Below are 68,599 nucleotides of genomic sequence, written 5' to 3'. Positions count from 1 at the left end.
ACAAGTGTTGGGTACACTTCTTGGCTTGCCTTTCTAATGGCACCAGGCAAGGTTGTCTCCCGTCGGCTAGGATACAGAAGATATTGTAGAAGGGAATGGGAAAGGCTCGTACCTTGTCCATGAACTCTAACCCAATGACTACGCCATAGTCGTCCATCTTGACTACGGTGAAGTCGATCGTTCCCTTCCATGTGCCAATGTCTACGTGCACATTACGCGCAACTCCAACAATGGGGGTGGCGGCGGAATTTACCGTTTTCACGCTACCAGGCTCCTTTGTGACTCGGAGGCCAAGCCTTGTGGCTTCCTCCGACGTCATGAAGTTGTGTGTTGCTCCCGTGTCCACCAACACACGCGTCATCTTGTCACCAGTCTTGACGTCGACGAACAATGATCCTCCCCCAACTTGAGCCTTAGGTTGTGGGAGGGTTGTCTGGATGGCATTCAGTAGACGGATGCATCCCATACTTGCATCGTTACTCTCCCCGGCCTTGTCCTCCTTAAAAGCCATGGCCTTAAGGGCCTTCTTTTGTGGGCAATCTCGCATCATGTGAGAGCCGTCACATAGGTAACAAGTGGGTTGCCAAGACTTACCCTTGCCTTTGTCATGCTTATCGGCTTTCTTCTCCTTCGGTTTGCTTGTCTCGGCCTTGTCCTTCGGCTTATGTTCTCCCCCACTTCTCTCATGGTTACCCCTCTTCCCCGTGGACTTGGAATCACCTTGGTGGCTTGATTTAAACTCAATCAAGGATTCGGCAGCGGCAATGGCATCAGACAATGTTTGCACGTGTCTCCTTTGTAGTTCGAGTTTTGCCCAATTTTGCAGTCCACTCATGAAGTACATGAGCTTGTCTTCCTCTAACATGTTGGGCACCTCGAATAACAAGTTCACGAAGGCGTTGACATAGTCTTTGACGCTCCCCGTTTGCTTGAGCCACCTTAGTTTCTCCTTGGCTTCGTACTTGGCATTTTGGGGATAGAAGTGCAACATAAGATCTTTCTTAAATTCATCCCAAGTGGTGAGAGAGAACGTACCTTGCTCAATCTCCATGCTCCGACGACGCCACCACATAAGGGCATTGTCAGCTAAGAACATGGTTGCCGTTGAGATTTTGGACTCGTCATCTTCAAGCTTCAGGTACTTGAAGTATCGCTCCACGTTCCACACGAATGTGTCGAGCTCCTTTGCTTCCCTCTTCCCATTATAGGATGTGGGTTTAAAGGAGTCGATTACCTTGGAGTCCAACGCCTTGATTTCCCTCGGCCCTTGCACGAATTGCTTCACGACTGCTTCTTTACAAAACGCCACATCTCCCTTAAGTTCCCTTGTGTCCTTTATCTCTTCTTGAAGCGCCACAAACCTTGCCTCTATGTTGTCAAGGTGAACCTGGACTTCCCTCCGCATCTTTTCTGCCATGGTGTTGAGAGCGCCAAGGAGCTCATCTCGTAGCCCTTCCACCAAGCCACGCAGTTCATCCTTACCATTGTCCACCATGGTTTGGATTTCCTCCTTGTCGACAACGTCCTCATCAAGTCGAGTATCGAACTCGAGTATGGTTCGTTCCACCTTCTCGAGTCGCTCTTCCATGGTCTCCATCGATGCTTGCAAGTCCTTTAACTTTGGCTTGCTCTTGGCAACGTCTTGGACCTCGGCAGTACGCTCCCTTAGATCGGAGACTCCGGACACCATCTCTCCACTTGCCATATCCTACTTTCCTTCAAGTGATTCACGAGCTTGGCTCTGATACCAGCTGTCACGGGATGACTCTTTAAGCCTTCCGCCCGTGCGGCACTTAGACTTGAATACCTCGATGAACAAGCTAAGTAAGCCTTCGAAGCCTCGCTTCCCCGGATCGAATCACAAAGAAAGCTAAGATTGCTTGGAGAATGCTAAGATCACTTAAAAGATGGGAGAAAGGAAGCTTTGTATTGAAAGTTAAGAGAACTTTACAATTGCTTACAATTCTTGGATGGTTTGGCCAAATGGCCTTACCTCCTATTTATAGGCCTAAGTCACCTCCTCAATGGAGGGTTCTAGAATCCCCTACTTACATCCAAAAATATCTAGCATAGTTCTAGATACAACTTGCCTAATCTAGATTATTCTAGGTGAGGCTTAAATATGTACACTTGTGTGGAATGTTCCGGAATGCCCTAGATTATCTTGAATGCTCCGCCACGTTCTTGATTTCTCCGGGACGTTCCAGAAGCTTCCATGAAGACATGGCTTCATGGGCTTAGATATATGATGTCTTGGGCATTTTCTTTGTTTTTAACACATGGCCCGTGACACAAGGATGCAGTGGCTGGTCGAGTCTTACTGCCAACACCTTTTCTTTTTTTTCTATATTTCGAGGTGGCAGTTGTATCAACACTTCACCATCACACATTTGATACTCCAAATTCAACATAATTAGGCTTAATTTACAGCCTAATCTACCCACATAGCAGAGTTAGAGCCACTGAAGTGGCCTGTTATCAGCAAAGCAAAGCACACGTCTAATGACTCTAAATGAATATTACATTTCATATCACACCATCACTAGGAAATTAAATTTAACAAGCTGAGCAATTTGCCTCATATCAACAATTAGGATGGACTGCGTAGGAGTTCAAGGGCTTCACCAGCTCTCATTTTTGTGGATAGTCTGAGCTTTCTATAATCTTCATAAGAAAAAGGGACATAGAGTCGAGGGTGCTCTGAATCCACAAATTCCGGAAGAGCTTCAACTGCTTCTTCCTTGGGTCCCAAGAGAAATGTAGCGATCGAAACTCGAGTAGTTGCCTCCCTGCATTGTACTCTATGCTTCACATTGCACAACCTCCCATTGCTCCATGCCTTGATATGAAAATATCAACAAGATTAGATTACCTTATAATAGTGCAAATTAGCGAAAAAAATTAAATACAAACATAAAACTGGGGGAAATTAACAAGACAATCTTTTTGTGCATATATACCTGAGCAACATCCCCAAAATTGATAAGGAGAGTGCCTGGGTAAGGATCAACTGCTACAAAAGCAGCAGACTTGTCCATCACTTCTAGACCACCAACGTTTTCATCGTCTTGAAGAATGGTTAGAAATCCTGAATCTGTGTGTAGTTGTACACCAGAAGAGCCCACTGATTCAGGGGTGTAGTTGTACTTGTTTATCCTAAACTGGCAGGGCCAGCCCTTGAGAAAATCGCTATCAACCAGTCCATAACTCTCTGCCAACTTGCGCCCTATATCAACACACTGCTCATACACTGCTTGAGCATACTTCTCTATCACCTCTCTGCTCATTCAATAAGAAAACTAACTTCAAGACTCTCAAAACTAACCTCAAGACTCTCATCAATAACGTATCCGGCTCTGAAAAGACCACGTATATGTGGGTGTATATATATGTTATTTATTAGAAAACAAGTTAAAAGAGATGCAATCGATCGATAATGTGTCGGTGTCATTGGTGTCAACATATTACCAATGCCCGTCCATTTTTTTAATAGAATAATGGACGTCATACACCCAAATAGGCTACAGCAGATTGCTTCCCATCCGCACCAAAGTTTGAATTCTCATTCCATAGTTTACATCAAATTAATTAGAATATTGCTCAATCAAAAAAATTAATAGACGTCCGACACATAAAATGATTATATATAGTACTACAGACGAATGTAGAATATTGATGTGAAGACATGGTGCTACTAGACCAAATAATCTTGACGATTATTAACGTTGTAACTTGATTTGGGCAGCTAGTATGTAATCAAACTATTTAATAATAAGAATCAAGGTATAGAATGTGTGGTGAAAGAAAAGAGGTGTGCGGAAATTATTTTCCTAAGCAAAAGAGAGCCAAAAAGCTAACCTCTGGTCGGAAGAAGCATCCAACTGAGAGCAAAAGCTATGCACCGCCTGAGATGATCCCAAGTCATACAGACCCAAAGCCTCATAGAGAGGGTTGGCTTTGCTGGGTGCCACGTAGCCACTGCCAGCAATGACATCTTTGTTCTGCATCTTCATCTCCATGGGCAGGTCAAGCAAACATCTGACCACAGCCTTCATCTCTGCCATCAGACTCAATGGGATCTTATGGTTGACAAGTCTGAAGCAACCCCATGTCTCAGATGCTTCCCTCAGTTTCTTGTACGCTTGTGCATCTGGAAACTGGTTCAGATCAATCAGTGGGACGGTCGTGCAGCCCTCACCATCTCCCATTTCTGATTTCTTGGGTTTGTTTTGTTTCTTCCTGGATCTCTACCCTTTTTCCACTTTTTCTTCTCGAAATGGATTTCACCGTTCGCTGGGATCCCTTTAATTATTCACCTGGAATTGAAGATTGTACGATACGCATTTCTTTTTTACTAATTAAGGATTAGAATAATTAATGGGCCGGCAACCCGATTTCTGTTCGCGTGTATCGTTTGACTTAGAAGAGTTTAAAGTAAGCTGGCATCTCATACCTACAATATTAAAAAAAAAAAAAAAAATTAAGGAGACGGCAAAGAAGAAGAATAGAAGTTAACGTCACCGATTACCCATGTGAGGTTTCACTTTATAGAAACTTTTGCAAAATCTCTCCACTTTCTGCCGGAAATGGAGGACAGAAAAAAAAAAAAAAAAAAAAAAAAAAAAAGAAGATAGTGTTGTGTAGTGCATGAGAGTGTTTTTATCTTTTTTGTTTCTTTTCAGACATTCCACCTATTCCATCATTTCCCTGTCACCTAGGGGACAATTACTTGATTGTTTTATCTTTTATGTTTTGTTGGGGGCTCCATCTCTACACGTATTATACAGTTAATCTAGGTACATAAATTCATGTGTGTTTTGAAAAAGATCATCCAATTCTACTAGTTAACCAATTGCAATATAATGATTCGTACATTTGTATTTTGAAAAAAAGATACAAGGATAAAGGATTCGAGGAAACAATAACGGCTTCCTTTTTATCGAATCATTAAAAGGATTAGTTACCACAAATTGTCATCAATGCAACGCACCAAAGTTTACAAGTATTGTACAGTTACTGTAATATAATGTTGAGGCAGTGAGGTGTCCACTATATTATAAAAGCCTTATATTAAACACGGAATGAGTACAGACATTTTTCTATACTAATACCTGTACTTTCTCTTAACTGCAAGAGAGATCGTAAGCTTCAAGTTAGCTCTTTCTCCTTGTTGGTTTCTTGTGCTTCAAACTTTTTGTATACGAAAGGTTTAGCAAGAAGTACATAAACGCACAAATTCAAAGTGCTCAAAGCTGCAATTACCCAATAAAAGTAATCGAAGTGGGCACGATTGATGTTGTTACCAAGCCATTTTTCACCATGCATTGAGCTAATTTCTTGCACCACAGATATTATAGCATTGCTCAAGAAGTTTCCAACACCTACCGCACTGAGGTATGCTGCTGCTCCCATGGTTCTCATTTCCTCCGGCATTTGGTCGTAGAAGAATTCTTGGAGTCCAACGAATGTAAATACATCGTTGAATTATAAGTCTATAGCTGATTAGTATTAGTGTAAGATGAGTTTATTTGTGTATTCACTTGAGTATATTATTGCCAAGTGTGAGGTCAAAAGATGTAAGGCATAAAATGCCATGTGTGATGATCCTAGTAATTAGCTAAACGTATGGCTGAGATCATTTTGTGACGTAGGGAATCCAGCCACTTCTCTCTAATGGTCATGTATATTGCTCGATGTATGTGTGATTGCATCAGAGTAAGAGAGATATATTCCTCTGCTACATTTCGTGGCAGAGAGGAAAACATTCATCAATTCTTTCTTCTTCTCCATTTTGCATAACCATTGAAAATCTTAGAAACCAGAACCACTAACATGGCCTCATAGTCAGGTTCGATTATTTGAATCTGGGCATAAAACTATGAATTCCAAGCTGAATCAAAGCTCATTTCGAAGCTTGGTGAAGATTGCCGGAGTTTCGTTATCATCTGAGAAGTATATTTAACCTGTTCAGACCAAAGATGTCTGGATCTGGAGGCTCAGAAGTGAAGACTCCAATTTTCTTCGATGATAACTACGAGTTCTAGAGAATCAAGATGGTAACAATCTTCAAATCTCATGGGTTATGGAATCTAGTAGAAAAGGGGATTACAACCCCTGATTCAAAGAAGAAGAAGAAAGCTGAAGAGTCATCGAAAGATGAAGCTGATGAAGAAATAACTATTGTATTCATGAAGAACGCAAAGGCTCCAGGAATCATACAAAATGCAGTCTCTGATCAGATTTTTCCTCAGATTGCCAACGTTGACTCAGCCAAGATGGCATATGATCTGTTGTATGGAGAATACCACGGTGGTGATCAGGTTAGATAGGTAAAACTTCAAAACCTTAGACGAGAATTTGAATATGCTAGGATGCGAGATGATGAGTCTCTATCTAGTTATCTTACAAGGCTAAATGAGTTGATTAATCAGATGAAAACATTTGGTGAAACTCCCTCTAATGAGAGATTCGTGCAAAAGGTTTCGATTAGTCTCGATTAGTCTGAGTAAACCTTATGACCCTATATGTTTGGCCATAGAAAATACAAAATGTTTGGAGACTGCAGAATTGCAGGAAGTAATTGCAATCTTGAAGAGCTAAGAACAACGGTTTGATTTGTATAATGTTGATACAATTGAGAAAGCTTTCTCCTCACTCTCTGTGAGTCAAAAGGGGAAAAATAGAGGTAGCTCCTACTCAGGGCCATTTAAATCTCAGAGAAATTGTAATCCAAAGGGAAAGAAATGGGAGTCAAAACCCAAGTTTCAACAGAGACCTTTTATAAACTCATTTCAGAATGTGAACCCATCTCAATCAATGAGCCAAGAAGTCATAAAACCTCAGTGCAAGGTGTGTTTGAAGTTTCATTTTGGTGAGTGTAGACACAATGGCAAACCAAAATGTTATAATTGTGACAATTTTGGGCACTGGGCTAGATAGTGTATGGCGGGAAAAACAGTGCAGAAAGCTAATAGTGCAAATCAAGCAAAAGTATCAGGGAATCTATTCTATGCTAACAATGCAATCACTGAGGCTAAAGTGAATGGAGAATGGTACATTGATAGTGGATGCAGCAATCATATGACAGGAAATGTGAATCTCATTGTTGATGTGAAAACCAACATTGCAGGTAAAGTTCAAATGCTTACTGGAGATCTTGTAAATGTTGTAAGAATGGGTTCTTTGGTTATTGACACTAATAAGGGTAGAAAGTATGTTAGAAAAGTCATGTATCTCCCTGGATTAAAAGAAAACTTGCTCAATGTTGGACAAATGGATGAATGTGGATATTTCTTGTTATTTGGTGGAGGAATATGTAATGTATTTGATGGTCCTTCACTGAATTGCTTAGTCATTAAAGTGAAGATGAAAGGAAACAGATGACATCATTTGTCACTTATACCTGAAAACCAAATTGCACTGAGAGCTAGTGTAAATCATTCTACTTGGGTTTGGCACAGAAGACTTGGGCACCTACATTTTGGTGGTCTTAAGCAATTGAGGGATAAGGATATGGTACATGGTTTACCACAGCTTGAAAGTCACAGTGATGTATATGAAGGCTGCCAATATGGAAAGAAACAGATAGATGAGTTCTCAAATAATCAAGCACTGAGAGCAAATGCTCCACTTGAAGTTGTCCATGTTGATCTATGTGGTCCTATGAAAGTTGAGTTAATTGCTGGAAATAAATATTTCATGCTCTTGATAGATGATTGTACCATAATGGTATGGGTATACTTTCTAAATTACAAGTCTGAAGCATTCAGTTGTTTTAGAAAATTCAAAGTCATGATAGAACTACAATATGGTTTTAAAGTAAAGTGTTTGAGAAATGATTGAGAGGGAAAGTTCATGTCAACTGAATTTGTACAATTATGTGAGAATGAAGGAATATGGAGGCAACTTACTCTAGCTTACACTCCACAACATAATGGAGTTGTAGAGAGGAAAAATAGGACAGTGGTTGAAATGGCAAAGTCTATGCTACATGAGAAGGGAATGTCATACTATCTCTGGGCTAAAGCAGTGCATACGGCTGTGTATCTATTAAATAAATGTCCCACAAAGGCATTGGCCAACATCACACCTTTTGAAGCCTATTCTCATATGGAAACCATGACATTCGCGAGATATGAGAATATTTGGTGCTTTATGCTATGTTCATGTTCCAAATGAGCTTATAAACAAGCTTGAACCCAAAATTGTCAAAGAAGTACTTGTTGGCTATACAACTTGTGAAAAGGGTTATAGAGTGTTTGATCCAATTACCAAGAAACTTGTCTTGTCCAGAGACATTGTTTTTTTATAAGGAAGCAGCTTGGGATTGGAAATTATGTTTTGATGTGATGCCTCCCATTGATTGAAGATTTGTATATGATATCTTCAATTCTGGAAATAATGAAAGTCACATGCTATCACAAATTTTCCCTGTATCACAATATTATGGAAGGAATACCAATGCTGAAAACTTAAACTCTCCAACTATCTTGCCCCTCTCAGGTGAATCCTTCAGCAGCATAAGTCAAGATGAGAGAAACACTCAAGCATTTGAACATACTCTACTGAAATAGAGAAAACTAGCTGAAGTATTGGCTCAATGCAATCTCTGCATCATGGATCCAGAGAAGTATGAAGAAGCAATGGAAGATGAATCATGGTTGAAAGCAATGGAATATGAATTAGCTATGATTGAGAAGAATGACACCTGAAAGCTTGAGAAAACTGTCTCGCACCTGAAGACGGAATTTGAGATGAATGATCTTGGAAAAGCTCACCTTGACTTGAAGTTCAAGCATTGTTCTGACGATACGTGGTCTACTAGTCAAACTATACCCCGAAGGTGTTACCTTTGAGTATACATATGATCTTCCATACGCTATATGCAAATGAAACCCTTAAAAAGGTTATGGAATCCAAAATTACATATCTAAGTTCAACTTTGCGCTTTGTTGTACTTAGCTCATTGCGTTAGATAGGACATCGCATTCGTTGTTGATCTGTTGGTAAAGATCGATGCAGCACCGCGCTTACACGCAACCACTAAATTGGTGTTAAAGACGCTTTTACGCTACCCTAAAAAGTACTATGAATTTGGGCTAATCCCAATGCATCCCGACCAGATCTGACCCCCTTTATCCTCAGAATAATGCTTGCCTTATTTGTTATGCCGACGCTGGTTCCTTATCAAACCCACACAAGGCAAATGGTTATGTCTTTACCGTTAGGGATATTGCAATCTTGGAGGTCCATGATATGACCTTTGTTACGACATCTTCAAATCATTCCAAGACTCACCTCACTTCACTATGCCACACGTGAGACATAGTTGAGATCTCTTGTTGAGCCTATTCGAAGTGCTTGCTGTTTTCATCCATTGTTGAGTCCCAACGATGATCCATGAAGACTATGCCATATGTATCCACCCGACCAAGACATGAGACATCAATGAAGTCAACGCCAAGATATATTGCATCTACATCATCAAAGCATCAGGAGATTGAAATCATGCAAGCTAATCCCAGACAACCTTGCCGATCTCTATACAACATCACTACCGAAGTTAACTTTCCAAAAGCTTGTTCGAGGAATTGGTATGCCTAACTATTCATACGCAATGCTTGTAGTTCTCATTTGGAAGTTCTGTCAAACTTAGGGGGAGTATCTAGAAGTATACTCACTTGATCTTAATGTACTATTTTTCCCTACGATTATGAGCATTTTTCCCACTAGGTTTTTGCTACCTAACTAGGTTTTGACGAGGCACCCATCTTGGTCTGGTCATACCCTTGTGAGCTCTTCTATTTGCGTCCAGAAGACGTATAGTTTTGATTTAATGCAACTTCTCACTTTTCTCCTTAGTCTATGGGTTTTTCTCCTACCTTAGGTTTTACCATAGCAAGGTTTTGTGACTTTTACCCTTTATGCATTATTTCGTTGATTTGAGACTCATATTCACTCATTGTGCTGACAACTTCATCAAATGTTCTTACTTCATCGCTAAAGACCTGATTTACTTGAGTATTTATACATTCAAGGGGGAGTGTTGTAGTCCTATTAGATTACGAACGTGATTGTGTAAATCCTAGTGTATCTAGGATATCTTCGAATATTCCCTAGGGTTAAATATTATTCTATTAGAGTTGTAATCCTATTAAGGTAAGGAATTCACTTTCCCTACTACTATAAATAACGGCACAATAGGGTGAGATAAACATACCTCACAATTACACATCTCTCTCTTTTTCTCTACTCTCCCCCTCTCTTTGTCCTTTATATGATTCAGTGAATTAGGCCTACAACAATATTATGTTTTGTTAAAAAAAAATGGTATTATGTAGGAATGGAAAAGGAATATCGGGTTTTACCGAATCGGATAATTATCGGATCATATTTTCTATAAGAGATACCATATTTGAATCATTAACGAACTATTGGTTCAAGTCTCATATCTATATCCGATTAATTACATTGGATTCGGATCAAAATCCAATTAAAGAAAAGGCGTAAAACCAAGAAGAAGATGAAGAAAGATAAATCATATAATGTAATACAAGTCATGACAGCTGCAAATAACTAATTCAAAGTCGTGCTTATTACTTTGTTTAATGTCTGAGTCTTCTTTGCATTCGAAATGGCACTGAGAGTTAAAAAAAAAAAGGATTAATTACATTAACATCCCCTGAGGTTTTTCATGTTTTAACAAAAACCTCTCACATTTGATAAATATCACTAATGAGGTTTTAATTCACTTTTACATAACCCCTCTAAAGAGGTATATACCCTTGTAGTTAATTACCTAAAATAAAAAATCTTTATAAATAAATAGAAAAAGAAATCAAATTAAAAAAAAAATCACATTAAACATTAAAAATGGCCAAATTGTAGAATTCTTCTCGGCTTTGAATTCTGGGATGCGTGTGTGTTAGGTTTTTGGTTTTGGTATTTGACTATTGGTGACTGACTTCAATATTTTCAAGTTTCATAATTATTCTCTTTATATTTTTTGGAATGATTCATACTCTCTTTGCGATAATGGAAGTAGGAGGAAGAAGTACATATACTATGACAAGAAAAATTCTCCTCTTATTGTTCATAATTTACCAGAAACAAAGATTTCATTTGATCATTTTTAATTCCCAAAACTAAAAAATCCACCAAAATACAGAACCAAAAACAAGCGGAATTGCAAAGACGGGTGTTTTCCACTCTGATATGACGGCAGTGGCCAAAGTGGCGGCGTTGAAAAAGCTGCGGCAGAGGCTGGTGAGGGAAATTTTCCACGATAAGGAACAACGGGTTGAAAGGTGTATTAATATAAAAATGGTATGTTCATTGGGTCTGCGGGTTTTATTCACTAAACGAGGGTGATTATGATCGAATCGTGGCTAAGGAACAATGGGATAATCTGGATGACCACCATGCAAACGCGTCAGGTTGCGACCAGTCTGTGCGGCATCGTTGTTGGGTTTTTGGAATGTTCTTGCGATCCATTTGTGGTGATGACTTAAGGACGGGGACCAGATCCTTTGAAAAGAATGCCGATCTTGAAGCATCTCATAAGTTGATGGTGTTGACTCGACCAAGAAAAGCATCAGCTGAGAATGGTGTTGACCGAAAGGCATCAGCTGAGAATGATTTTATATACAAAAGGCATAGTTGTCATGCTTTAACAGTACGTACAAAGCAATAAATGATCGATGAGCTGAGAATAGTGTTGACCAAGAAAGGCATCAGCGACAAAGCCCCCGATTATTGGGAGGAGAGATGAAACTCCAACCCAAGTGTTGACATTCTTTGCAGCCATGGGGATGGGCTCATGGAGTTCATTTGTGAGGTATGTGATGAGGTTTCTAGCCGTGCCCTAGTAAGAAAATCTCTCCGCCATCTCAACAACTACAACAACAAAATAAATTACCAAAAAGAAAAAAAAAGTAGTCTGAACTGAATAATTGTAAGAAGATAAAAGGGTTTGCTTACAGATGATGAAAATTGCTGCACTCCAGCCACCTCTTGAACTGGAAGGTTGTTCTTGTCTGATGAGATTCTTCTCTGTGTCTTCACGGCCTTAGTGAATACTTAGTTGGGATGGAGATTCAGAGCTTACCATAGAATATTTGTGTCTTTTTATCAAACATCGATCAAACAACTATTTTATAAGCGAGGTCACCATTTTGCTTGGAAAATATACTTAGCAAACCCTCACACATATACAGGATCTGTCTACCATCAGATTCACTGTATTTTTCCAACCTTAAATTTTAGGAATATTTATAAGCATTCCAAAAAGTTTATTGTGCATCCGAACATTTTATATTTTTAAAAAATACTAACGTAGAGTGCACAGTATATTTTTGGCTTGTTTTTAGTTAGCACTCTTCACAAAATCTCACTTTATTTTGTCTTACTTTAACTCTTATGGGGCGTTTGTTTGCCCTTCTTAGCCTTCACTAGATTGGATTGGATTAAGTATTAATGTAGTCTTGTGTTTGGTGGCTTGCGGGACTAACATTAATGGTACTAGGTGGGACTCGCTTTCACAAACGGCTTCACTAGCCGGTCTTAGCGAGAGACCCCGAAACCCACAGGACTAGCTAAGACCTTCCATCGTCCTCTCTTGCCTTCGTCCACTCTCGCTACATCCCTTATCAGCTTTGTCTACTTCACTGCCTTGGGTTCATCAACCTTGATTTTCGATGGCATGGGCTCAATGAAAGCTGGAACTTGGAAGATTGAAAATTTTCGACGGCTGGGTTCATCCATCTCTGTCTCCAATTTTCGACGGCATTGACCTCAACCTTGATTTTCGACGACTGGATTCATCCATCTCTGTCTCCAATTTTCAATTTCTTAAATCTAATTTGCAATTTATCCCAAATTTTCATTAGGAAAATAGAAACTTTGGATCTGCATTTCTTGTCAAGTTTTAGAATTTTCTGGTCTAGCATCAAGAGTTAACTCGAATTTGGGTATTAGATTAGGGAGAAAATTACAATTTTCTCACAAGAAGAAGCAGATTATGTAGGAAATTTGTTTGGGATTGTGGGAAGAAAATTGCAATTGGTTGTTGCTACTTATAATTTCCAACGAATAAGAAGAAGAAAGAGTCATTGTTTGGACCAAATTTGAGGCGTTTGTGCTAATTTGGTGTCAGATTTGTGAATTGCACGTTGAAATTTCTATCCTACTTCTTAGTCCGATACTGCACCAAACATTTCACTAAATTAATCTAGCTTAGTCTAGTCTAAGCTAGTTCAGCTTAGTCCATGAAATTAGTCTAGTCCAAGATAATCTGGTGTAACAAACGTACCCTTATATTTTTCTTTTATGTCCCACTTTACTCCATTTTGTCAAGTGGGTTGAAGAAAACGTTAGTTTCATTGACATGACAGTTGCTCTTTGGTCTTTTCAACTTGTTTTCACATTTGAGACATCTAGAAAAACCTAAAAAATCAACCTGAGCACGAAAAAGAACTCAAAACTCCTCCCCCACGTCGGTTTTCTTGCCCTTACCAAAATCTCTCTTTGATATTTTTTTTCTTAAATCTTTTATGTTTACACACATATAGTTATTTGCATATATACAGGGAGAGGCAAACATGGTGAATCATGCAAAATACTTAGTTTTGCCCATCCCTTAACTAGAATTTTAAAATATTAAAATTAATCTAGTTGGGGTTAAAACAGTAATTCCAAAACAAATCACCGAGGGGTTGTTACTTCATTTTCTATTTTTAATTAAAATAGAAAAAAAATCATTTACAATAATTTGAAAACAGAACACATAATTTGTCATAAAAAATGCCAATTGACACATGCATAGATGTGTGTCAAGGGGCTAGTAGATAACGAAAGATTTTATATTCGAATCTTATGAATAATGAATTTGAAGCCAATTTATTTCCCTACCTTTAAGACTAATATCGTTATGTAAAAGAATTATACTAGGTAAACTTTCAACACAATCAAATAGAAAGCCCCAAGGGTGCCATATTCTATAAAAATTAAATAAACACCTCAAATTATAAAAATTAAGAAAATGTTAGGGTCACCACTTTGTAAACTCTAATAGAGGTGACTCCTTGTATTGTGAACCCTAGTTCTATTACATAGATAATTAAAATGTGATCAACAAAATATGGTATCCCTAGTATCACTCAAAGCAAAACGAACATTAATATGGATGACTGGACGATCTTGGGAACACATGTCAACAACGATATGGAATAAGAATTTTCATGACTTCTTTAACATTAAAGGTTTGGCTTCATGTCCCTCTTGACATATTACATTTTTATTTATTTTTATTAATAAATATGATAGCAGTTGCCGATTAGCAATGTTGAAATTGCCTTTTCTGGTTTATGTAAAATAAAACAAAATAAAATAAAGGGTCCTTATGAACATAGATATGTTGGTGCAAGATTCAGTTTGTGGGTAGGTGTGTTTGCACCGTATGATTAGATACAAATTGTTTGTACCAAGCTGCTGACAGTCTTTGATTCCTCTTGAGAGTGGCGTAATCAACATGGTGAAGTCCAAACCGGACCGTATAGCCACTCGTCCACTCGAAGTTGTCCAGCAACGACCACACCAAGTACCCTCTTACATCTGCTCCTTTTCTAACCATATATTAACAACAACAAAATAAAAAATAAAAAAAAGCTTTATTAGATTTTTCACACACTTGATGATTTGATACTGTTTTGCATAGACTGTTTGTGTTTCAGATTTGAGATTCACCAAAACATCACAATGTTAATTACTTACAGAAAATCACTGTAAACAGCCAGTGTATACCTTATTAAGTCAAGCACACTTATGACATTTTGATCATTACAAGATGAACGTTGTATACATCACTACGTAATATGCATGCCAGAATCTCTCTAAATGTAAGTATAACTTAAAAACAAAATAAGCATGAGAGCAGCTCCACCCCGTTGGGGTAGGCCGGCTCAAAGCACACAAAATAGGCCAGCCTCCTATTTTTTTGCTCCAGCCCAGCCTAATAAGTTGGCACCTAACGAGTGAGTGTGCGCGCGTCTACAACAAAAAAAGGCGGTGTGGCCCGCCGTTGCAGTGCACTAATTTCTACCCATGAGTGACCACATGGCTTGTTATGGGCTGTTGGATTTCCAACGGTAAAAAAATTTTGAAATTTGAACCTAACGGCTAGTTGATGTGGTGCATTTTGGGCTATCCAATCCAAGATCAACGGTCCATGATTTTCGTCCCAAAAAAATGAAAAAAAAAAAAACCAAACGGTCAGAATTATGACCATTGGCCACATGTCCACATCTGGGCTGTTGGATTTGAATCTTTTGCAAATCCAACGGTCCAAATTAATTAAATTAATAAAAATTATTAAAAATTGTTTTAAAATATAGAAAAATTGTTGAAAATCTGATTGAAATCTTGGCTAAATTATTGTAAATAGATAGTGACACATGGCGTGTCGGGATTGGTTGAAAATTTTATCGGACATCTATCCACAAATAGTACTTTCGGATAATGACATGTGGTGTGATAAGATTGGTTAAAAATCCTATCCGAAATTAAAAAATTAATAATATTTTAAATGGATTTGGTGCCAGAGCTTTTTGTAGGGTGGAGATCGTTCGTTCCAGCGCATGTTTTAAACTTTGTGCCAGTGTATTTTTTAGGGGTGAAGATGCATTTGGCCAATTACTGTTCATTGGGTCTATCACTGTTCACTGAATGGATTAAATGGGATGGGTGCTAGTGCATTTTTTTAGGGGTGGACTTACTCTGATGACATCGATAGTTGAGATTACTTAAAATCCAAGAAATAAACGCAAGCAGTTCAGTGTACCTAATTCCTTCTGAAAGTGCATGTAAGTAGGATCTCAGGTACTCCACTCTCTTGACATCATTCAGTAATTCTTCATTGCTGGAATTCGGATTCTCCACCTCACCAAACCCTACAAGATCAATTCTAATAATTATAAAAGAATCTTTATCAGATCAAATAATTGGGGTTCCCGGGGGGGGGGAGGGGGGGGGTGGTGGGGGTGGGGTGGGTTCATGTTTTAATCAAAGATCTGAATTTGGACCTCACCGTTTTCTGTGATGAAGATAGGTGTATTATTGTATCTGTCTTTTACGTACGTGACCATCTTTTCCATTCCTTGAGGGTAGACATACAGCCGGTCAACCGAAGTCTACATCCGTAAATAAAAATAAAGTAGGTAAATTGCTACAAGAAATTAATCGTTGTGGTGATGATCATGAGATGTGTTTGCGTACTGGTTCTCCAATGAAGACTCCGTCTTTCTGTGCAGTTCGCAACGCGAAACCCTCCGTCCTTGAAGCCCCTGGTCCTGGTTCACATGCAGAGAACATACAGTCTTTTGAGTAAAAGCTCGTATAGTGATTGATGCCAATGAAGTCCAATCCATTCATCTTCAGCATCTCCACATCAGATTTCGAAAATGCTGGCAAATCAGATCCTAGAAGCTCACGCATTTCTGCAGGATATTTCCCTTGTAAAATTGGGTCTAAGAACCTGCATTTTAAACATCTTAGTTGTAGTGTGACCAGAGAAATATGAGAACAGCCTACTGCATATGGTCTTACTTACCAGTTCATATAGAAAGATATAGCCCTCTCAGCTGCTAATCTGTCTTCTAAGGAGCTGCTGATCGGTTCATACCATACGGCATTCATAACAATTCCAATGCTACCTCCTTGTTTTTTCTGAGCATCAAAAGACATGCATTAGAACCACATCGAATTAATTGCTCTCGCGAATGAATTTGACACATCTTTGTTACTAACATGATATTTGGTTCTGTATAGATGGACAGCAGCTGCATGGGATAGAATGATGTTATGAGCTGCAATGAAAGGCTCTCTCTCTGAATCCCCACTAGTACAATTCCCAAATGGACTAGAGCAGCGAGCGGGCGGGTACATTCCCGACCTATAGCCTCGAATAACTGCTACATTCGGCTCATTGAATGTCACCCAGTACTTCACTCGGTCTCCAAAGAATTTGAAACATGTATTTGCATAATATAGGAAATCCTTCCTGAAAATTAAAATTGCAATCCTTATAGTTATCACTTATTGATTAATTTTTCAGACAGATGGGAATGTTGCTACATACTGCACTTGGGAACTTAGCCAAGCTCCATATCTGTCTTCGAGTTCCTGTGGAATGTCGTAGTGAGTCAACGTCACGAACGGCTGGATTCCTAATATGGAGAATGTTGCCAAAGAAAATGTGTCATATTTTTTTAGCAACAATGAATTGGATGAGCACATAAACAACGGTAACAAAGAAACCTCTACGCAAAAGAGCGTCGATTAACTTGTTATAGTGATTGATGCCAGCTCGATTCACTTTCCCAAATCTTCCTTCTGGTTCAAAGTTATAATATATGTGAGTAGAGATTAGATGATTGGATTCTATAATATAAGTGAGTAGAAATTTCTGAAAAAGAATGAAAAAGACTTACTAGGTAAAACTCTTGCCCATGATATGGAAAACCGGTAAGTATTGACTCCAATGTAATTCATGAGATCCAAATCTTCCTGTTTTTCCATATCAATGTCAAAGCAAGATCATCAATGTTCTATCTAATTTTAATTTAGCCATAAAAATTAAAAACATTAGGTTTTTAACTAGATTTTTATAAGGGTTTCAACTTGCACACCAATTGTTCAGATGGGATCTATGAGTTTAGTAATTATTCCCATAAGAAAATACCTATGTATTATTGGAAGAAAATATTTGGCTCCTCATTACATGTAAAGAGTCATTTGCATACTGTGTCATAATGTCATGTGACATTTATATGTGTACAATTTTTTTCTGAACTTTGTAGTTACATTTGCATATTGTGTCAAACTGTAATTTACAGATAAAACGTAATGTTAAGCACACAATTCTAATTGGAATACAATCTACAAAGCACAGTACCAACTGGCCAGAATGGGGTTTACGATCTCATAACTTTGTTTTTTTTTTGGGCTAAGTGATCATAATCCATCATTCCATCATGATAATTTGAGGAGGTGATCTAGACTCACAATCAGCTCTCTATATCCAAAATTGGAAGGATTCAACAGAGTATGTCCCACACTTAAAACCATTCACGTATACAGAGAAGGAAATTTGGCATGTCTCCTTATATGGGAGCACCTAGTGCAAAATTAAAAGAATATGGGTGCAAGTCAAACTTAGATTAATTTTGCCTGAACTTGGTTGAAGCAGAATTTAGAAGTCGACCCCACAATTCTAAATTTAACAAAAAAAAAAAAACACAAAATATATTTTCGGAATATAGTATTGTGCTAAAGATTCAAAATTAATTTTTATCTGTTTAGACAAAACTTTAGAGAGAAAAAAAAGTAAATAACTCATAAAAATTTATTCAAAATTCTTTTTTATTTCTAGAATGTTCAATATATGTTTGGAGTCTAACTCGATAAGGTTAGTTCAAGAGCTTACCAGATAAAGATGATACTGGTCACCAGCGATATCTCCATTAGTTCCATCTGAAATATGACCTGTGGCAAGCAAAATATATAACTCCACCGTTGGATTTTGATGACAAGAAGAAAAAAATACATCAAAGGAGTGAAACCTAAGCATTAAACTAACCAGGCTTATGAGTGAAAACATCCCAGTTGCTTAGGCTTTTTCCATCATTCAGATAAGCTCCCTCAAACTAGGAAAATACAAAGGAGATGACATTAATAATAAAAGAAAACGAAGATAACTGATTCTGATGAGTTTGTGAGTGTGTGGTTTGTGTGGAACATTCTCCTTACAGTTAAAAGAGAGAAGAAATTTTCTAACTGCATGTCACAAACTGACATGTATATCGAAGGGATTTATAAAAAGAATAAAAAAATAAATGTTTATACGCATGTGTCAAATTGTGGTTTGTTTGTATAAGGAGGAAAAACTTCTTACATGTAACGAGTTGCCCAAGTATTTTTATATGTCTAGATGTGATACCTGATAAGAAGAGGATGCAGTTCCAAAGAGGAAGTTACTTGGGAAAGGGGATGAAGCTGAGTTTCCTTTAAAAAATATGTCATTGCAAGATACCATTGGAATTGCAAAGCATATATCAACAATAAGGAAAACATGAAGTACTGAAAAATGCTCCATTACAAGTTTCAAAGTATGAATGAATGAAATGGTATATGTAGATATATATAGTTATTACTCAAGAGGCCTCCTTAAAAAGAAATACTGACATTATGATGGAAGATCTACGATAGGCATGGAGCCTGCGTTACCGTTGGATTTGCTCAGAAACATCAGCAATGGACCGGCCGGTTGGTATGTTACAAGTCTTTGGAAAACAAGTAAAAGGAAGAGATGTGACATGAACGAGCGAGGAAAATCCGAAATATGAGAAAAAGAAATCTGGAAGCATCCTCAATCATAAGAAGGAGAATTAATCCTGGCCTACATGCAAGAAAAAGTTTACATCAAAGATATATCAGCATCATTTTGATGGATTCACCATTCATCAACCAATCATATGATTCACAAAATGGTTAAAATGTCTAGGTAACTAAACCACAAGGACAGCATGGAGTGGTAACAAATTTTCCTTAACAATGATACTAATTTATAGCCCAACATTCGAGTACAATAATGAGTAATTTCAAAACGGAAAGGGATCTCCAGATCCCTTCCACCAATTCAGGTCATTGAAATTTGATTCAACAGCTACAAATAAGGGGTCTCATTAAAAGTTATAATAATTTTAGCCGTTAAATCAAATTTCAATGGTCCGGATGGGTGGACTTGGTGGAAGGGATCGGAGAGGATCCCTTTCCTTTCAAAACAATGCTTTCCCAGAAAAAGTACTGACTCACGACCTTTTGAAGCTAAATTTGTGGCTGCCATGGTATATGAATGCATGATGCGGCTATAATACAAACACGTACTCAATGCGAACACTTGAAAATACCATTATCATGGCTTGTTGAGTGGTGTCTCACCACTTTGTTGGCACAATTTGATTGGTCTAATACATGATAACACAACAACAAAACTTTATCTCATCAAATGGAATCGATTGTATGTTTAATGATATGATGAATTATTTATAGGTGCTTGTGTTAGAATCCTGCTCTCTTAAGGTCCTCATTCTGAGAACATGTGAGAATCAAATGCATATTAACGATAAGATTATATTAATTTAGATCTAAATGCTTAAAATATTTGACAAATTAATAAAGCAAAACCATTCGATTAAAAAAAAAAACAAAACAAAACAAACTTAAAATCTATGAATCATTAAAAAACTCAATTTGATGTTTTACTTTATTAAGTCATTAAAAAATTTAAGCCTTCAAATATAAATTAATATAATTTTGTTACTAGTATGCATTTGGTTCTTACAAGTCCTCAGAATAAGGATTTTAAGAGAGCAGAACTGGTTTGTGTTAATGTGTGTTTGTACTCTACAAATATTATCTAAGGACAACTAATGAAAATAGTTTGAAAATTTTGAGATTTAACGAAATTGACAAAATAAAAGGTAAAGTGAATAGTACCATGATTGACTTTCTATTGTAAAAATGTGATTTTTCGTTAAAGTAAACAATACCGAGAGCTTTTCGTTAAAGTTTTCTATTATCTATCATTATCAATGTGAGCAAACTGCCAAGTCTCCAAGGACCTGGCTTCTCTGCCCTCCCACTTCCCATACACTCTCATCCCCTCCTATTTGTGCGGTCACAGTTAAGCCATGTCAACATTTTATATTACTATTACTTTTTGTCTTATTATTTCTATAAAAAAAATCAATATAAAATGTTGACGTGGCTTAACCGTGACCGCACAAAATAGAAGGGGATTGAAGTGTATGAAAAGTGGGAGGGCAGAGAAGCCGGGTCGATTACTGTTGATTTTGCTTAATAGTAATCAAGGCAAGAGGAAGAAATATCAAATCAGCGAGCAAGAAAGAGATTGAAATCGTATCACACCTAGGTGGATCTTCTCCAGATTCTCAAATCGTGTTCATTTATTGTATATCGTGCGACCAATTTTCATTAAATACTATTTATATTTAAATTTAAATAAAAATATTTAAAATAATTTCTAATTACACGATATACGATGAACGAACACGATTTGAAAATTCTCAAGATCCTCATAAAAATAATCTAAAAAGAATCCTCATTCTATCACATTGGAAATCACACAAGGTATCGATAGGGAAAGATGCAACACGGAAAATCTGGAAGCGTCTCGCCAATGATAAGCAGGGAAAAATGAATCCTGGCCTGCATATGTACCACAAAGTCACATGCATCACTGAGATTTTCATAGCCTTTTGGTGGATCACTATTCATCAACCAATCATATAATTCAAAAGAGTTAAATATCTTGGACGTTTTTTATATGTCGTACATGAGATAACAAGACGAAAGTATCCCCAAAATTAGGAAATTTGGTTTAAATCAATAAATAATTTCATATTTCAGTATAGATGAATGGTCATTCATTCTCGAAATAAATCAATAAAAATAATTCTTCTTAAAATGAAAAAACGGTGATTGATCCAATTTTAATATTGAAAATTGGTGACATCAAACAAGTTTTGCAAGAAAATAAAAATAATAAACTAATGAGATGAAAAATACTTCCTTGTAACAGGCTCATTGCATTGCCCTCTTCTTCCTCTATATCTCTCTCCTCACACGCCATTGAACTCATGTCATGAACGTTTTATACAGTACAACAATAGTGGTTTTCTTAATTTTTGTAAGTTTTCACACTATATGAAGTGGTAGTATTTTTGCTTGATGAAATGGTAGTGTACCTGATTCAAGTCTTTATGCCTGAAGTGGGAGAGTGTAGGTGCTTTGAGTAGTATGTTGTATTAGAGTGAAATATATTAGTTCGAGACATCAATGCACTTCTAAGACGACGATGTGATAAAGTGTCTTGCACTAAGTGCATGCATGACTGTATCAAAGAAAAAATGCAACAATAAAGGGGATAACATGTGATCAAATTAGCTTACTTCTGAAACCAAGTGAGATTTTTTTTATTTCCTTTGATTTTTTTGTCAACACAAACTACATACGTAGGTTTGAGTTTGGCTACTTGGCAACGACAATGTGCTTGCTCTTTTGTATTTAAATTCAAATTATGCTTTCTACATATAAGTAGTTAAAATATAGCCTTGAAAAAGTTTTTATACGACTAACATTTATGAAATGGCTTACTACAATTCACACTCTTCATATTTTGGTTGATTATCAAGTGGGCCATGAAATTACCATTTTTTCCATTTTGTACCATATGGTATTGAAATTGTATCAATGTATACTTTTAGTCGGATTGATTGTTTAATTCTTCATTAAATTGATGACATAGTGCGTGTGAGACCCTTATATAAGCTAACGTATAAGCTAAATTTGCATTACATTGACAAAAAAAAAAGCAAAAAAAAAAACTCATCATTTATGAAGGATTAGACGTTCAAATTTCAAAGAGATAAAAAGTATAAATTGATGTAAATTCAAAACTTTATGATGCAATGTAACGTGAGAAATTAGAAGGCCCAATTAAAAATCACATCAAACCCATAATGTGTAAAATTTAGTTCACCTTTTTCTAAAAATATTAGCTAAATTGTGGCTATTATTCATAAAGCTGTATAGAATCATCGCAATCACATGCACGTACACATCAATTCGGTGTACAGTAGCAACAACAAAATATGGTCTGCTTGAGAATGGCAATTTGAATACCTAACGTTCTCACGCAATTTGAAACCTGACATCTTGCGTCAAAAGGTAAAAGCCATCAACAAACATTCGTTAATTAAAATTTGACAGTCCATAGATTCTCTACTAAAGAAAGCTGCTCTTGAGTGCTCTACATAAAGTTGTTATCTTGATAAATAATATCACACTTAATAAGCTGCGTTTGAAAGTTAATGTAACAATCCAAATCATATTGGAATTTTTTTTTTCAAAATCCAATAAATTTACTACAAAATGAATAGATTTTACTTTAATTGTTTATAATATTACTAAAATGTCTTAGTTTTAGTTGGTAATCTACGGTTTAACATGAACTCAACCAAAATGAATAGATTTTAAGGAAAATTAATGAAAAGGGCTTGAAAACTTTGAGTTTTAATGATAAGGACAAAATAAAGGGTAAAGTGAATAGTACCAGGATTGACTTTTTAGTGTAAAAATGTGGTTTTTGGTTAAAGTAAACAGTACCGGATGCTTTTCGTTAAAATTTCCTAGATTTTACTTTAATTGTTTATAATATTACTAAAATGTCTTAGTTTTAGTTGGTAATCTACGGTTTAACATGAACTCAACCGATATTTATGGGCGATTAATTGGTCAAACTGTTATAATTCAACTCAATAAGACTAACTCAAAAGCACAACTTTGTGCGAATTTCTTGTCATGATAACAGCCGTGTACATTAATTCTGCATAGTTCTATATCATGATGAGGTACTTGAAGCCTGCACCGTATGATTCGAAATGAATTGTTTGTACCAAGCCGCTGATAGTCTTTGAGTTCTCTTGAGAGTGGTATAATCAACACGGTAAAGTCCAAACCGAATAGTATATCCACTCGTCCACTCGAAATTGTCCAGCAACGACCACACCAAGTAACCTCTCACATCTGCTCCTTTTCTGACCACATTTTCAAATGTTCAATTAGACTTTCATCACGAGGCAAAAAAAAGAAAGCCTTTCATCACATTGGAATCTGTTTGCATATGTTAGAGTTTGGTTCTGAAATAAAGATTTGATATTCCCCTAAAATCACACTGGTAGCATATGCATATATAGAGAAAATGCTTCTATACAATGGGTATATACGAGATTCATTTTGAAAGTCGCACTTACATCATATCTCATGCTGATGATTATGTGATTTAGTTTTTAATTTAAAAGGAACGACATATACACCCATAATATGCAAGAATATCTCTAACATATATGCATTCAAAGGGAAGAGAATGCGGATATGGTAACGTTGATAGCTGAGATTACTTAAAATCCAAGAAATAGGATTTACCTCATTGCTTTTGCAAGTGCCTGTAAATAGGATCCCATGTACTCCAATCTCTTGACATCGTGCAGTAATTCTGCACTACTTGAATTTGAATTCTCTATCTCACCAAACCCTAAAAGATCCACTCCAATTATATAAGAGTCTTTAATTTTCAGATATAAAATTAGGTTTGGGGAAGTTACTTTTAGTTTGCACCTTACCATTTTCTGTGATGAACATTGGTGTGTTATTGTATCTTTCTTTTACGTACGTTACGATCTTCTCCATTCCTTGAGGATAGACATATAGCCAATCAATCGTAGTCTACATAAAAAAGAAATGGCTTGTTCACAAATAAACTACTCAAACTTTGGTTCATAATAACAAAAAATGCTTTAAACACCGTTCTGAAGAAAGAAAAAGAACTCTTGGACCCAAGTGTAATTGCACTATAAGTGAGATTTTTTTCTATACTTTCATTCATCGGGTATTTCTCATAAACAGTATCAGTTGTCAGGACTAAACTGATTAGGTAATAAAAAATCTTAGGTAAGTTACATACTGGTTCTCCAATGAAGACTCCATCTTTTTCGAAAGTTCTCAAAGCGTAACCCTCTGTCCTTGAAGCTCCTGTTCCTGATTCACATACCGAAAACATACAGTCTTTTGAGTAACAACTGGTATAATGATTGAGGCCAATGAAGTCTAATCCAGTCTTCTTCAGCATCTCCACATCAGATTTTGAAAATGCTGGCAAATCAGCTCCTAGAAGCTCTTGCATTTCTGCAGGATATCTCCCGAGTACAATCGGGTCTAAGAACCTACATTGTTGAACCGTTTTAGTTGTGTGCCGTGTAGCAAGAAAATCAAATGGTCTTGACCTGGATGTATAAAAGCAAGGAACTTCTTACCAGTTCATGTAGAAAGATATAGCCCTCTCAGCTGCTAATTTGTCTTCTAAGGAGTTGCTGATGGGTTCAAACCATGGAGCATTCATGACAATTCCAATGCTACCTCCTTGTATTTTCTGAGCGTTAAGGACATGCATTAGAAAGATGCGGATCGAACTGATTGTTTACACGAATTGCCATTTTATCCATGAACTTGTACCATATTATTACCTATTTGTCTTCTAAACTTTTATTTTGGCTAATTTTCCCATGACCGATTGTAAATGGTCAGTTAATTTCCTCTATATTGTCATATTTACCCACATTTCATACAATTTTTCATCCAAAAAAGTCACATAACAGTCATTAAATGTTATTTTATCTGTTCTTAATAATGTTATTTGTTACTGTTCTCTTGTTGAAATGTGACATTTTAAACGAAAAACTAGATGATGAAATGTGAGGAAACATGACCAGGGGAAAATTGACTCTGTATAATAATTTAGAGGGAAATCCATCAAAATAAAAGTTTGAGGGTTTCATGCAAGTTTGTGCGGAAAATCGGCAAAATACATACTCTTGTTAATTACCTGATATTTGGTTCTGTATACATTCACAGCAGCTGCATGGGATAGGATGATATTATGAGCTGCAATGAAAGGCTCCCTCTCTGAATCCCCACTAGTACAATTCCCAAATGGGATAGAGCAGCGAGCTGGCGGGTATGTCCCTAACCTGTAACCATTTGGAACTGCTACATTGGGCTCATTGAATGTCGCCCAGTACTTCACCCGGTCTCCAAAGAATTTGAAACATGTATTTGCGTAATGTTTGAAATCCGCCCTGCAAAATTAAAGTTGCAAGCCTTATAGTTATCACTTACTGGTGACTTTTTTCAGACAGATGGGAATGTTGCTACATACTGCACTTGGGGACTTAGCCAAGCTCCATATCTGTCTTCGAGTTCCTGTGGAATGTCGTAGTGAGTCAACGTCACATACGGCTGGATTCCTAGAACATGACATGGAGAATGTTGCCAAAGAAAATATGTCATATTTTTTCAGCAACGATGAATAGGATGAGCACATAAACAATAGTAACAAAGAAGACCTCTAAGCAGAAGCTCGTCGATGAACTTGTTATAGTGAGCAATGCCGGCGCGATTCACTCTCCCAAATCTTCCTTCTGCAGGTTGAATAGTTAGAGCGCAAGTGAGTGGAGGAGAGATAAGAAGACTGAATGCTACTAATCAAACAGGAAACCCTCTGAAGGAATGAAAGAAAAAACTTACTGGGTAAAACTCTTGCCCAAGATATAGAAAACCGGTAACTATTGACTCCAAGGTAGTTCATGAGATCCAAATCTTCCTGTTTTTTACATCAATGTCAAAGCAAGCGGTAAAATCAACAACACTTTATTTTAAAGGGTTTCAACTAGCTAGAAATTCACAAAAGTTTGTTAATTCACTGGAAAACTGAAACTGATAACATTCGGATTATTCAGGATTGTACACAAAAGATCTTTTTTTAACTCTCTCTTTAGTCCTATGTCTCCTATCCTTAGGAGGTCTTCCTCCACTAGCAAGTTTTATCGAAAGCTTCCATTATGTTGTTGCTACCAAATACCACAAAATATTAAATTTCGTCAAAAAATAATTGGAATATAATCTACAAGAGGGTAGAGAACGATAACATCTGGCGTGGGGTTTATGATCTCAAATTTGAAGGCACACCGACAATTTTTGTCGTTTCCACATGTAATGTTAGGGTTTACATGCATTGAGTTGGACATAAAGTTAAAGGATCAAAATTAGTATTCAATCTTACACCCGTTCCATGAAAATCATATCTTTTCTGAGGATTACAATCTAATTATATAGGCCTTTTTTTTTTTGTTTGCGTAAAATACAGAGGTGTAAGGGTCCCATATACAGTATAGCATTTTTTTTATTTTTGTCAGCAGACCCCATGATATAGTATTCTTTGTAAATCTATTCTATTATACTATTAAGAGAATCCTCCTTGTCAATTTTTTTTCATTTTTTTTATTTTATTATTTTGCCCTCACTTTTGATACACGACAAAAAGAGGGCAAAATAGTAATTTGAACATTTTGACAAAATGACAATCAATCTATATTTTTCCTATTTTACCGTCTTTTTTTTCATAAAATGATAATGATATACTTATTTTTCCAATTTTACCCTCACTTTTGATACACAATATTTACATAAGGTGGACAAAACAGTAATGATGTAATATTTATGCGTTTATTAAAAGAAATTGTTCACACACACAAAGTGTGTGCTCCTTGCTAGTATTTAATATTATATCAACTCATCCAAGTTGAAGAGTAGAAGATTTGTATTAAAATTAACTCATTACAGGTGACAAGCTAAAAAATGAACGCGGACTACGCAGCCAAAATCTTTGTGAATCAAAATGCTTGAAATACTATAATGTCAAGGTTCATGCTAGGTCAATAAGTTAACAGTTTGTGTGAGAGAGGTAACAGAATAATTAAGATAAAGTAAGAGCTTGTTTAAAAGTATTTTTAAAATGATTAAAATAACTTTTGGTGAAAATATTTTTGGATTAAGCCTTAGTAAAAGTGAATCTTGAAAAAACATTTGATTTGCTTTCTACAAAAAACACATAATTGGTGCTTCTTACATGAAGCACTTAAAATACTTTTGAAACAGAAAATTATTTTATCTAAAAGTGCTTTCAGTCATTTTAAAAGTACTTTTAAACGAATCATAAAACAAAATAAAATGGAAAAAGTAAAATGAAATTTTGTGCAGAATACAAGTGTCATAACTAACAATAACTCTAACAATTATATGGTGAGTGAAACACAATCATTTTGTTTTCGACAAAAAAAAAAAACAGTCATTTTGTATCAATATTTTATTTAAATTACAACACTTAAAATAATACCCACAAAAAAATCTTGGGGCCCTGTTGATGTCGCACGTTCCATTTGTCAATTTCTTCTCCACAACTCAACATATCATTAATGTATTTATACGAAGTATTTTTTTAGTGTGTCAAAAATATAATCTGATATATCAAATGTTATGATACAAGTTATTGAATTTGAAAAGAAAATTTTCAATTACTTGTATTATGACACTATCAAAATATGTTTCCACACTAAAAATTTTCTCTGCATGTACATATAAGAAAATTAATATGACTCTGATACGATAAAGAAACTAAAGAAACTAAGCCTTCTATAAAATTCTTCTTTGATTGAATGAATTGGATAAATGACAAAAGAGTTGGTATATATAACTTTTTTATTTACTATTTAGTCCCTAACTATTTTAACTAATCACAAATAAAAGTGCAACAAACTATTTGACTACTGTATTTGATGGAAGAGAATTATCTTGGGATCCATTTTGTGGGGATCTTAAAGATCCTTATATTCTAATTGTTCATTGTACATCGTGCAGTCAGTTTTCGTTAGATACTATTTGTGTTTAATTTTAAATAAAAAAAAGTAAAATGATTTCTGATCGTACAATGCACGATGAATAACTAAGATGTCAAGATCCTTAGAATCCCTAGAATTTGGATCTGGGATCCAAATCCTTATTTAATGACTTGGCATTATACTCTTTAAACCCCATCCCCACATTTTTCACGTTTAAGAAGATTAACATATAGAAATATGAATAGTGTTACACTCTTTATTTGTATCATTACTTGTATCACCTCTCTAATAGAGGTATAGTCAGTCCACGCATGCAGGTCCCAATTCTATTGGAGAGATGATACAAATAATGTTACAAATAGAATAACATTTTTTAAAGATACATCAGTGGATTTTAAAAGCAATAAATATTCTTAATTAATCCTTTTAAGTATCAAGAGCTTAACCATATAAAGATGGTACTGATCAACAGCAATATCTCCATTAGTTCCATCCGAGATACGATCTGTGACAACTCAAAATAATGCCGCCTTCAGATACAAATAACAAGGAAAAAATTGCATCAAGGGAGTAAAACATATATAAATAGATGCATTATACTAACCGGGCTCGTGAGTGAAAACATCCCAGTTGTTGAGTGCTTTACCATCATTCAGATAAGCTCCCTCATACTGGGAATCATACGAAGAAGAAATCAAATATCAACACAAAATTATAAAGAACAAAATGAGAAGTTACTGCACGCGTATATCAAGTTATGGTTTGTCTGTAAGGAGAAAAGAGACTGTACAAGAGCCAAGTATTTTCCGGCAGCACGTAGATAACAAGAACGCAACGTACGTACCTGGTAAGAAGAGGAAGCAGTTCCAAAAAGGAAGTCGCTTGGGAAAGAGGACGAAGCTGCGTTTCCTTCCAAAGATATGGGAGAGTTACAAGACGCTTTAAGAATTGAAAAGCACAAAATCTGAACCGTAGTTAGGACAGCCTGAACAAGTACTGAGAAATTCCCCATAACTTTTGAAGGAGATGAAGAGACAGTCAGTATGCTTGAACTGGAATAGAAAGATGTTTTTCTTCAACATTAAATAAATATTGCCACTGAGGGCGACGAACCAACTGTCAATTGACAGGACAGCATATCAGTAGATTTTGCTACCAGTAAACGCTGCGGATCGGAAGTAATGGTTGGTAGGAGTCCGGATCCTCTTTATGAAGATCTCGAAAATTTATGAATCGTATTCGTTCATTTTACATTGTACATCGTGCGGTTAGAAATTATTTTAAATTTTTTTATTTAAAAATAAATATAAATAATATTTGACAAAAAATGACCGTACAATATATGATGAACGGACATAATTCAAGAATCTTCAGAATCCTCACCAAAAAATCGGGAGAGGATCTGTTGGGGTTGGTAGTAGGTTTGGAGCATGTGAAAACATATTTGAATTGTAGGCGATACCAAATGAATATAATATTGCCAGATAAGGATTGGGTTGTGAGAATATTCACAAGTTGATCACAAGATAAGTTTTACCTAACGTAGAGATGGGCATGTATAATTGTACACTCCTCCATCACCGCCCACGACCACCACTTGCGCCACCACTTGACAATCATCACAAGTCACAACTCATATCACCTAATTAATTACAACAAAGCTAACATGCACCTAATGGGTGCCCATCAATGGCCATCCCAATTCAGATGAATTCAGTTGATAGAGACGATTCAATTTTCTTATGTTCTGAAGTACGTACTTTTGTTGGAAGCGTTTGTGTTAAAACATAACAAATTTTTTACAAATTAAGCAATTTCTAGGAAAACTTTTGGACTACTTCTCTAGAAAGCACTAAAATAACACTTTTATAATTTCAAAGCACTTTTAAGTGCCAAATATTACCAAAAACACTTTTAGTAATTATTCGAAAACGCTTTTAACCATGAAAGTGTTTGGCTTTTTTAAAATATAATGCTAAGTGAGCCCTTATTCGTGCTTTTACAGAATTGTGCATTGTTTTTTTTGTAACGATAGAAATTCTTTGTGAACGGCATGTTATCTTTCTTAAGACCAACTCCAAACCTGGACTAAAAGCCAAATTTTAGCCCAAAATTTCCCCCCAAACACCACCCAATCCAAGCTAAAATATTGGGCTAAAAGGGGAATGCTAAAACTGGGCTAAATTCCCCCCTATCCGCTTGGACTCGCCACAATTTGGGCCACTCTCGGCCCGCCCACTTGCGGACGCGCCCCACGGGCCTGGTTTGCATTTGCTTCCGACAACGCAGGGTCCCACTGCCAGGGCCCTGTCGGCCACTACCCCCGAGCGTAACGGCTCTTTTCCCCATCCGATGACCATCATTTAAGGACCGTTGGTTGATCCAAAGGTCCAAATTCAAATTTCATTTTTAAAAAATATGTTATTTTAAAATACATTGAATCCAACGACTGAGATCAAATGTAATCAAATCTAACAGTAAAAAAAAGGATCTAACGGCCCAAATTTAAATCCAACGGCTAAAATAATTAAAAAAAATTATTTAACTCAAAATTCACCCAAAAACTCTATGAATACCTATGTATTTGTTCAAACATCCACACAAAACTCAATTTTCTCCTATAATTCTTCCAATTTATCTTTCTACCATTTCTTTCCATTTCCAAATTATTCAACATGACAAGAGAACATGTTAGAGGTCGTAATTGGACATGTGAGGAAGGTGTTTCTATTTAATCTAGATGTCTTCAATAATTATTGTACTTATTATTCCACACTTTGATGTATGAATTATGTGCTTTATTAATTAAGTTTATTAATTGTCGTTTGAAGGCTTGCTTTGTGAAAAATTTAATTATTTTTCAATATTTATCGGAATTTAAATTTTTTTAGATTAAAATGTTCACAAAATTAATTTACAATAGTCTACATATTTTTTTTAATTGATTTAAGAAAAAAATTAGTCTAAGTTCATTCTTTAATAATCCTGGGCTAAAATTTTAGGCCAGAAGGGTTGGAGCAGAAAAGCTGTTTCTGGGCTAAAAGCCAAATTTTCCGCCCTAAAAAATTTGGCTTTTAGCCTAAGGGTTGGAGATGGTCTAAAGGCATTATGTTTTGTATTTCAAACACCTTAAGAAAATTTTACTTCTGATATCCTTTGATCCCATTTATGTACATATGCATGTTAATTATTTAGAGTAGCTCAATTAATATTTAAACGGTCAAATCCAAAAACAAAGAGATTAACCAATTCAATACCAAAAACATAAATATTCTACACTAGCCATCAATAATGAAATAAGATCAAGGTTGAGTAAAATCAAGTGACAGTGAGGTTGCGCGTTGAGATACTAGGGGTTAATGAAGTTCAAGTTGTCCACTACTATTATTTCAACAGGCCCACAACATTTCTGATAAGAAGAAGGGTAAATTATAGCAATGGTTCCTCAATTTTAATTAAATTGGAGCAATGATTCTTCAACTAGAACTCCATTACCATGATTCTTCAACTAGAACTCCATTACCATTGGTCCATCAACTCATGAAAATGTGTAGTTATGGTCATTTTCGTCAACTTCGTTAGAATTTTGTTAAAATAAGTCATGTTGGAAGAACCATTACTACAATTGGGGTCCCTCAACTCATCAAAACATGCCGTTATGGTCATTTTCGTCAACTTTGTCAGAATTTTGTCAAAATGAGTTATGTTGGAAAGATCATTGCTACAATTGGGTTAAAGTTAAAGGACCATTGCTCCAATTGGGTTAAAGTTGAGAGACTATTTCTCCAGTTGGATTAAGGTTGAGGGACCAATGATAATAGATTTTTAGTTGAGGGACCATAGCTGCACATTTTGATGAGTTGAGAGACCAATGGTAATTGATTTTTAGTTGAGGAATTATTAGTCCAATTGAGTTAAAGTTAGGGAACTTTAACGAAAAGCACCCGGTACTGTTCATTTTAACGAAAAACCACATTTTTACACTAAAAAGTCAATCCTGGTACTATTCACTTTACCCTTTATTTTGTCCTTATCATTAAAACTCAAAGTTTTCAAGCCTTTTTCATTAATTTTCCTTTAAAGTTAAGGGACAATAGCTACAATTTACTCAAAAAAGAAAGACCCATAACAATTATGTCACATGCCTTGAGAAAATTGGTTCTACTTGAGAATTGAAATTTGATTTCCAACTATTATTCTGCCTCAAAACAAACATTCTTCTTATTGACTACAAAAATTTACAAAACAATTTCTCAACCGATGAACGCAATCTAATTAAACCATATCGGGCGCGTAACAGAGCGTACGTGATTCCGTAAACCAACTCCACGAATCCATGACCATGAAGTTCGGCTGACCATACTCGAACACCCTGTGATTGATTCTTACACACTTTCATATCCATAGGAAGAGCAGTCTCTTTGTCTCTCTTCATCATCTATCATACAACCTAACTTTGGCATCTTCAAACATTCCTCACTGCTTGCCCTGCAAACAAAGTTAATGGCGAAATCGTCAGCCAAATCGAGCCATAACTACATCGAAAGTTCCAACCTTCAAAAGGGTAGACAAGCAACTCTTTGGAGATGGCCATTTTGATAGGCTGTGATTTAAATGGCATATCAAATGAAAATGCCTGTGCTCACTTGTATGTATGTGTAACCTGGAGTGTATACACTTATGTGCCGTCTCTCTCTCTTAAATGTCATGTAAGGAGAGAGAGACACAGAAAGTAGAATACACTCCGCTGCAAGTTTCTCTCTCTCGCAGCTTGGTATGGCTAGGTAAAACATGAGAACTGAAAGACCAGAAACATTGTCATTTTGTTTGCCCCCTTATTCTTTAGTGGCCCTTGAAGAATTATAAGGCCGCCTAATTTAGTTTTTCTGTCACCATATGAAAAATTGGCAAGGACAAAACACAAAATTTGTCCACACTTCATCTATAGGCGATTTGGTACCATGATATATTTCAACATTCCAAACTGCCCATCTTATGGAGGGATGCAACTTGGTTTATACCCTATGCAACCTGATTCCTACCCTATGCAACTTGGTTCCATAAAATGGCATATTTAGGGGCTCAGATGACTATATTTTCTCCTTGCAGACCGTCTCTAACTTAACCACTCAACGCATGTGCTTGAGGACTTTTAAGTACAAATCTCTCAGCGGAATGTATGAAACTGCGACTCTTAATATTTAATCAGATTGAACCATTTGTAAATTTGTAATCCAATGTGAAACAAATTACTACTCTACCTAAAATCTCCTAACAAACTTTCTCATACAAGAAGGTGTGGGGAGCTTACTTGTGAGTAGAGGAAGGTTCCAAGGATTGCAATGGCTGCTCCGAGTGCGTTGATGGGTTGGATAGGTGTGTGGAAGATGATGATGGACGCGACTATGACGGATATCCGCTTCATTGTGTTCCCAACGCTGAATGTTAAGGGAGATATCTGATCTAGTGACATGTATGAAACCTGATTATACAAGTGATAGAAGACACTCTGTGCCACCACCCACCTGTTAACATATAGATGTACATATTGCATAAGTAAAACAATTAAGGTGAAAGGTAATTAACAGTTTAATCAAGCAAAATCTCAGTTACTTAATCTCTTCAAAACTTTTGTAATCCAAATTAGCAGATAACTAAAACTAAATGCAATTCAGAAAACAAATTGTGCAGTAGTCAACATCTTAAATCACCATCTAGATTAAAATATTAGATTAACAAATGATTCAATGCGGAGCTGAGTTTAGTCAAGTTCGTTAGAATTGTTTAGAAAAAACACAAATGATTCAAGGACTCCTCTATGTCCATCACCAAAGACGACAAGTTTACAGACAGTTAGAAGTCATTGTATATTTACCATACGAAGTTGGGACCGATCTGCGCAAGAGCTGTGTTCCATCCAGCAGCCCACATCTTGGGTCCCTCCACGGCGATGGCAAATGGAATCAGAATCAGTAGAGACAACATAGACAGACAAGCATAGTAGTTCATCCCACTAACGGACTTGCCCTTCATCCCTTTCTTCGAAAATATATTCCTGAACACGAATGCCAGGTTCGATATCATAGCCCCCATGAACCCTGATGCACATTTCAGCATACTTTTAGTCCTCATAACAATTTAGCACATACCAAAAGCACTAAAACCCCAATTTATCAATTCCCTTCAAGATTTTTCGTTGTAATATCAAAATGCGGCGAATGTTGAACAAGTTTTCTCACCAATCATGTTGAAATTGAGCTCGGTAACAGCAGCGAGCGCGCATCCTCCAATGATCGGAAAGAGCGAGAGGTAAACTGGGAGAGGAAACGTTTCGCCTAACAAGAACCTCGAAACCAATACACTGAATGCAGGCTCGCTACTCTTGATGATGTGAGTGAACGAAACCGCCACCTTCGCCATGCTCACAGTCGCCGCAACATGCCCAATTGTATGTGCCACCGCAACCTGCACACATAACCAAAACAAAAACAAGACAAATTAAGAAAACAGAGCAGCATAATTCGACTTGGGAAAATAATTTCCGCGCACCTATGCACATTACGGCTTATTTCTGTCCCTTATTCTCCGCTAATTTATTCAATCCAAAGACCAATAAAAGAATAAACACAATGTGCAGGGGAGACAATGGGTGTGCGTACATCATTGCACTTTTACTTACCGGAAGCAGAGTCTTCCAAAAATCTAGATCAGTTTTTGGGGTCTCGGCTATCCTGGTGGCCCATGAAACGAGCATCATGAGCGATCCGGTTGCGAGGGAGAGCGTGGAGGTGAGCCATGGATATGGAAACACATTCAAAACCTTCTTATTGTAGATATTGAACACAACATTAAGTGCCCACCAGGTAGCAAAATATAAACCAATTTTCAGCCTCTGGGTCGCCTCCTGCTGGTCCGGCAACTCAATGTTGATCTCCAGCGGCCGTGACTGGTCCGCCTCGTAGGCATTGCAGACGGCGCTTCCCTTCTCGGTTTTGCCCGCCAATGCGAAACAATCCCCGGAAGATATGTGAAGGGGTTTGAGGGAAGAGGAAGAGGAAGAAGGAGCGGTTTTTTGGGCATTGTGGAAGTTGGGTAGTGATAAAGAGTGAGACTTTATGAGGCACCTCCGGCTCAAGAACTCCGGCGACGTGAAAGCCGGAGTTCTGAGCTTCACTGAAGAGATCTGCATGGTGGGGTTTGGGGCGTAATTTAATAAAAAAGAGTTTCTTGGGATTGATTTGTAATAAGTTGGTGATTACTGAAAGGAAAACTTTTGAAACGGTCTTTCTTGGGATGCATGTGAGAGGCAGGGCAGGAGGGTTTATATACGAGTTGAGGGAGGGAGGGAGGGAGGGAGGTGAGTGGAAATTTTGACATAGTGTTTGATGGTGACAAACCACTACAAGTAAACATTTTAATTAACATATTAGAAAGATTTTTAGCCTTCTTTTTCTAAGAATTAGAGGCTCACTTGAGCAGTTGTCGAGCCCTATGATCAAAGATTTTTTTAGTGTACTAGGCTCGGTATATCAAATGTAATAAGATAATTAGTTAGAAATTAAAAAGAAAAAGTTTTTAACCAATTGTGCTATGACACCTACACTATGTTTGGATGAAAGAAATAAACTTGAAATTTGGATAAAACTTAGAATTTATAAATTGATATGCATCAATTCCCTTATTTGGATTCATAAACATAGAAATTTAGAATTTTTGCGTGAAAAAAAAAATTGAAATTTGGAACCTCTAATTCCCAAGTTTAAATTCCATGTAAATAAGTGTAATTTCCCAATTTCTATAATTGAGAGTTTAAAAATAACAAATTCCGAATTCAATTCCATTGTTATTTTAGGTTAATCAAACAAGAAAATTCACAAATTCTAGAAAATAAAATCCCGTTATTTTAAAATTCCTTAGTAATCTTAAATTTCTTCATCTAAACATAGTGTTAGTGTATCAAACTTGAATTTTGAAATACTACAAGATTTTCTGTAACATTTTGGTGAGATGGCCGGCACATATCTGCTCCTAGTTTGATGGTTATCGAGATTCGGATGTGTCATTTTCAATAATATTATAGAGTTTCTTCTAAATTTTCTGTAAATACTAGTGGAATAAAAAAAAATTCCAGTAATTTGAAACAGAAAATTTCCTGCAAAGTCTGATCTGAGCCTCTAAATAAATTATAACTTATTGACCAAAAGAATAAGCTTAACAACAACTTGCTTCATTGATTCAGGGTTGTCGGCTAAGGAAACATACTTTCACTTCGATCTTTCCCTTCCTTCTTCTCAGATTCCCTAAAAAAAAATCTCACTCGTCATTATTTGGAAATACCGCCATCATAACAAACAATATTATACTTTAATTTAATTTAAATTACGAGAAGAAATTTTTGAATCTAAATTTATAACATAAGCACTTCTACTTTGATTAATGTGGCCAGAGGCGTACAAGGTGGTCAGATGACTCCCAAGCTCAGCAATCTTTCATGGATTCATGGAAGAGCTGTAGGTGCCGTCTTTTAAAATTCTGAGATGTCCTTAAAAGTTGTCCTCTAACTGCTCAATGAATTTGCTTCTATGGGCACTCGGCAAGGTAGCTGTTAGCCTCATGTCTTTGTATGCGTTGTCATGGACATATGTTGATAGACTCACTCAGCATATATTGACATTTGTCGCTATACTCACTCAAACGCTATTAACATCAGTCGGCCTGCTCGTTTGAAAGTTATTAGCATCTCTCGACGTGTGCAATATAACTTGAAAAATAACCTCAAAACCAACCAAGATTCGATGAAATGTCAATTTGGGTGGCCAACTCTCCAAAAAATTTCCGCTTACGTCTACAACTTGGCCCATTTTTTTCATTCACCTACTTATCAAGCTACCCAAGATTGATGTAACCAAACAGAGCACTCCAGCTGCCGCTGCAAATTCTAGACCGCAAACTCAAGCGACGTTCCAAAGTCTACATGTAAACGACAACACTTTGAGTAGAATGATTGAGCAGAAGCACAAAATATCTGATGGAGAAAGAAAGACACCTGGGGCCTCTCGCTGTAAGGCACTTTGTCCATGCGTTGCAATTTGCATTTGCATTTGCATCCCATGTTGTTCTTAAAATACACAACATGATGCAGATTTCCCAATGTTCCTTTCAATATTGCGTACTAATATATTGAACGATCCAAAAAATCCAATGAAAAATGTATTTAATTGACCCTACAACAATGGTTTGGTTTGATTTCAATTATGATTTTAGTTAAAACCGAACCAATTTGTTACAGAGTAATTAGTTTGTCGCTATCTGAATGTAAAATCAACAAAAATCCAGACCGCCTAACCCTAATTTGCATCTCATCATGTTGCTTCAGTAATACATGGTTTTAGTATCAAATGATCGAAATTTTTTAATTATCTGTTCAAATCTTTTAACTAAATCCATTACGTAATAATTGGTTTGCCGCGATTTGTTTGTCAAACCAATCCAAACTGAACCGTGCTTGCTCCTAATCTATTCTAACATCGTTCTTTTCAATACAATACGATTTCCAATGTTTCTTAAAACAATACATAATATTTTAATTTTGGACGATGGAAAAAAATTGGACTAAAATGTTAATATTGACGGCTATAAATGATAGTACTAATTAGTTGGCCTAGTTGGAGGTTTGGCTGGCTGCTAATGACAGTGGTTTTGTTTGCATTAAGGCTGCATTATTTGACCGGAAATGTATTTGTGCAGGCACGAGTTGTTTGGCCGTGGCTAAAAGAAGTGGTAGGGGACCTTTCTTTGCTCTGACTCTGAGCCTCCGAGGTCGTTTTTAGGTTTGGTGGGATGGGTACACTGCTTTCGTCTCATGCACGTGACTTTTAAGGCAGGTGCGTTTGCAACCTCGTGTGAACAAAGTCCATGGTATCTAACATTCACATTATTGTATAATGTTACAGAATTAAAAATAAATAGTAAAAAAATTTGTTGGTGGCTTCGACACGATGATTCATTTTTTCGATGGACTATCGAGAATTGAGAAGACTCTCATAAACATTTCAACTCTTTCTAGCCACCATCGTGTGTTTCACCCAGAACGGATCTATTAAAAAACCGAGGTAGTCCCAACTGTTGTGTTTGGCTCATACATTTGTGAGTAATTATGAGTCATGTGTTAACAACAATGAAGTGACCTGTGTTTGCTTTCGGTGGAAATATCACATGGTGTGGGTTGCATGAAAATTGCAGACAAAGTAAAAGTAAAAGTTTGGTGGACATCATCATGAGTAAAAACATAATGATGATGCTTGCTTTTACTTTAATGATGATGTTTGTGGAAAAAGGGAAAGTTGATTCCTTTTTTCTTTTGCTATTTATTTTGCTAAGAACCGAAGGGAGAGAATGAGAGATTTGGCTCTCTCCTGAGAAGGCATCAGAGAGCATCCAAAGGGGGAGAGCATTCGGCTTTCCCATGGGAAAGCATGGGCACGGGTGAGAGAAAATCAAGAGAGCTAGAGTGAAAAGTATTCAAGTGAAAGAACTCTTGGGGTAGAGTGAGGCTCTTGGGAAAATTCTATGAGTGGGTGTGCAAGGGATTTGGGATTGGGTTATGTTGATTTAACTCATGTGTACTTGTACTGTTATTCTCATAGTGAAGAGCAATATCTCTCCGGGGACGTAGGCAGGTTTTTGCCGAACCTCGTAAATTTCTCGGTGTCTTTATTTCTTGTATTTTATTCTGTTCAACTGAGTGTGATTTTAGTGAGGTTGTAATCTGAATCTCGTTTCCGCACTGATGAACGGACCAAGGCACAACACCAACTCACACACCTAGGACGGATCTATTAAGGGACTGAGGTGGTCCCAACTCCGAGACCACCCGAAAGCTCGAATGAGTGGCTGTGAGGACTATCAAGTCTGGGTTGTGGTGGAGGAGGAGCAGCCATGGCCCGTGGCTGCGGATTAAGTTGTAGGTTCTGCTATTGCAAACAGAAAGAGGAAGAACAGTTTTTATCTAAATGACTTGGTCAAAACGACGTCATTTTGATCAAGTCATTTAAAACTAAAGGTTAATCTCAGCTTACCACTTTAAAAAAAATTTGGTTTTCAACATTTGGTACATGAAGTTTTTTTTGTTCCAGTCCGTTACCTAAAGTTATAATTCTAGAATACTTTCATATATCTATTAATTTTCGGTCAAAACCTCTGTTAACTGATGATGTGACACTCACATGAACAGTGACTGAACGTTACGTGTCAATATGAGCCTATGTGGATATTAAATAATAAAATAATTCAATAAAATAATATAAAAAGTTAAAATCTGGAACATCAAATGTAAAAAGGAGATTTTCACCAACTAAAGCAGATAAAATATCCATTGGTAATATTTTTACCCTACCAAATAACAGCTTAAGCCAGTAATCCCTGCTAAATTACACAAAAGATCATTGCAAGTCAACAGGTTCAAAAGGAAGGCATGTCAAAGCACGAAGCTTAAGTCGAAAACATATATTAAAAACTCAACGAAGCACAACTTCACAGCTTCCTGATGCTCTCGGAAAATCAAATACCTGTTTGGTGATCTCCGCTTTCTGCTCTGCCCCCGCCGTAAAATACCAAGATATATCCAGCTTCTTCAAGACCTTTGCATTCTTTAGCAAAATCCTTACTGCGTTAAGCTCGTTATACTGATCTCCATTAAATTCAGCGACTTCAATCCTCTTAAGATGTGACAAGAAACACGGAGGCAGTGGCTCCAACACCCCCTCATCTTCTACCCATTCCGGGGACAGGCCAAACCCCTGTATCATCAAACTACAGTCATTATACCAACGTTACATGCAGACACGATACAAGGGGAAAAAAATTATAGATTATGTGAAGTTACCTCAACAAATATCAGTGTTTCAAGATGAGGAAAGTACTGAAGCATCGTCAATAGTGCTTTGTCATCAATAAATGCCGCGTCTTCCAATACAAAGGTTGTCAGATTATTGAACATGGGCATCTTGGAAAGAAGTTCTGGTGCATTGGCTACAACAACCTATCAACAGGACTAAGGGATTTTAGACAAGCGACTTGTACCACAAAATGCTAATGCAATAGCAGCAATTTGTAAACACGTATTAATGTATCAAATTAACAGGTGTGATCAATAAAAGAGAAGAAACCATACCCGAAAGGCATTATATGAGGAGAAAGTTAGCCCCTCCATGCTGGTGAGCCCTCTAAGGAGCTTATACAACCGGTAACCAGCATGTCTCAGGTTCTTATTAGAATCATAAGAAAGATGGATCTCCGCTTTTTTTGATGAGGAGGAATCATAAAAGCAATACTCGTTTTGGAGCTCGCCACTGTAACAAAAGCTTTGGAGACTAACTTCGTATATCATAATCTGACAACCTTCTGAACCTCCAGGAAGTATCATATCGCTTTCATTTATAAACAACGTCAAAAGCTTGGGGGAACAAATACTCACAAACTTGTTATTCAACCAAATGCAATTTTTTAGATATAATTCCTCAAGGACCGGACAACCAGAAAACAGATGCTGCGCTGAGTCATCAGAAAACACCACGGACCTAAGAGACAAGTTCTTTAGGCTTGAGAAACAAGCGGTAGAAGGAACCTTGATTGGGAAAGGAATATCTAATTCACAAACCGTCAGTGTTGTATTAGTAAACAATGAATGAGGCAATGAAAATTGTCCCTGGAGGCCATGGAGATAGATATAAAGTTCCTGAACATTGCGCCTTAATGCGGCAGAGATCCAGGCCTTAACACGACATGCATCCCCTAGCACTGGAAAATTAAGTTCGAACACTTTTATATCAGCAGGGCCGCAAAGAAGAAGCGCTCTTTCCACAATATTCCACATGGTAGATCTTGGAGTAGACGGCTGATGACGAAATTCAAGCTTAGGAATTGAAGTCCATAAGTATTCCCATCTTTTAGACAAAATGCTTGTTCTGATTGCATCTTTTGTTTCAAGTAGGGAGATAATTGCTAGAAGAATCTCATCAGGCAAATCAAATAATTTCTTTCTCCTTCCTTCCATCTCTTCTCCACCATCCAGCTTCTGCCTTTTCGGGCTTAGTATTACAGAACTTGTCTCCATAGTTCAGATAGTTTCCTTACTATACCAAACGAACTCTCGAGGTAAGAAATCACTTGAAAACTTGTTTAGGAAATGATAGAAACCTTATAATTAACAGCAAGTGCAAACATTCAGCTAAAAAAAGTGAATTGCAGCAAAAGGACCTATATATATTCGGAATTTTATTACGCTTTAAAAGTGATTTACAGAAAATACAGCCATCGAAAACTTATTAATCAAAACCGAAAGATTAACTAGAGCAATATAACTCCAAGAAATACAAGAACCATATCAAAATTGTTCATATATCGATGGCAAGAACATAATCGCTTGCACTGACTATTAGCATTTCGTGGTGATCACACAAACAGCAAATACAAAAGTTTCAAGTTTTTCTAGCCCGTATATAATCAAACTAAAGAAAAGGCCATTACTATGAAATGTAACACGCATCACATGAGAGTGAAAGCAAACATTCTGCAAATTTCCAAACATGAATCGATTGATCTTTCCCTAGGACAAATACACAAATAAAACCCGATTTAAATTTCCATTTCGACCGGCTTTTGATGCAGAACAAGCGAACCCACATCGAAAAACCAATTCCAGAAACCCTCAAAATATTCGCACACAAAAAAAAAAGTACAAACTTTCTTCAACAGCGAAGAAAAATTGGCAAAAACAGAAAATCCCAAGTTTGGAACGAAGGCTACTAAAAAATACGAAGGAACTTCTACTCAAATCAGAACTATTTATACTATAAATCATATTAACCATATTGTAAAGTTCATCTCTACAAAAAAAATAAATTAAAATTAAGGTTGTTTAGTCAATCTATTATAATATATAGACGTAGCGTAATGTTTTTACTAATACCGTTCATTTGTTTTTAAACAGTTTGATGACTAGAGGACTTTAGTTTTAAAGGAAAACTAATGAAAAATGCTTGAAAACTTTGAGTTTTAATGATAAGGACAAAATAAAGGGTAAAGTGAATAGTACCAGGTTTGACTTTTTAGTGTAAAAATGTGGTTTTTCGTTAAAGTGAACAGTACCGTGGGCTTTTCGTTAAAACTCCCTAGTTTTAATTGATTTTTTGCAGAGACGATCTTTATATGATGATTTTTAATATGAATAATTCTGATTATAAAACACGAAGTTCTATAAATTGACGACAAATAATTTTGAAATTTTTTGAGTACAAGTCTCTACCCATTTTTTAGTAGCTAAGAATTGTTCTTTTGGAATAAGAAAGCGAGCAACATTCATCAGCAGAAATCAGAAATGCATGAAATGGTAAGGAAGAAGGAAACTGACCCAGAAAACGCTGTCGCACAACTCTTCGTCTTCTCGTCTCCTCGTCTCTTGGTCTGCTTAAGGGTTTGCAGTTCTCAGTCCCCCCATCCAAAGTTTCCCCGAGTGAGAGTTCTGTTTTTGGAGGGTACTTATAAACCTAGAAAACGACATGTCGGTGTACTCGATCAACCAAGGCCAAACTGTGATTTTGTTCCTTATTTCGGACAACGTTTCACTTTGGTCCATCTGGTTTCAAATTCAATTGTTGCATTTTTTAAATTATGGGGTTTTATGTTCTACACTAGCAAGAGGCTTGTAGCTTTAGCGGTTAAAAATATTTACTTTTATTTTTCACTATTGCAATAATGTCCAAAGTCAATCAAACATTGATATGTACGAAAGTTAAAAACAATTCCTATGTCACGTAAAAAATAATTTAGAGCAAATAACACGGAAGATATCATTGCAAGTCGGCAGATTCAAAAGGAAGCAACCAAATAACAAAGAACATCACTGCAAGTCAGTAGGTTCAAACGGAAGCCATGTCAAAGCACGAAGCTTACGTCCAGAGGGGCGTTGAAGGGGAGTGAAAATATGTAGTCATACAGGGTCTCAAATTTGAAGTGACCCTCAAAATTTTGTCATCTAATATTATGTAATAATGTTCTATATTTAGAAAATGACTCTTGTTAGCATTTTAAAATCTCATTGCATTCCTTATAAGATTTTTTTTCTTTTTAAATATAAAAGGGTACTACTAGAAAGACTAAATTTGTAAACTAAATTATATGTCACCAATAGGAAATGAGCACGCATATCAACTCATATGTCTAATTTACAAATTTTTGTCTACAAATTTAGTCTCCCTAGCATTACTCAATATAAAAATTTAGAGTACACTGAGATATTCTGATTATCAATAATAACACCCTAAAAAACGATGGTTTTTCAAATTTTTTATTTAATAATGTCATATATTCAAGTGAAATTTTAAAGTTAGGGTTTTGAAGTTTTTTTTTAATGTTTGGTTGTTTAAGACTGAACTACTTTTGATAATTTAGTGTATGCTATGTTTGTAGCTTTTTTAAGTATAATTAATGACATTTGTAAACTTGCAATCAGTGAGTGCTAAAGTTTGTTTTGATTTAAGTGATTGTTTTCTAACATCAATACATTGTTTTACTTTTTTTTTAAACTATCTTAAGGAAAGGCTCTTTTATAAATTCATCAAGGATCCCGAAATCTCAGAGACGACCTTGTTTACGTCTAGAGCGTAAATTAAAAACTTAATGAAGGACAATCTCAATTTCGCAGCTTTCTGGTCCTCTGGGAAGATCAGTTAACTGTTTGGTGATCTCCTTCTTCTTCTCTGGTCCCCCTTCGAAGTTCGTGGAGCAAACTAGATCCACCTTTCTCCAAGACCATTGCATTCTTCACCAAAATCTTCAATGCGCCAAACTCATCCTGTTGTCCAGCAAATTCACCCACTTCAATCGTTTTAAGATGAGACACGAAACATGGAGGCAGTGGCTCCATCACCTCATCATCTTCAACACGATCCGAGGACTGGCAGATCCCCTAAATCATCAAACCTTAGCCATTTTAACAACATTTCAGGAAAACAAAACACGAGAAAACAATACAGTGCCGTGCTCAGGAAGTTACCTCAAGAAATACCAGAGTTTCAAGACAAGGACAGTATTGGAGCATCGTCAATAGTGCTTTTTGACCAATATCTATCGGTTCTTCCAATACCAAAGTGGTCGAATCATTGAAAAAGGGCATCTGAGAACGAAGTTCTGGTGCACTATTTAGAACCACCTAAGAATGAGGCGATTTTAGACATTAACAAGTGTAATCAAAGGAGAAGACAATATACCTCAAAGGCATCATTAGAGATGATTAAATCCTCCACATTAGAGAGCCCCTTAAGGAGCTTGTAGAACCGGTAAGCAATATGTCTCCGTTTCTTACCAGAATAAGAGAGATGAATCAGAGCTTCATTAGGTAAGGCTGAGTTATAAAAGAAATGCTCATTCAGGAGGTTGCCCCTGTAACTGAAATATGTGATACTAACACCAAATATCATAATCTGACAACCATCTGAATCTCTGGAAAGTAGCGGTCTTCATCTATAGTCAATTTCAAAAGCTTGGGAGCTTGTTTACTCACAAACTTGACATTCGACCAACTGCAATTTTCTAGAGATAATTCCTCAAGAACCGGACAACCAGAAAACGGATGCTGCATTGAATCATCAGAGAACACCACGGACCTATCTTTAGACTTGATAAATAAACAGTGGAAGGAGTCTTGGAAAGTAAAGGAATATCTAGTTCAATGGCCGTCATTGTTGCAGAAGTAAAGAAGGAAGAGGCAATGAAAATGGTCCCTCGAGGTAACGTAGGTACATATAAAACTTTTCACCGTTGCGCTTTCTTACGGCTGGGATCCATGCATTAACACGACATGCATCACCTTTCACTGGAAGTGAAAGATCGAACACTTCTATATCAGCAGGGCCACGAAGTCGAAGTGCTCTTTCCACAATATTGACCAGAGGAGATCTTGCACCAGCGAACCCTTGATAAAAATGAAGCTTAGGAATTCATGTCCATATGTATTCATCGTTTAGACTATTGTGTTTGGCTCGTACATTTGTGAGTAATTATGAGTCATGTGTTGACAACAATTGAAGACATGGTGACTACCACAAGCAAAGTTATACTTTATAGACTAGGTATAGACTTTGGTGCATGCTAGGTAAGCTAGGTGATGATTATGTCATGTGAACTTAAGACTTTTTTGTCTTGGTTGTTGGCATAGTTGCTAGTGTATGCCTATAACTAAATGCAATATTTGTGCATTTAGTAATGTTTAGAAAGTGGGAAGGTAAGCATCATAGAAGCATCCAAGGGGAGAGCATCCGGATTTCCCATGGGAAAGGTTGAACATGGGTTGAGAGAAAATCAAGAGAGCTAGAGTGAAAAGTATTCTAGTGAAAGAACTCTTGGGGTAGAGTGAGGCTCTTAGGAAAATTCTATGAGTGGGTGTGCAAGGGATTTGGGATTGAGTTATGTTGATTTAACTCATGTGTACTTGTACTGTTATTCATAGTGAAGAGCAATATCTCTCCGGGGACGTAGGCATGTTTTTGCCGAACCTCATAAATTTCTCGATATCTTTATTTCTTGTATTTTATTATGTTCAACTGAGTGTGATTTGGTGAGGTTGTAATCTGAATCTCGTTTCTGCACTAACGAACGGGCCAAGGCACAACATAGACAATATGCTTGTCCGGATAGCATCTTTTGTTGGAAGACGGGAGAGAATATTTTGAATAATCACATCGGGTAAATTGCTTAAACTCTTGGTGTTTCCTTCTATCTCTTCTTCTCCATCCAACTTCTGCCTTTTGTTTGGGGTTTAATATTACAGAACTTACACCCATGGTTCAGATAGTTTCCCTACCATACCAAATGATCTTTCAGGTCAGAAAAAAAACTTGAAACCTTCATACTTAACAGTGAGGTGCAAGCGGCAAGCTAAGAAAGTAAATTGCAGCAAAAGAACAATATAATTTCACGATTTTATAACACTTTAACTGACACGCCCCAACCCATATATCCTAATGACACCTGGATGACACGTGTGGGCCGACACTCAGGAGTGATGAAAGTCCTAAGTGTAGGAATAAACCCGAATGGCAAGGAACAAATAGGAATATGTAAGAACCTGCAAATTCAAACTCGAATAACAAACGGAAATAATATGAAAATATGAATGCTAAATGAGACAGTGATGATGCAAAACTCCCATAAATGAAATAGGAAAATCAACGAATACAAGTTCAAAGTAAAGATACAATACATCCAGAGCATACCATTAAGTAGAGTACAAAAGAAGGGCGAGCGTCAAATTACAAGAGTCAAGAAGAGCCATACATAGATGAAAGCAAATAGAGTCACTGGTATGGAAAAGCCTCGAAGCTCGGGTCGTACTCTTCTTCACTATGTCCTGAGGGAGCGCAAAAACAGAAAAGGTAAGTGGACCATAATTTATAATAATACTAATAGTACGAAAACCAATTTATTTTAGAACAAAATAACCCCCTATTTTGAAAACATATATATAATATTACATAGTAGGTTTTATGAAAAACCCTAGCATGCAATGTAAAACATTTGTGAAACATCGTAAATCATATCCGTGCTGTACTCAACTAGGGGTATCATAGTCGCTCAAATGCAGTACCTGTCCATCACCTGAAAGTGAAGTTGTATAACCTGTCCATCACCCAAAGGTAAAGCTAAATAACATGTCCATCACCTGTAGGTGAAGCTGAATAACCTATCCATCACCCGTAGGTGAAGCTATATAAAACAGCATTCATCCACACCGACACTAATTGTGACTAGTGAAGCTGTCCGACACCGCTTTCAAAGGTGAAGCTGGGGGTATATATAATATATCATATCTCACTTCTCCATCATTTGTGTCCTATGGCCATAGACAATACCCGTGGTGTGTGGATGTGCCGTATGATAACCCACTAGGTAAGTATTAAAATCATTCCTCGAAATCTCAAGCCAAATCATTGAAACTCAAGGGTTCAAAATCTCATTTCATAAATCGTATATAAAACATATTTGTAAATTCAAGGAGTTTCATATATGCAATTCCAATAATTCATATCTGCTCGTAAAAACATAATTTCAATAAATCATAATATTTCGTAAAGCAAGTTAATTAAATCATGAATTCTATATAAACCATAATTATAGGAATCCGGAAAACATAATATAAAATGCATTAAATGCAAGAAATATGAAATGCTTGCTAGGCTAATATTTTATAAAAATATGTAAGTTAAGAAGAGTCCACTCACTAAATTATAATACCGGAGGGCCGCTCGTACTAAGATAGGCTGGATCACCTTCAAGGCTTCAACCAACGCACCTATACATAAAGAGATTACATTTAATAAACTCTACTAAAATGTTGAAGTTTGGAAAAACGGACCGGGTCTTAGGTTAGGGTTAGTGGGCCGGCTCCATTTGGGTTATATTTAGGTGGGTTTAGGGCTAAGGGTTTAGATATGGGCTAGGGAAAAACGGGCCGGTTTAATAAGGTAGTGGGTTAAGTTAATTGGGTTTTGGACCTGGGCCCGGATTTAAAAGGGCTAATAGAATGGGCTCCCAATTGGCTAGGGCCAAATTGACCCAATTCTTCCACGGGCCGCCGGAAAAATTGAAGAAGAACACCGGATTTTGGTGTTTTCACCGGAAAGCTTCCCCGACTCCGATCCGGGGTCAAACCTTTATAAAAAAATCTTCATTCAAAAGCCAAAATGAAGATCAAAGTGTAAGGGTTCCAGTCTTACCAAATGGAGCGACGTTGACGTCGGGATTGGCCGACAAATGGCCTGAAACTCACGGTCACTCGCCGGAAAAACTGGGAAATGTATTTCCCCAACAGTTCTTCGTCCAAACCACTTCAAAATGTCTCAAAACGCCCTAATCTATTCTAACATAATTTATTAGGGTCTAGGGCGCTTACCTCGTCAAAAAGAACTCGTGCACAGTAACTGTGCAGTGCCTAGAAAGAGAGGGTGCGAGCTTGGGATGGTGAGAGGGATAGAAGGGAGTCCAGGGGGTGATGGTGGTGTCCTCGCGATGGTTGTGCGTATGTACGGATTAAGAGATTTTTCAGTACAACCATATTTATATGGTGGGATATATATGTTACAACACGTTATCATATAAAGTTGGGATATATATATTAAAAAGTTAACAACTTAAAAATTAAAAAATTTTACTGTGTTCCGTCACAACTAAAAATTTCTCGTACGTATGAGTGTGTGTGATCTCGCCGGAAAGGTGAGCACTGAGAGAGATACAAGAGAGAGAGATGTTTCTAGAGTGAGAGAGAGAGAGAGAGCACGGGAAAGAGACACCAAATAGAGGGTGCCACATGTCATCCATGAAGTGGTTCAAAAGTGGTAAAACATCCCCATCTGCGAAATTACCAGAATGCCCTTACTTTTAAAGGAATAAAAAGAAAATTAATGAAAAGGGTTTGAAAACTTTGAGTTTTAACGATAAGGACAAAATAAAATGTATAGTGAATAGTACCGGAAGCTTTTCGTTAAAATTCTCAAAAATGTGGTTTTTCATTAAAATGAACAGTACCGGAAGCTTTTCGTTAAAATTTCCCAAAAAAAAAAAGGTTACGGGTCGTTACATTAACATAAGATTTAAAGAAATACAACCATCCTTAGGGACAATTAGTTTGAGCATTACAATTCGAAGTAATACTAGCATCCTTCCTTACTCCTCAGCGGAATTTATCCGCAGTGCTATTTACTTCCCGTTCCCTTTTGTAAAGTACAGTAATAGCACAGCAAAATCATTGTGTTTGATAAGTTTAATCCTTGTTTTCGATCATGTCCATCCGGATCTCAACTTTAATCTTTAGAATACAGAAAAATAGACACACCTTGACCACAAACAAAAAGCGTAATGAAACAAAAGAGCGTTTCATAAACATAAACTTCATAGATTGACATGTACGATTCAAGCTGGAATTCAGCGGCAACCATTTCAAAATTGTTGGTATATCGAATTACATTGGCTTACAATCATAGACTGTAAAAATTTTGGTACTAATTAAATGCCTAATCTAACATTTTTTTTTTCGGAAATTACACAAATTAGCAATACAAGATTCAAACTTTGCATGATTAACATCATAAAATGTAAAGGCTACAAGCTTTCTTCAACAATAAATGAAAAGGCAAAAGGCAAAAGCAGAATACCCCAAAACATAGTTTTGGAGAAATGGCACTGAGCAATTGAACACATTTGGAGCATCAGAAATGCATGAAGTGAGAAAGAAGAAGAAAACAGACCCGGAAAAACGCTATTGTATCGTGTTCTCTCTTAATCTTCCTTCTTGGTTGCTTTTAGGGTTTTGCAGTTCTCAATCCGACATCTAAGGGCTTGTTTGGTATTCTAAAACGTGGGTGACGTCAGATAGCCTCAAGTGAGAAGTCAGGCCATTCTACTCCGATTGCTCGGTCCATGGGAGATAGATCAACTGGATTGCCCTAATGATGGGCATGGGCTAGAGCAGATTTTGGAGAGATTGAGGGATTCAATCACCCAATAGGTGGCGCAATTTGGCGGTGTAGAAATGCTCTTAGAGTAGATTCGTGTAGAATATCATTTTTATTATAAATAAAAAAAATACCAATAATGAATTACTATATAAACATTATATATAATTCATAATTGAACAATTTAGTTACTAGTATGTCAATAAGGGTGGGTGTCAATACAACTGTGCAATGATCGATTATGTGTTGTTTTGACAAAAAACAAAGCCAACCAGCCTACAACCAAACCCAAACCGTAATAAATTGATTTGGTTCTCAAAACATTTCTTAAGAATTAATTTTTTTTTTTTAAGACTCAAAAACTTGTTTGGTATGCAATTTAAAATTTTTAAATCTTACAACTTAAACTGGACAAAGAGATCCAAAAAGAAGGGGTCGAGAGAAAAAGATGAAAGAGGAGGAAAGAAAGTAAGAGATGATTGAAGGAAAGAGAAAGAAGTGAGAGGATCGGAGGAGATAGAGAGGAAGATAAGTGAGAGAATGAAGAGAGCGGATTGGTGGAGCTGAGATGAAAAATGTAAAAAAAAATAGAGAAGGGGTAGAGAGAAAGAAGAAAAGAGATATAGATTTGGAGTGAGAGGGGAGGAAGGAAAAAAAGAAGAAAAGAATGTGTTTAAGTTTAAAATTTCACTTTTTGTGTTTTTAAAGAATATACTATATTTTTTAGTTAGTTTTGAGTTTAGTTTTTAAGGTCTAAAACTTGAAAATTATTTTTTAATTTAAAAAGTTGGATTTAAATAATGTACCAAACATACTCTAATTTTCCCTCCTTTTTTCACCAATAAATGCTATATATATGGAGTTTTGGTTTTGGAAGTAATAGTTAAACCTCGAAAACGACACGTCGGTGCACTTAATCTAAATTTTGTTAAATAAAACAAGATAAACGACGTGTCGTTCATTGGAAGAGAAAGCCGAAAAGAGAGGGAAGGGCCTCTCGAGTCACGTCACGAGGTAAGTAACCAGTTCTCAGAATCAAAAGCCAAAACCACGCCGTTTTCTTCTACTTCTACGGTGGTGGTGGGAACACCAAACCCTAATTCTTATGCAATCCTCCTCCCCCTTCCGCCGTGGGTCGACACCTATAGCCGCTCTTCAATAACCCTAATTTCCCAACAGCCCAATTTCTCCAATAAACCACATCGACACTCCCCACTCTTTCCATGGACTCGGAAAGGCTCACACTTTCCCGAGAAAACCCTAGAGTCGCTTTTTCCCCGCACACCGCCGGAAAGGCCATGCCCGGTGCCGAGTTAGCTCAGAAGCCCCAGCCTCCGACTCCGATAGTGGACCGATTCAGGGCTCTGCTCAAGCAGCGGGAGGAGGACCTCAGGGTTTCGCCCGACGACGAGGTATCGCCGCCCAGCACCGAAGAAATCGTCCACCTTTACGAGATGGTATTGTCGGAGCTCATCTTTAATTCGAAGCCCATCATTACCGATCTCACCATCATCGCCGGCGAGCAGAGAGACCACGGAAGGGGCATCGCCAACGCCATCTGCGCCCGCATTCTCGAGGTCTGTTTTGGTATCTGCGGGTTGCTTCTACCTCTTTTGATTATTCGACGGAGCTTTGCTGAATTGGTGTATGCCAATTGGGGATCTTTTTGGGGGGGTGTTTTCTGTTTCTGTACAACCCAGATTGGACTTGTGTAATTGTTTGAGTTCTAGGAATTGTAAAAATACCAATCTTTACTCTAAAAGTTCTAATTCCTACCACGCTTCCCAGTTCATCTTTTGCTCAGTTTGGTTTCATAGAAATTTAAATTTTAGATTCTTGATGTTACTCAATTGGGATGAACAACTTCAAAAGTTGTAATCTTTACTTTCTCGGTCTTTTTCTTCGGTTGCGTTTGGGTATTATGAACATAATGACCTGCAAAAAACATGTCCATTAAGCTTGATCACACAGAAGCATTGTTTTGATGAACTACCAAGCAAAACTTCCCAGTGAATTATTAGCCATTCTTGAATCAACAACCCTAATGCTACAGGAATTGCAATAAAAACTAGGATCAACACCAAATTTGTGATAATATGTTTAAGATGCAGCTCCAAGTCGATTGTCATTTCTCTAATAGAGCATTAATCTGCAGTTGAATTTTAATAACTGTGTTAAGCCTGCTGCAAATGAAGTTGCAGTGCTTCACATATTAGTCAAGTTGAAGATTGCCCTAATTGTGTGATACTTGTCTATTGCAGGTCCCGGTCGAGCATAAACTGCCTTCACTGTATCTTTTAGACAGTATTGTCAAGAATATTGGCCGAGAATATGCCAAGTTTTTCTCTTCCCGTCTTCCTGAGGTGATATAACTCAACTGCAGATGTATTTTTGTTATCCCTAATTTCAAGTCTATGCATAAATAGTGTTCTTTGATACTTAAACAACTCTAACATGATTTTATGTATGCATTAGGTCTTTTGCGAGGCATACAGGCAAGTACACCCTAACCAGCACCCTGCCATGCGCCACCTCTTTGGCACTTGGTCAGCAGTGTTTCCACCTTCAGTCCTTCGCAGGATTGAAGAGCAACTGCAATTTTCTCCGCAAGCAAACCAACAATCATCAGGATTACCACCTTTGAGGACTTCTGAATCTCCTCGACCAGCTCATGGCATCCATGTCAATCCAAAATATTTACGTCCGTTGGACAGTTCAGATGTAGATGGTGTAAGCTTTCCGTGTAATCTCCCTATTTTAATCTGCTCAAAATACACCTTATCCTGCAACTAGTGGAAAATTTATCTATGTTTCCATTGGTTAACATTTTTTGGTTAGGGGATCTATTATTCAGACACTTTGATGTAGCTTTACCACCAATCATCAGCAGTAGAAAAAGATAATTATGACATTTAATGTTTTTAGAAGAGTTCACGTTTCTTTTATTATAAGGATTTTGAGTTTCTTTTAACAATAAGGATTTTGGTTCGCCTTTCCTAGTTGGTTTGTGATTTCCTTTAAGTTTTGTCAAATAGGACACCCAATTGTTAGTTACGATTTTCCAAGTCCATGTAGAATTTGGATTTGATCCCCAAACAAAGGCCTAGACTAGAATTGTATTTGTAGCATCATATTATTAAACAAATTTTGAGACTTCTCCCAAGGTGGAAAATTCAAGCATATAGCCTAAAAGAAATTCAAGTTGATCATTTTATCGAATACGGTGCTTGTCTAAACTGTTTCTGTTTCACACTCTGTGGAACTGTGGCATTCAAATCTGTAACTCTATTAATCCTGCAGAGTATTTGGCATTTAGTAGGAGCTTAAAGGTCAAACTTATATTCTTAGAATCCCGCCATTATGCATGACAAGTGTGATTCTAATAATTGAAAGGTTGTATCCTTGCAGGTTGTATCAAAAAGATTAAACTCAACAGGAAGTGTGAGTCATTCACCTTTTGCCCTGGGGTCCAATCAATTACACCCATCTTCAACTGCTAGGCTTGCAAGATCTTCGTCGCCTTCTAATATTGGGCTTGATAGGTCTTTGCCATCAGCAGTTGATGAATATGCAGCAGAACAGTCTCCAAGAAGGTTTGTTGAGAGGGCTTCTCCATCTAATTCCGTGTTTGATTATAGACTTGGTGGAGCGATGGGTAAGGATGAGGAGTCGAATGAATGGCGGAGAAAACGCTATCTTGATGGTAGTCAGAAGTGGTTTGATACTTCTGCTGCATATAATGGAGTTGACCATCAGAACCCAAGAGCTTTAATTGATGCATATGGGAAGGACAGTGCAGATAGAAGTTTAAATGATAAGCCTCTGCTGGTTGGGCAGCTGGGCCTGAACGGTCTAGATCATAAGGCAACTCCAATGTCATGGCAGAATACTGAAGAGGAAGAGTTTGATTGGGAAGATGTGACCCCAAATTTAGCAGACCATGGTCGGGGTAACGATTTCTTGGCTTCAACTGTACCGCCTTCTAGAAGCTACAGGGCAAGCCATGGAACACAGAATGCAAGCTCCTTGGAGCCAGATGTTAGGAGTACTTGGTCTAGTCAGGCACATCCACCTTCAGCCGAACAGTCCTCTATTATAGCTGAAGATTCAGTTCCCTCACTTGGTGTATGTTCCCTCTACTAGTTTGTTAAGCATTTTTGTTTAGTTAACATGAAAAATTAAATGATCTTTATGTTTGCCTTAACGTAATTAGTTAGATTGCAAACTTTTCATAATTTCTTCCCCTATATTTACATGTTATTCTACCTATATCCTGCAAATTTTATTATTCTGTTTTTTTTATTTCTAATTTTAGGTTTTTTTAATAATTTTTTTTTTGTTGTGGAATGGCACCTTATATTTGAGGTCCTGGTCAACTGACATTAATATATTCTTTTTCTGCATCTGTGACTGCATTAATGCTTAAACCACAACAATATTCATTGGAACTTTCCATCACTGAAATTCCATCCTTGAAAACCTATCATTTGCTTGACTGAACATAAAACTTTAGCACCAGAAGATCCCTCAAACAGTCTCTGTTTCAGTCAGTCTCAGTCCATGACCATTTACCTTTTCTTGTGTATAGTATTCCAAACTGATGTTGTTCCAATCATGATTGTTCTCTATTATTGATTTCTGCTATCAAGTTTTCTTTAAATTACATGAAAAATTATTCCAATTTATTTGAGCTCATCTCTGAACACTTAATACCGTTCTTGCAGTTCGGTCGTGGATCATCGGGTGCTGTGTCTCGATTTCAGTCTGAGAAAAATCATAATATGGGTTCTCGCTACCCTCAAGAAGCCTGGAATATGCCTTTCCATCACTTGCAGCCTTTGCAGAATCCCCTTAATGCCAAAGGAAGAGGAGGGAACATTCAGACGCCCTTTGTGACAAGTGGTATATCTTCAGGTGGTGAGAAAATGTCTGCCTTTAATGACAAGCTTCTAGATGTTGATACACGACTTCATGGGCCCATTACATCAAGAATGGGTTCCTCTAGTGTTGACTCTGGTACTGCTGACTCTCGATCTATGATGCCAGTGTCAATGGGTTTAAGGCCTCCAGTAAACGCGCAAAATTCTCACCCTCCCCGAGTGCACTCAGTTTTTGCAATGCAGAACCAGAGGAATCCGTACGGTTCAATAAATTATAGCAATACTGTAAAAAATCAAGGCCCATATAATCCTTCATACATGCCGGAGCAGCAGTTAGATGGCTATGAAAACAAGGAGTCAAGGTCGACAAAGTCAACTCAGGTGCCACAATATCGTCCCTTACAACCACAGTATCGTCCACCTCAGGAGGCACGGGAGAATATTTTTTCGTCTGCAGAAACTCAGGTGCCATCTTATTTAGGGGTACCACCCTTAAATCATGGATACACTTTGCGAGGTCCCGTACCTCGTCAACACTTGGGCATACCAACCCCCTATAACCCAAATGGCAGTTCTCAGTTCTCCTTGCCACCTCTACCACCAGGTCCTCCTCCTCCCTCGCAAGGCATACTTTCCGTCCAAAACCCTGGTTCAGTTGTCTCTAGCAACCAGCCCGGCAATTCCTATTCTGGTTTGATTAGTTCTCTCATGGCTCAAGGTTTGATCTCATTGACAAAGCAAAGCCCTGTCCAGGTATTTACATGACATCCTTCTATATTTTTCTTTTGGAATATTTGATATTATAATTCAATGCTGGGGATGCTCAACCAAGTTATTAAATGTTTAGGATTCTGTAGGAGTCGAGTTTAATGCCGACCTTCTCAAGGTGCGTCATGAATCTGTAATAAGTGCCCTATATGGTGATCTCCCTAGACAATGCACAACCTGTGGCCTTAGGTTCAAGTGCCAAGAAGAGCACAGTAGTCATATGGATTGGCATGTAACAAAGAATCGTATGTCTAAAAACCGCAAGCAGAAGCCCTCTCGCAAATGGTTTGTAAATACAAGCATGTGGCTCACTGGTGCAGAGGCATTGGGTACTGAGGCAGTCCCTGGATTTTTGCCTGCCGAGACCATAGTGGAAAAGAAAAGTGATGAAGAAATGGCTGTTCCTGCCGATGAGGATCAGAATTCGTGTGCATTATGTGGAGAGACTTTTGATGACTTTTATAGTGATGAGAATGAGGAGTGGATGTATAAAGATGCTGTGTACATGAATGCACCTGACGGAGCAACAGGAGGCATGGATAGGTCACAATTAGGTCCTATTGTGCATGCTAAATGCAGATCCGAGTCAAGTGTGGTCTCCCCTGAAGGTTTTGGACAAGATCAAAGGGTACGTCTCCACTTTTCATTGTAATTTTCATTGCTTATAACTGCTTTCTCAAAAATATATCTGACAATGGTAAATTCCCAGTTTTGTTTTAAATGTTTTGCATCAATAAGCATTTTCATCTTTAGAAGATAACAATCTTCTATATCATATTTGTATTAGTCCTATGCCCATGTTTTTCTGAATATTATGGTGTGCGTGCGGCTCCCAGTTATTTTCATGCTATTATAGGATGCGTAGTGATTACCAAGATTGAATATGTTATGCTTTACTGGTAATATGTAACATTATGTCTTTTGCATGCACCGGAGACATTCGGTTTCTGCTGAAAATTTATGTACTTAATTTGAACAATGGAAAAGCCGGATATGTAACATTATGTCTTTTGCATGTACCGGAGACATATTCGGTTTCTGCAAGCTGTGCTGAAAATTTATGTACTTAATCTTGAACACTTTTCTTCGGACTCGCAGGGAATTATTGAAGAGGGTAGTCAAAGAAAACGATTGCGGAGTTAACATAGTTAGATCGACTTCCGTGTTCACTGTAACATTATATGAGTTTCTTCTTTTTTATGGTATTCTCTCAACTTTTTTTATTCATTTTGTTGGAGTATGCAGCACATTGGCCTTTTCAAGCCAGCTTGTACATGAATAGTGGAATTTGTACTCATGCACATTATCTTGCAGCAAACGGTTACAGCTTCTCTTGCCATGTTGATTGTCTGGCATTTTATGTTTGTTAAACAACCCAGATAGGGCTCTTAAAACCGAAATCTATCGTCTTTTCAGACATTTAGACTATCTTTTAAACACGATAAGAGTGGGATGGCTTGGTTTTACTTTGCACTTTGCAGCGTGTTCCGAGAGAGGAGGGAGAACTGTTGGATCAAATTCTGTAAACTGATGGGACTTCTTCTGCAATACATATTTTGTGCATCTTTGCTTATACATTCTGCAGGGGAGTGCTTGCTTGCTCATCTCAGAAACATCAATTTAATGGAAGCTCAAGTGGAACCGAAATGTGAAGATGTTGATGCCCATTTTCTTGTTTATTTGTTTTCTGAAGTCATTTAAAATTACAATGTACGCTGGTTCTGCTGACATTTCCAGATAGCAATTGTGATGAAGTTCGCGGAATTTCCAAATCAGTTGTACTGTGGATTCTGTTGAAATTTTTAATAAAAGTTATATTCATATCAATTTATTATTTTGTTTTGATTTGTTACATCGTGCCACTCATCTTTTAGTCATTTGCACTCGAAAAAATCTGCTTATGATTTCTCGTTCTCTTTTATTCATTCCACCCGAAAAATGTCTATTTTATGATTTCTTTTACTCGAAAATAAGAGCGTGAAAGAGTAAAAAGGAGAGTTAATATTTTTGGCCATTAATCTAAAACTTGTTTTCTAATCATTTAGCATCGAAATAATTTAGATGTAGTGATTTCATATCTAAGGATCTACATTTTAACTTGTTTATTTGGGTCATTTTTCAATCCATGCATTTAATGCAAAGATTATAAAAATAATTTTTATTATACATTTTAAAATATAAAATTAAATAACAAAAAAAAAAAGGGTTTCGGGGATGGATTATTAATATTCGTCGTGCAAAGTTTAAAAAGAAAATAAAAAAATAAAAAAATATATTTTACAATTTAAAATAAAAAATAAAATAAAAAATTTAGGCGACGGAATATTGATATTCGTCACACAAAGTTTCTACAAAAAATAAATAAAGAAAATAATTTCCTTCTACAATTTGAAATATAAAATAACTAGAAAGTGACAAAATATTGATATTCATGGCGCAAAGTTTTTAAAAATAATAAAAATAATGAAAATAAGTTTAAATATAAATTAAATAAAAAATAAAATAAAATTGGTTTGGGTGATAAAATATTGTTTTTCATCGTGCAAAGTTTTTGAAAAATAATAAAAATAAAGAAAACAATTTTCTTCTACAATTTAAAATATAAAATTAAATAACCACATTATTACTAGCCCATTGTGATGCTAAGCTCACACCCTCCTCCTTAATGGAGATAATATCATTTGTTAAAAAAATATAAAATTAAATAAAAATAGATAATTAATAGGTTTTAAGCGACGAAATATTGATATCCGTCGCGCAAAGTTAAAAAAAAATAAAGAAAACAATTTTATTTTACAATTTAAAATATAAAATTAAATAAAAAAGAAAATAAATTGAGTTTAGGTGATGAAATATTTCGTCACGCAAAGGTTTAAAAAATAATTTTAATTCTATTTATTTTTTAAATACATTGTGCGATGATTTTTAAGATTTCATTGTGCAAAGTCACTTTGCGCAACAATGTGTATATTGTTGCTCAAAGGTTTTTTTTACTAGTGTGTGGCCTTGGCCTTTCTTCCTTTGGGTCTGTTGGGGTCGGGAGTGACACTGCGATAACACAAACCATCATTTCTCTTTTTAGTTTAAATTAGAGTAGTAATATCGTTGTAATAAAGAATAGATAAATACACTTACGTCTCAATCTAATATATTAATCTTTGTAGAAATGCTAAAATTAAGTTTGTGTGGGAATTTTAATATTATTTTCCCTCATAGGAGGCAAATATATAGTAGAAAAATCCTAATTACAGTAAGGAAAACAATAACTGCTAATCCTAATTACAGTAGAAAAATGCTAAATAAAAACTGTATCCCACTAATTACAACTAATCCCTACAAATTAATAAACTCGAGCCAACAGCAAATTTAGCCTTGTAGTCAAATGCAAATCCTTACGTTCAAATACTAATAGAACCCGAAATGCAAATCCTTACGTTCAATACTCCATCTAAATAGAACCCGAGATAAGACGTTGCTTAATTTACTGGTTCAAGAACTCCTTCTCAACCAATAGTTTCTACTGTTTCTAGTTGTAATAGTCATGTATATACATCTATACACCGTACAACACGCACACACACAAATATATATCCACATAAATGATTAAAGAAGTAAATAACTAGAACCACCACTCACTGTAATTCTTTCACAGTCACAGCAGTAAAAGCACCAGAGCAAAATCTAACCGGTACCACTCCTCCCAATAAACCCACAACTGTACGTACACATCTCTCTCTCTCTAACCACCATCTACTTCTGTACCTTCCCTAATTAGAATATATAACAAGAACGAAGGCAACAGAAAAGAGAAGGATAAGAAGAAGAAGAAGAAGAAATTAAAGCTAACACAATTTAGTGTCTGCAATTTTCATGCAGTTGTTATAATTCTCTGCCACTGCTCAAAATATAAGGTACATGTATGGTTTGTTTTTCATTGGCCTTCTTTAAAGCGATGTATATTCTTTCTTCTACACGCTATAAATTTCTGGGAGCAAAAGATATTATTGCATGAATAAATAGATACTGTACTTCACAACCATCTTTTTTAATTAACACTGGAAGGGAGCAGAGATCTTTATTACTGTATATATGACTGTACAAAGTACTAACATCACACAAAAAAGTTAAATCTTATATAAAATTGTGCAACAAGCATAGCTTATATCTACCATGAAAATTTGATACTGCTTTTCTTTTTGAAATTATATGTTGCTTGCATCAATTGGTATCATGTAGTCCCTAACCACTCGAAAACACGATGACACCAAAAAAAACAAGAAATCTAAGAAAATATGTTTCAATCGAAGAATTAATTCATAAATTAAAAGAGCACCTTACTAATATGTTTCAATTGATATATGCATTGTCATGCATAACATAGAAATCACACTTGAAACAGCACACACTTATGCATAGAAATCACACTTGAAACAGCACACACTTAGCTAGAGTTAGAGGTGTTGTTGCGAACAACGGCGGAGCCACCTTTAAACTAGGGTAGGCTGCAGTCGAGTGCAAAAATTTAGAATTGTAAGAATTTAGTGTTAATTTTAATGAAATTCACTTTGGCTAGTGAAAATCAGTCCACCAATCTCTGGAAAACGTAGGCCACTATAGTTATAGCCCACCTTTACGAAATTTCTTAGTTCCGCCCTTTGTTGCAATACTGATTAGAATAGTTTGTTTGGAGATATTTAACTTGCTTGGTCATCAAATATAATCTAAGATTGCATCATTTTCTTCAAAGACATTTGTGGTTAGAAGAACTTCAAACACGTTCGGAACGTGGAAGTCCTAAAAACTCTGAATTTTAAAGTAATTCCTTGTATTCATGCATATAACAACAACAACAACAACGACAACAACAACCAAGCCTTATCCCAGGAAGTGGGGTCGGCTGCATGAATCTTAGAATGTCACTGCGTTCTGTTTTGCGTCATATCTCTGTTAGGTCTAAGTACCATATATACACACATGCGCGTGTATATATATGAGTCACATATATATATATATATATATATATATATATATATATATATATTGAATAGGAAGCTTGCAGCAAAGTTTCTTAATTCATCAGTAGGTAATTGCAAGTCTGGGGATGACTTTAATTCCCTCGCAGCGTCGAATGGGGCATTGGAATATAAAATACAAGCGATTCCTCTAGAACTAGTACCACAACCACAAGATAGCAATTAACACCACCTCTATATTTCAAGGAGGCCCTTGCAATTTTCTGCTACAAATTGAATGAAATCTCAACAACCGTGGATAAAACCATAAATTTCGTCTTCTGGTTTCCCATAAAAGTCGAGGTGAGTGTGTATAATATCTTGGGACGGATGGAGTAGAGATTCTCAATACTAACCATTATATCCTCAAAGTTCTGGCATCAAAAGGCTGCATGTTAGAATAATAGTGCTAGGCTAAACTAAATTTGGACGAACAATGATGGACCTTGGCATTTTTTTCAAAATTCCAGAAGCTGGACGTTGACTTAGGGTCAAATTGACAATTGATTTATTTATTTATTTTTACAAACAACCAAGAACCTTTTTTCTGTTTTTTTTTGTTGTTGTAATAATCCAACATACAGCCAAGAATGTTGTACCACTAATTTTTTTTCAATAATCCAACACTCACCCTATTCCAAGTTCCAATGAGTTTATTTTTTCAGAAAATAAACATATTTTTTCACCATATACATTCGCAATGTAAAATAAGAGTAGAATTCTCACCTCCAAATCATTCTCCTTCAGTTTTTTCCTATTTGAACGATTACGATTAAGTTATGTCAATATTTTGTATTTTTTTTTATAGAGAAAGACAAAGAGAAAAGTGTGAGAAGAGGGGATAGAAGGTGAGGGGGAGGGATGGGGAAGCGGAGAGAATCCTGATTTATACAAACAAAAAAAATATTTTGAACAAACGATATATAGTATCTACACTCAGGGGTTGAGGGAGTAGGCTACAATGAACCTGCCATAATAATATGGTTCAACTTTGCCTTTGGCGATAATCGAACCTAAACTAGCAATATTATATATATGTATGCGTTTATAAAATTTTGAAAATAAAATTTACAAAGAAGGATTGCCACGACTTTCAAATAATTTTTTTATTAAATAGGTTGTTCATATCTTAAAAAACAGTAAAATTATTTTGTGTAATTTCTTATTTTGAACATAACTTTTATTTTGGTTATTGTTCTTTAGTTTTGTTAACAAGGTTAATTTGTTCTTTTAACTCTCTTTTGGTTGACAAAGAGAATTTTGTGAATAAGTGATTTAAGATAAAACATATGTTAACTGAAAAACTTCACCATATATTTCAATAAACTCAAAGTTACAGTATTGATTGATCATATTGAGATTAATTTGCCAAGAATCAAATCTATAATTTTTAACTCGTCAGGCTTCAAGTATTGGAGTGCATGTAACAAGACCTACTCCTCTTTCCTAAAAATATGATAACTAATTACCAAATAAACAAAAAGTACTTTGAAAGCTACAAACAGTTGAAACTGGAAGCATTGTTAATGTGATTTCAAAAGTACTCCAACTAAACGCCTCTCTTAAACATAAACAAGAGTAGGGAAAAGAAGCTTAGACAGGCATAAACGAACCTGCGGTGAACCCTAGCCCTAATAACCCTATCCCTAATCCCTAGACCCAAACAGTAATTAAAGGTGAACAGAGTTATTCCAAACTTTTCATAGATAGCTAACAATTAACAAAGTCTTGAGCATACTTTCCTCTTTGTTTAGGGGAAGTCAATACCCGAACCCACTACCCTTGTGGGGTGGTGATTTGCTTTAGGGTTTCCTAAATATCGCCAAAACACCACAAGATAAGGATATATCCGATATTATAAGGTGCGCTCTTGACTTTTTCCCTTTGGTAACCCACAATTTCGAAGTAAACCCACCATTCTTGCTTTCTTCTTCTACCTCTTTCCAACTGCCAAAGAAAAAAGACAGAAGAAGAAAATAATAATAAGTCTAGTGAAAAAATTAAAAAACCAAAATACTAATTAGTAATTAAGTGAGCTCACCATGTATTTAGGCTTTTTAGTTGTCATGGATTTTGTTCACATGTAACCGCGGCTCTAATACGCTCAACCGTGCACTTAATTAGATTGTTAACAGTAGCCACAGATCCCAGAGATAGTTTGGCAGTAGGAACTGAATCAACCAAGATCTGAAATGCTACTGTGAGTAGAGACCCACCAGAGCCAACATCAAGGTTTCCTCCTCCTGCGGACCCAGCAGGTCCATCTGGAAGGATGGCAAAACCTGAGGGCAGAAGTGCTACATAATCTGGGTCTCCACCACTTAACACGACATTCATGGCCACGATATCAACTGGTGCATAAATCACGTATGACCCGGTTGAATCAGTGCAGCTTTCCTGAAGTATCAGCATATTGCTTTGGCTTGAATTTGCACTCTACAAAACATGAATTGTTCCCCCATTAATTAGCTTGGTCTAGTGTTTAAAGACTATGGTGAATAGAATATTCACTGTGATTTGGGAGTACATTCATGCAAGAACTAACCTAGCTAGTCAGTTGTTCACAATCTGACAATATAACGCATGCATATATTTTGATCGAGACTTACATTTACGCGAAGTAGGGAGACACAGTTGCCTGGATCACGACCATTAGCTATGTGTGCCATCTCTTGAACTAGCCCACCGTTTGAAAGTATATCCCACTGAAAATTATATGCCATAAATTAAATATGCATGTTTACACATATGCTATACGTAGCAGTGCCCTAATATATCAGATTTATATCTGTGATGCCAATGCCCTAATATATCAGAGATATATATGTACATATATTGACATGCAATATGTACCTCACTACGAGAGTTTTCATCCCGCAGGAAATCGAAAACTCTCTTGGGAGGAACAGGAATCCAGAAGGAAGTTGCAGCACTTAGAACAATCCCAGGAGGCCTGCCAGGATCGTCCATACTTTTTCGGGTCATGACCCTCACATCATCTGAACCCGTTGCTGATAATGTAGTCCATGCATGTGCAGTAGAAGCACCAACACCGGTACAGAAGCTCATCACCAATCTTTGTGCCAGCTTCAACATACTTTTCCTCCCTTCAGCACTAGTTATCACTGTAATATAAGACAACAATTCAAACCCATTACTTTGATATTAAGGGAAAACTAATTACCAAAAAAGTAAATTAAGATTAATGTGTACCACAAAGCTCTCCAGCAGGAATGTTACTGGCCATGGAACTCGCAAGACGTTGGCACTGTCTATCAAGTGTAGCCACCCAACGCTTAGCTCCAAAGGCAAGACCAGAATTGACTAGTGGTCTGTATATGTTGTGAACAGCACTATCATCCACTTCAACATGTTCCACCCATATAACCTAAACAATCATACGTAAAAATCACGAATGTGCGAATTAGTTGAGAGAACAATGTTAACTAGTGAAAGAAAAAAAGCATGAACTATAATGAGCTTAGAAGAGCTAGCTAGTGAAAGACTTAATTTATAGACCTTGGAGTAGCCATTTTGCAATTCTTGTATTAAGCAGCCGGATGGCCTTCTTCGACTTCTTGAAACTGGACTTTGGCGTAGGTTGTCCAAAGAAACATCAACGACTGCCCAAGTTCCATCAACATTCTGCTTACAGTACCTTACAAAGTAATTCTCACGGGTTGGAACGAGTGGTGAGGGTACTTGAAACTCAGCAGTCATCTACATATGAATTACATCATATTTGTTAACTTCAGTAAATGCTTTAATCCATTCTAAATTCAAATTAATTTGTGTTTTGTGTACATACCACTTGCAAGGCTCCATTGTAGTTTCCAGCTACTCCAGTTGATAGGATATCAAGGGTCATTGCTCTTGAGACAATACCACAAAAGACGGTAGACCATTGATTCTGAAAGACATCATGTTTGTGTTAAATTCAGAGAGTCCTATTAAATCCAAAGTTCATTTACTTAATGTTCAAATATGTGTGTTAATTACCACATCCATGAGAATCTCAACAAGGTTAACATGATTCATGATGACCAATGCTGTTTCTCTTGAAGCCTCAGACTTTAAGCCCAATGGTTTAGGGCCAATCCCCCTCGGAAATGTCCTCAAGTACTCGTCTTCGTTTAAAATCTCTTGGTGAATTGAGTTATGGTCACCAGGAACCCATAAAGGGTCTCCAGCCTCGGCCATTCTAATTAGTTCTTCCATGGCTGCAACGGCAAGCTCAACGATCATCGGCTTATCAGCCTCAGTGAGCACTGAAACCGACCTGAGAAGATCAGTAGATGATCCATACATTTCTCCTACGAAGCCTGGCTGAGTACCAAAACTGCCAACCCCAAGATCAAGGGAGCGGCCGGAAGGCACATGAGATGGCATGTGAGAGGAAAATGAGCTCGTCAAAGGCTTCCCAACATATTTGGCAGCAATCGAAGATATCTTATCAATCTGTGAAACCATTTGAACAAAACTCAATAGGCTAGATCAATTATAATAACGAGAAAGAGGTGTTGTATGTTTTATAGTAATGGTCACCTCTTCATGTAAACGAGCATTTTCAATCCTCAAATGTTGCTCATCAAATGACATCTCCCCAATCGCAGCTGGTCCTCCACAGTTGGGGCATGTGGCATTGGCAAGGGCTTCCTTGTACCTATTGTTCTCGGCACGAAGCTTGTCGTTCTCAGATTTCAAAATTGAATTCTCATGGCGTTCATGTTGGGCCTAAGAGTAATACATAATGTCAAAATTGATACACAAAGTAATCAAACCAATTAAAAAAGGAGTTAAATAGGGCCAAGTTATTCGAGAGCTTAATGTGTGCATAGAGGTCGCATATAATTAAAGTTCTTAATGACTAGTATAAAGTCAAAACTCTCAAAGAGAATAAAGGATAAATTTTCTCATAAGTGGAATATTAATTTGGAACGAAATGATTTATGGAAACGCATAAAGTGCATACATATCCAATTGATTTTTCTACATATACGTACAATTCATATGTATGTTTGTGTGCGTGTGTGTGGTGGTGGAATATATGCGTTACCTTCATTTGGGTGCGCTTGTTTTGGAACCAGAATTTGACTTGCAAAGGCTCTAACCCTAGTTCACGACTCAGCTCCTTCCTTTGCTTGTCATCTGGGTGAGGACAGTCCTTGAAGAATCTATAAAAAAAAATATTCGATCGATATATATGTTATATTCACAATGAAGTTCGTGATCTGAAAAACCCTAAAACCAAGACAAACAAGAAAAATAAGGACTTACGCTTCCATCTCCTGAATTTGGCGCTGGGTGTGACGATGGTAACGTTTTCTTTTGGGGCGCGGGCCGGTGGCGTTGGGATCTTGCTCGTCACCGGAAGGAGCGTCCATAGTCGTTTCGGTGCCGGATTTAGTCTCGAAGTCATCGTCCAGCAGTCGGCCAGTACTATCTGAGGTTTTGTGGGTACTGCTCGTCGTCATATGATCTAGGATGTGATTCTCGAACATGCTTGGCTGAAGCATTTTTTTCGCCTTCCAAATCCCTAGAATTTAGGATTCTTGTTCTAGCTAAATACCTGTCTCTCTTGTCTTAATTTCAATCTGCCAAGACAAAATAATATGGGTCAATTTATATTCGTTTATAAATAAATCAAGGGCACCGCACTGATAAACATCTTAAAGAACTCAGACCAAAACTAAGAGCGAGGTTTAGAATTAAGACACTCCTAATGTAGTTGATAATATATATAAATATATATAGATTAAAAATAATGGGGGAAAATAATTAAAAAGAGAAATAACCTTTTCTTCCAGTACTTCGACCCAATCCATAGAGAGAAAATCAGGAAAGAAAATAAATTTGGGAGGAGAGAGATTAAAGAATAATAAGAAATACCAAAGATAAATCTGAGAGAATAATAAATGGTAATATAATTTAATAGGGCAAGTGATCTGTATTTGATGTGTAAGATAAATCTGTACAAGATAAATCTGTAAACATGTATCTACGATTCTACATACGTACAAGTCTCCCCCATTCCCTCTCCAAGAAGATATACAGTTTTTTTTTACTGCAAAATATTCAGAAGATTTACCGTTTCAACCAAAAGATTTTGCTTTAAATGCATCCCTTAAATAACCCAAAACCAAAATACACTCTTATACACCTACAAATACATGTATGTAGAAAATTTAAATTACCCAAAATCAGGCAACCTAAATGACCACAAGGAAAATATATAATAAAGAAAAATATTCTACAGAATATTAATCTTATATGTTTTCGTTGAGAAATAATATATACGGATATATATTATCCCCCGGAATATATAGAAAAGAAAGCTAAACTGACCTGAGAAGATTAGCCGAGAGTTTTCGTACATCTACCTCTTGCCGGAAGCTTTTGTCCGACCACCATATAAATATATCTCACTCTCCAAATAAACCCTAGACTACACACCCTCCATCTCTTTCTCTCTCCTCTTTGACTCTGAAGAGGTAAGAGGTGGTTTCTGGGTGTGGAGTTCTGTGTGGGGGTTTTGACTCTTTGTGGGGTGGTTGTGGTTGAAAATTTTAATGGATTCTCTGGCGGTGTCTGAGAAAAAAAACCCTAATTGACTGGATTATTACAAGTAAGAAGGGAAAGAAATGACTGACTGTATCACTACAGTTTAATTTGGCCTTCAAACAGTCCTTAGCCTTTTTGCTCTTGCGTGCTAATTGACTGGCTAGTAGTTAATGAGTCAAACACACTAAACTAAGATTGTAACGCCCAACTTAACCAAATCTCGGTTTTCCCAATGCCACACAGTGCTCCTTCTCTCTCTCTAAAATTAACGGAAGGATTTGCGTAGAAAACAAAAAGGGGGACTTGAAGGTCAAAGCAGCTGACCCTTTGAGCTCTAGGCTATGAGGGAACAAAGAACTGTCTGTTCCCTTCGAGACGGTCGTGGGTAGGAGTGGAAGAGTTGTGGGTTTAAGAAGAATGCGGTGATGAAGATTGAAGGAGAGACAGAAAGAGAACGGACGAGAAAAAAGGGGAGATAGAATCGAAATAGCAAACGAGAGAGAGAGAGAGAGAGAGAGAGAGAGAGAGAGAGACTTTGAGGGGAAGGGGGGAAGAAAGAGGACCAGGTGGAGAGGATGTGACAGCGAAGGAGTTAATGCAGAGCGTATTGAGAGGGTGCGATTGCATTTATGGCGGGAGGGAGAGATGTAAATGCTGCTCAGCATGCATGAGAGAGAGAGAGTGAATATTTGACAAGGGTTTGGCCTCTCATCATCCTCATGTTCTAAATTTTTTATAGGGGAGTGTGGTGAAATATGAATTACAGCTTTATTAGCTGCCCTAGATTTCAACCCTCTCAGTTTTTCACTCCCTCAGCCAGCACTCGATGTATTTCTTCTGGGTTTTCTATATATATTCAGTATCATGTAAAGCTTGTTTTGTAGTTTCATCAACAGTTTGATACTAATTAACCATTGGATTTGAAGATAATTAATCATATCGTTCAATAATAATTTAGAGTATAAGTAATAAATTGAATCAATATATGGCTCGTTTGGATATACTTTTAAAACAATTGAAAGTATTTTTGATGAAAATGTTTTTAGAACTAATCCTTAGAAAAAATGCAAGTAAATTCTAGAAAAGTACTTAAAGTGCTTTTGAAACCCATAAACATTTTCATTAAAAGCGTTTTTAGCCATATTAAAGGCACATCCAACAAACGAATTTTTTTCCCCAACAAACCGAGTAACGCTTGGCTCTGGTTCAAGTTCGGCTTGTAATATTACAGATATATAACTATAAAATTGTTCTAAATTAAAGGCTATACAAAATGTTAAAATTCTCGCACAAATATCAAAAAACTATGTACACAATGTTGACGTACGCCACATTACCAATTTGATGACTCTTTTTTAATATTTTCTTTATAGATAAAGTACACAATATTTAAACAATCGGAAGTGAATTATAAAAAAAATTAATTTAATTTTTTAATACATACTATATATATTATTATACACTAAAGGTGGAGAGGAATACCAATGATACATTTTCTATGGTAC

General features: G+C 36.7%; 8 protein-coding genes and 1 long non-coding RNA gene across 15 annotated transcripts; 1 reads left to right on the top strand and 8 right to left on the bottom strand.

Moving 5' to 3' along the window:
* Positions 1-2,377: 2,377 nt before the first annotated feature.
* LOC103446689 (2-oxoglutarate-dependent dioxygenase DAO-like) lies at positions 2,378-4,466 on the bottom strand. Its single transcript, XM_008385815.4, has 3 exons — positions 3,859-4,466; positions 2,961-3,279; positions 2,378-2,839 (listed from the first exon to the last, which is right to left on the bottom strand). The coding sequence occupies exons 1-3, from the start codon at positions 4,206-4,208 to the stop codon at positions 2,591-2,593; spliced, it is 918 nt and encodes a 305-aa protein (XP_008384037.1). The 5' UTR covers positions 4,209-4,466; the 3' UTR covers positions 2,378-2,590.
* A 9,755-nt stretch (positions 4,467-14,221) lies between these two features.
* Positions 14,222-19,182, bottom strand: LOC103446690 (beta-glucosidase 47-like). Of its 4 annotated transcripts, none has more exons than XM_070805810.1 (12): positions 18,992-19,179; positions 18,632-18,698; positions 18,479-18,537; positions 17,484-17,559; positions 17,311-17,382; positions 17,132-17,219; positions 16,801-17,053; positions 16,604-16,719; positions 16,270-16,528; positions 16,082-16,184; positions 15,836-15,944; positions 14,222-14,621 (listed from the first exon to the last, which is right to left on the bottom strand). In XM_070805810.1, the coding sequence occupies exons 1-12, from the start codon at positions 19,145-19,147 to the stop codon at positions 14,426-14,428; spliced, it is 1,554 nt and encodes a 517-aa protein (XP_070661911.1). In that variant the 5' UTR covers positions 19,148-19,179; the 3' UTR covers positions 14,222-14,425. The 4 variants fall into 4 exon arrangements, with proteins under 4 accessions (XP_070661911.1, XP_008384039.2, XP_008384041.3 ...); XM_008385817.4 differs by having other exon boundaries at positions 17,311-17,385; positions 18,992-19,178; XM_008385819.4 differs by having other exon boundaries at positions 14,326-14,616; positions 17,311-17,385; positions 18,992-19,182.
* Positions 19,183-23,366: 4,184 nt separating this feature from the next.
* Positions 23,367-29,574, bottom strand: LOC103446691 (beta-glucosidase 47). The gene is made up of 12 exons (XM_070805809.1): positions 29,212-29,574; positions 28,972-29,038; positions 28,814-28,872; positions 26,218-26,293; positions 26,037-26,111; positions 25,850-25,937; positions 25,517-25,769; positions 24,948-25,063; positions 24,599-24,857; positions 24,258-24,360; positions 24,061-24,169; positions 23,367-23,672 (listed from the first exon to the last, which is right to left on the bottom strand). Exons 1-12 carry the CDS (start codon positions 29,377-29,379, stop codon positions 23,477-23,479), a joined length of 1,569 nt encoding a protein of 522 aa, XP_070661910.1. The 5' UTR covers positions 29,380-29,574; the 3' UTR covers positions 23,367-23,476.
* Positions 29,575-32,532: 2,958 nt separating this feature from the next.
* Positions 32,533-35,744, bottom strand: LOC139188433 (glucose-6-phosphate/phosphate translocator 2, chloroplastic). Its single transcript, XM_070805811.1, has 5 exons — positions 35,047-35,744; positions 34,607-34,832; positions 34,243-34,465; positions 33,679-33,892; positions 32,533-32,855 (listed from the first exon to the last, which is right to left on the bottom strand). Exons 1-5 carry the CDS (start codon positions 35,554-35,556, stop codon positions 32,844-32,846), a joined length of 1,185 nt encoding a protein of 394 aa, XP_070661912.1. The 5' UTR covers positions 35,557-35,744; the 3' UTR covers positions 32,533-32,843.
* A 1,009-nt stretch (positions 35,745-36,753) lies between these two features.
* LOC139188323 (uncharacterized) lies at positions 36,754-37,631 on the bottom strand. The gene is made up of 2 exons (XR_011571693.1): positions 37,414-37,631; positions 36,754-37,337 (listed from the first exon to the last, which is right to left on the bottom strand). It is a non-coding gene; the product is annotated as an uncharacterized lncRNA (long non-coding RNA).
* Positions 37,632-39,697: 2,066 nt separating this feature from the next.
* Positions 39,698-42,877, bottom strand: LOC103422460 (F-box/LRR-repeat protein At3g26922-like). 2 transcript variants are annotated; one of them, XM_008360523.4, is made up of 4 exons: positions 42,778-42,877; positions 40,540-41,500; positions 40,252-40,407; positions 39,698-40,165 (listed from the first exon to the last, which is right to left on the bottom strand). In XM_008360523.4, exons 2-4 carry the CDS (start codon positions 41,479-41,481, stop codon positions 39,884-39,886), a joined length of 1,380 nt encoding a protein of 459 aa, XP_008358745.2. In that variant the 5' UTR covers positions 41,482-41,500; positions 42,778-42,877; the 3' UTR covers positions 39,698-39,883. The 2 variants fall into 2 exon arrangements, with proteins under 2 accessions (XP_008358745.2, XP_070661909.1); XM_070805808.1 differs by having other exon boundaries at positions 39,698-40,178; positions 42,778-42,876.
* Positions 42,878-44,091: 1,214 nt separating this feature from the next.
* On the bottom strand, positions 44,092-49,357 carry LOC139188732 (F-box/LRR-repeat protein At4g14096-like). Its single transcript, XM_070806423.1, has 6 exons — positions 49,255-49,357; positions 45,200-45,339; positions 44,933-45,000; positions 44,636-44,813; positions 44,422-44,577; positions 44,092-44,334 (listed from the first exon to the last, which is right to left on the bottom strand). Exons 1-6 carry the CDS (start codon positions 49,355-49,357, stop codon positions 44,092-44,094), a joined length of 888 nt encoding a protein of 295 aa, XP_070662524.1.
* A 1,520-nt stretch (positions 49,358-50,877) lies between these two features.
* LOC103446682 (polyadenylation and cleavage factor homolog 4-like) lies at positions 50,878-56,860 on the top strand. 2 transcript variants are annotated; one of them, XM_008385810.4, is made up of 7 exons: positions 50,878-51,450; positions 52,135-52,236; positions 52,349-52,603; positions 53,282-53,998; positions 54,598-55,506; positions 55,601-56,149; positions 56,620-56,860. In XM_008385810.4, the coding sequence occupies exons 1-7, from the start codon at positions 51,097-51,099 to the stop codon at positions 56,662-56,664; spliced, it is 2,931 nt and encodes a 976-aa protein (XP_008384032.3). In that variant the 5' UTR covers positions 50,878-51,096; the 3' UTR covers positions 56,665-56,860. The 2 variants fall into 2 exon arrangements, 1 of the variants encoding a protein (XP_008384032.3); XR_011571857.1 differs by having other exon boundaries at positions 50,882-51,450; positions 55,611-56,149.
* Positions 56,861-61,975: 5,115 nt separating this feature from the next.
* LOC103446683 (homeobox-leucine zipper protein MERISTEM L1-like) lies at positions 61,976-67,658 on the bottom strand. 2 transcript variants are annotated; one of them, XM_008385812.4, is made up of 12 exons: positions 66,879-67,658; positions 65,811-66,127; positions 65,590-65,707; positions 65,079-65,267; positions 64,533-64,991; positions 64,342-64,443; positions 64,053-64,253; positions 63,747-63,921; positions 63,387-63,658; positions 63,143-63,238; positions 62,575-62,969; positions 61,976-62,480 (listed from the first exon to the last, which is right to left on the bottom strand). In XM_008385812.4, the coding sequence occupies exons 2-11, from the start codon at positions 66,047-66,049 to the stop codon at positions 62,598-62,600; spliced, it is 2,223 nt and encodes a 740-aa protein (XP_008384034.2). In that variant the 5' UTR covers positions 66,050-66,127; positions 66,879-67,658; the 3' UTR covers positions 61,976-62,480; positions 62,575-62,597. The 2 variants fall into 2 exon arrangements, with proteins under 2 accessions (XP_008384034.2, XP_028943413.1); XM_029087580.2 differs by lacking the exon at positions 66,879-67,658 and adding an exon at positions 66,329-66,398.
* Positions 67,659-68,599: the final 941 nt, after the last annotated feature.

This window comes from Malus domestica, chromosome 10, assembly GCF_042453785.1.
Source record: "Malus domestica chromosome 10, GDT2T_hap1".
Lineage (NCBI taxonomy): Eukaryota > Viridiplantae > Streptophyta > Magnoliopsida > Rosales > Rosaceae > Malus > Malus domestica.
The sequence above is the reverse complement of the archived record's forward strand: the minus strand, read 5'-3'. Positions and strand labels throughout refer to the sequence as shown.

What these genes read in the sequence shown, in the direction of transcription:
- LOC103446689 (XM_008385815.4), bottom strand. Translation starts at nt 4,208, where the DNA reads ATGGGAGATGGTGAGGGCTGCACGACCGTCCCACTGATTGATCTGAAC. An exon ending in GATGCTTCTTCCGACCAGAG is followed by an intron (nt 3,280 to 3,858) that starts GTTAGCTTTTTG and finishes TTGAATGAGCAG; the next exon opens with AGAGGTGATAGAGAAGTATG. An exon ending in ATTTTGGGGATGTTGCTCAG is followed by an intron (nt 2,840 to 2,960) that starts GTATATATGCAC and finishes TTTCATATCAAG; the next exon opens with GCATGGAGCAATGGGAGGTT.
- LOC103446690 (XM_008385817.4), bottom strand. Translation starts at nt 19,147, where the DNA reads ATGGAGCATTTTTCAGTACTTCATGTTTTCCTTATTGTTGATATATGC. An exon ending in ACCAGTATCATCTTTATCTG is followed by an intron (nt 17,560 to 18,478) that starts GTAAGCTCTTGA and finishes ATGGAAAAACAG; the next exon opens with GAAGATTTGGATCTCATGAA. An exon ending in TATCTTCATCACAGAAAACG is followed by an intron (nt 15,945 to 16,081) that starts GTGAGGTCCAAA and finishes TTGATCTTGTAG; the next exon opens with GGTTTGGTGAGGTGGAGAAT.
- LOC103446691 (XM_070805809.1), bottom strand. Translation starts at nt 29,379, where the DNA reads ATGGGGAATTTCTCAGTACTTGTTCAGGCTGTCCTAACTACGGTTCAG. An exon ending in TGGCTAAGTCCCCAAGTGCA is followed by an intron (nt 25,770 to 25,849) that starts GTATGTAGCAAC and finishes TTAATTTTGCAG; the next exon opens with GGCGGATTTCAAACATTACG. An exon ending in ATATCTTTCTACATGAACTG is followed by an intron (nt 24,858 to 24,947) that starts GTAAGAAGTTCC and finishes TCAACAATGTAG; the next exon opens with GTTCTTAGACCCGATTGTAC.
- LOC139188433 (XM_070805811.1), bottom strand. Translation starts at nt 35,556, where the DNA reads ATGCAGATCTCTTCAGTGAAGCTCAGAACTCCGGCTTTCACGTCGCCG. An exon ending in TTTGGAAGACTCTGCTTCCG is followed by an intron (nt 34,833 to 35,046) that starts GTAAGTAAAAGT and finishes TTATGTGTGCAG; the next exon opens with GTTGCGGTGGCACATACAAT. An exon ending in ATCGGTCCCAACTTCGTATG is followed by an intron (nt 33,893 to 34,242) that starts GTAAATATACAA and finishes ATATGTTAACAG; the next exon opens with GTGGGTGGTGGCACAGAGTG.
- LOC103422460 (XM_008360523.4), bottom strand. Translation starts at nt 41,481, where the DNA reads ATGGAGACAAGTTCTGTAATACTAAGCCCGAAAAGGCAGAAGCTGGAT. An exon ending in CCTCATATAATGCCTTTCGG is followed by an intron (nt 40,408 to 40,539) that starts GTATGGTTTCTT and finishes TCCTGTTGATAG; the next exon opens with GTTGTTGTAGCCAATGCACC. An exon ending in AAACACTGATATTTGTTGAG is followed by an intron (nt 40,166 to 40,251) that starts GTAACTTCACAT and finishes TTGATGATACAG; the next exon opens with GGGTTTGGCCTGTCCCCGGA.
- LOC139188732 (XM_070806423.1), bottom strand. Translation starts at nt 49,357, where the DNA reads ATGGTTGCCGCTGAATTCCAGCTTGAATCGTACATGTCAATCTATGAA. An exon ending in TTAATGCATGGATCCCAGCC is followed by an intron (nt 45,001 to 45,199) that starts GTAAGAAAGCGC and finishes GATTCAATGCAG; the next exon opens with CATCCGTTTTCTGGTTGTCC. An exon ending in TCTCTAATGATGCCTTTGAG is followed by an intron (nt 44,578 to 44,635) that starts GTATATTGTCTT and finishes CCTCATTCTTAG; the next exon opens with GTGGTTCTAAATAGTGCACC.
- LOC103446682 (XM_008385810.4), top strand. Translation starts at nt 51,097, where the DNA reads ATGGACTCGGAAAGGCTCACACTTTCCCGAGAAAACCCTAGAGTCGCT. An exon ending in TCTGCGCCCGCATTCTCGAG is followed by an intron (nt 51,451 to 52,134) that starts GTCTGTTTTGGT and finishes TGTCTATTGCAG; the next exon opens with GTCCCGGTCGAGCATAAACT. An exon ending in ACAGTTCAGATGTAGATGGT is followed by an intron (nt 52,604 to 53,281) that starts GTAAGCTTTCCG and finishes GTATCCTTGCAG; the next exon opens with GTTGTATCAAAAAGATTAAA.
- LOC103446683 (XM_008385812.4), bottom strand. Translation starts at nt 66,049, where the DNA reads ATGCTTCAGCCAAGCATGTTCGAGAATCACATCCTAGATCATATGACG. An exon ending in CAAATTCAGGAGATGGAAGC is followed by an intron (nt 65,708 to 65,810) that starts GTAAGTCCTTAT and finishes TTTTTTTTATAG; the next exon opens with ATTCTTCAAGGACTGTCCTC. An exon ending in ACAATGGAGCCTTGCAAGTG is followed by an intron (nt 64,254 to 64,341) that starts GTATGTACACAA and finishes ATTCATATGTAG; the next exon opens with ATGACTGCTGAGTTTCAAGT.